Raw genomic sequence first — 72,089 nt, forward strand, 5'->3', positions numbered from 1 at the left:
CAAATTTCATGATCAAAATCCCAAGCCTCAAATTTTAAAATTCTAAGGCTCAAAATTCCGGATTTTAAGTCCCGAGTTTCAAGAAAAATTTTTCAGATCCTAAAGGTCTCAAAATTGGAAATAAAAGATTTCAAAACTTCCAAGTTTTCAGCAAAAATCAAATGTTTCTCAAAAGAAAAATCTTTTGTCAGTTGAAGCTTTTCTTGATAAAGTTCAAAACCAAAAAGGAAAAGTTAAAATCACACATCTCACAAAGCACCTATCAGTTAAAGTCCAACTCTAAATTTTGACTTTTTTACAGAAAGCATATCCAAGATCGAAGTAGAGGAGATCCTTTTGATCGTCATCAAAGTAGAGGAGATCCCTTTGATCGTCATCAAAGTGGAGGAGATCCCTTTGATCATCATTCCATTCCAGATCGAAGTAGAGGAGATCCCTTCAATCATCATTTCAGTTCCAGATTATCAAAGTAGAGGAGATCTCTTTGATCATCATTCCAAAGCTAGATCGAGGTAGAGGAGATCCCCTTGATCATCATTTTAGTTCCAAATTATCAAAGTAGAGGAGATCCATTTGATCATCATTCCAAAGCCAGATCGAAGTAGAGGAGATCCCTTTGATCATCATTTCAGTTCCAGATTACAAAGTAGAGGAGATTTCGTTGATCATCATTCCAAAGCCAGATCGAAGTACAGGAGATCCCTTCGATCATCATTTCAGTTCCAGATTATCGAAGTAGAGGAGATCCCTTCGAGCATTATTTCAATTCCAGATTATCAAAGTAGAGGAGATCCACTTGATCATCATTCCAAAGCCAAATCGAAGTAGAGGAGATCCCTTCGATCATCATTTCAATTCCAGATTATCAAAGTAGAGGAGATCCATTTGATCATCATTCCAAAGCCAGATCAAAGTAGAGGAGATCCCTTCGATCATCATTTTAGTTCCAGATGATCGAAGTAGAGGAGATCCCTTTGATCAATGTTCCAAAGCCAGATTATCAGAGTAGAGGAGATCCCTTTGATCAACATTCCAGCAACTCTAGATCGAAGTAGAGGAGATCTCTTTGATCAACATTCTAGCAACTTCAGATCAAAGTAGAGGAGATCCCTTTGATCGCCATTCTAGCAACTTCAGATCAAAGTAGAAGAAGACTTTAATCGCCATCCCAAACAACTCCACTTTCAAGATCAGGATTGAAAAGTCCTTTGGTCACTCCAATTGCCAAGAATCGTGTCAACTACTAGCTAAGTCCGGTATTTTCTTTTTGTTGTCAAAAGATAAGGCTAGATCTATGTTCCAAAGTTTTAGGTTCGAGGGCTAGGTAATCTATGAAAATTCAACCTCAATAAAATCATGGTTGCTGAAATTAGTGTCTTTATTTTACATTGACATTTGCTTTTCAAGCTCTGTCAATGAGGGGCATTCTGTAGACACTCGATTTTGCACCCATGATTTAATCAAGGAGAATGACTGGAGTGACCATCCATGTACAAAAAAAAATCATTCATGCATCATTCTTTTCTTGCATTACATACATCATTTTGTCTTTGCATTACATACATCATGTCATTTATTACATATCATGAAAATGATATTGAGATTCTAACGGTCGCAACGGTGTTTCCGATTTTCAAATCGGATCATCAAATCGAAAGATATCGCATGATCAGGTTTGCACGGTCCATATGCATTGTGTCAAGGAGGAGTCGACCACACATGATTGATTTAAATTAATTCTGATTGGTCAAGCAATTAGAATTAATTATATAATTTTGTGATTGGTTGATAATTAGTGTTTAAAATAGAGATGCATGCATATGAATTGATAGGCCAAAAATGTATTGACCTGTTATGATGGATTAAGTTGATTAATTAGCTAAGTTTAATTAATTAATCAATTTAACATGCAAACGCGTGGTAACACAAACAAATCACCAAAAACTAAAGTGCAGAAAAAAATAAATTGATACGGTGATTTGTTTACGAATGGGGAAAACTTCCAAGGCAAAAACCCCACCAGGTGATTTTAAGGTCACCACTCTCGAGAATCCACTATTATCACAACAAGCGGTTGCAAGTAAAGAAATCCCACTACCTTATACCAACCTACAGTTGAACCCTTACCCCAATACCCAATTGGACTTGTTCTGTAGTGACAATCTCTCATTTTGATGCACGGCTCCCAGTACGTGACTAACCAATTGCGCGGATCCCAGTACGCGACTTCAATCACCAACAAGAAGATGCTTGGTTACAAAACCCTATAGTGCATAGACACAGCAGTTTCTTCACAAAGAGATGAATTATGGAAAAATTTGTCTCCGGTCACAAATTGCTTGAACAAACTTTGCTCAATGCTTGTGCAACTTGTGCTTACTTTGACGGCCTTAAAATAATCCTTTTATATGTATAGGGTTAAGAGAAAAGAAGGCCCAAAGACATATCCACGGATTGGAATCAAAACAGATCTGAAATATTGTTTTTCTTAAACCTCGACAACTAGAGGTGTCGAGATGCTGTCGAGTAGCTGTTGAGCCTCAGGGCTGAAACAATTTATTAAAGCTCGATAGATGAAGCTGTCGAGCTTTAATGACAGACACTTCTTCAACTTGTTTCTTGGACAGACTTGCATGGCTTTAACACTTGATCTTGAAACAAGGTTTCTTGACGCATTAACACATCCTAGAACTATCCAAATACAAGTAAAGTGCGTTTTGTCAAAAGATTAGCCAATTACATAAAAGAATGACATATGTTCTTAACAAGTGAACCACATATGTCCTAACATGAATAAAAAGGATGGTTGGATAACAATAAAATTGTGGATAATCTGAACTTTATCAAGATTTATTTTAAAGGATTTATCCACAAGATAATGGGTTAAGATAATTGTTCAAGATAATCATTCTTAAAAAGCTTGAATTATCCAAAATAAAGAGATAAAAAATCATAGACGGAGGATGAAAGCGCGTCTAGGTACAAGGATCGGCCAAAAAATCCTAGAAAGAGAGTCCAATTGGCACCCAAACACGAAAGTGTGTTCCGCATCTAAGGGCCAATTTGGCACATTTGGAGTGCCGAACGGCACTTTGAAAGTGCCGAATTTTCCTTGGTTGGGCTTTGGCCCAATGGCCTTCGAGTGACAATGATGCACACCCTTTTTGATATTTTCGCAAAAGGATGCGTCCGGATTCAAACCCTAGTCGTCCATACCTATATTTTAGGGATTTCTGAATTCTATAAATAGAGACTGAACCTCATAATTCAACACTTTTTTTTTACACTCTAAGAGGCATACATTTTTTACTCTCAAATCACCCATATTTTCTGATCCTATCTCTGAGTGTTGCTGTCTAAATTAGGGTTTTTAGGTTTCAAAGAGAGTTGAACAAATTTCTTTGAACCCTAAAACATCCTTTCCAGAAAAAAGTGTGCTTATGCAAGATGTTGTTCTCTAACCCTTTTGTTCTTATGTTTCTTTAATTGTGATGATGCATGCTTTCTTATTTTTTTAAACATTCCTATGCTGACTTGTTAATGTAAATTGTGAAAATATGATCCTGTTTTTATTGTTTCTATAATCTATTTCTTAGTTTTAAAGATTTGCATGCAATTAATGGATCTACATCTTCAAAACAAAATGGATCTACATCTTTCTTAGATGTAGATCTAAGTTTTTCTTAAAATAAAAACGGATTTTGTATCTTCTTTAGATACAAACATGATTTTTCTAATATATGCAGATTTTTAAAATAAAGAAAGAGATCATGAATTGTTGTTTTATTGTTTGTTTTGTTTGAGTCATATGAAGCATGAAATTATTTTATGAATGAGATCCTCTCCAAAAAAAAAATTGTATATCTTTTTCAAATATAAAAACAGATTTGATTTTTTTGTTATATAAAAAAAAAAAACCATTTTTTTATCATCAGAAAAACAAATCTGATCTTTTACAAAACTCAAAACCATTTTTTTTATCCCTTAAAAAAACAGATCTGAATTTTTAACCAACCACAAAACTTTGTTTTTATTAAAAAAAAAACATATTTGAATTTTTTCTTCAAAAATCATATTTTACACATACAAACCATAGATCTGATTTTTCTTAAACCAAAATCAAATTTTCTAATCATTAAAACAGATCTGAATTTTTCTAAATAAAAGAGGATACATTTATAAATGGTTTCATGTAATTATTTTATTTCACATGTACAACATATCATATATGACATGCATAAAATAATACATTGGTCACAAAAGTATAGAAGACTAGACTCTGTATGGGCGAAATGGGTGCCTAACACCTTCCCATTCTGTATCCTAGCCTCCAGATTTAGATTTTTGGTTAAGTAGATTTAACTTTATCTTTATATATTTTGGGTAGATTGTAACTAGGATAATTAGCCATGTATATTTTGTAGATTGTAACTAGGACCCAAAGCCATGTAAAGTTCAAATTTTCGAACGTGTATTTTTTTTATTCAATCAATGAAATGAAGCAATTCAGTTATGTATTTTTTTTTTTTTTTGTACATAAAAAATAAGTGGTGACTCCATACCACTTACCCAAAAAGAGAGGTGTCCTAAAAAGCATACCACAAAAATCTCTCTTTTTTGAGGGACATTGTCTCTCACAAATACATGTGTTCTTAAAGGCTAAAACACAATATAATTAGAGACATTGCTCAAGTTTTATAAGTTAGGGTGTTAACCATTTGAAAAAGATCAACACTAAAATAGATGATTTAAATATCAAAATAAGACTTAAAAATGAAATCTCTATAAGGTGTACAAATACAATTGATTTTTTAATCTTAAGTTTGTAATTAATTATTTTAGAATAACTTAATTTATGCAAGTGTTAGAAAATATTTAACTGTTTACGCTCAAATCACCCTCTTCATTAATGAATAAGTAATTATAAAAAAAATAGAAAATTTTTCATTGATTATTCTAATTAGAGATATTGTATATAGGGACAAATATACAAAATTATACATTTTATATAATAATAATCGTTCGTTATTTAGTTAGAAACGACTTCTAAAATTATGTACTAACAACTTATTTAGTTATTATTTCTAATATATATATATATATATAATTCATGATTAAAGCCGTGCAAGTCACGAGACTTTCACTAATATATTGGTATGCATAGCATCCTTACCAAAAATAAAGTGTGTATAGTACAAATTATATTAATTAATTCAATAATTACTAAAAGAAAAGATTAGTGTTATAAAATTTTATTTCCTAGAGAAATATATGGTATATAATTATATATTATTGAAATAATCTGTTTAATATGTTAAGGAAAATAACTATTGTTACATTTAATTATATATATATATATATATATATATATTTATTAAAATAGAAATAGTTTTGAAACAGTAAACCACCATTAACCGGTATCAAAACATATCGTTCCCTTAGCCAAACCAAACGGCATCTAATACAAAATTGACTCCCTTAATTGTTAGTGAACTTCAAAACTTGTCAAAGAATGCGATTGTGGAGAACTCCATGAAAATTATACGTTAAAAAATAAGAAAAGAAATGAAAAGCCTAAAACTTCATGAAGCCAAAATCTCTTTTCATTGCCATTTCCTATAAGGTGTTAAAAACCATCACGTGTTCTTCGATGCCTTCATGTGGTTCTTGGCATGCAATGAGGGTTTGTTTTTCCCTTTTTCAAAACAATAAAAAAGTGGAAATCTATCTATTTATTAATTATTTTTTGTGGTACCATATTTATAATATGATAGTTAGGAATGAAATGTTTGAACTATGAATGTTTTTGTAAGGGTCATATTTTTATGTCTTGGCATGCTCAATATCAAAACACATTTTATATGTATTTGAGTCTTAATTTCTAGTGTGTTCAAGAAGACTATGAAGTGGTCTAACAAGTGGTATTGTTGAAGACACAAGAAAATTCAAAGGATTGCTTAAGAAAAGTTGGAACTGCAGATCTCGATAGCGATTGTACCATCAAGATTAAATGAACCTTGATAGACTTCTTGACACTTCTTAATCTATTGAGTTTTGGGTATTTTGAATTCCAAGATCAATTTTTGACACATGATGACAAGGCTTCCCAGGGTTTTATGCACTAGGGTTTTAGAGCATATAAAGGGTATATTTTACAGCTATCATCATATGTACTCTGAGAGACATAGAGAGATACACACTTAATAGGAGTTGTTGCGACTTTTTGTGTGCCTAAGAGTTTGGTGTAATGTTATTCACGTACTGTGATTTGTGTAAGGGAGAAGTCTCTACAAGAACAAAGTCCAATATGGTATTAGAGTTGATATTGGTATAGGTCAGTAAGTTCTATTGTAGGTAGGTACTTTGGGATAGGTCAATTGGGGTAAGATTTTTTTACACTTGTAACTGCTTGATTCCTGATTAGTGGATTATTCGGGAGTGGTGACCTGAAATTCACCCGGTAGTAGTTTTTACATGCGAGAATTTTTCCCATCGTCATCAAATCTCCATGTTAAACTTATTATCCACTGCACCCTATTTAGTTTGGTGATTTGATTGTACCTTAATTTGATTTACATGTTATTTGACTAATTATTCATCTTGAGTAGTTGGATTAACTAACTTGTGTCAAGTTTGTTTGTTTTTGTTTAGATCCCTTAAACCAGATTGTTTAACCTAATTAATTAACCAAGTTGATTATTAGATTTATTATTTAGATTTAGGTTAAACAAGCATATATCATATCATGCAGAAAAGTGAAAAAGTAAATAACACCACAATATGATGATCTAGGAAAACCAATGAAATGAACCGTTTCAAGGTAAAAACCTAGGGAGGATTTGACCTAGCTATCCTCAAGGTAAAGTAAATCCACTATAAGAGAATTGGAGTTTTTACAATCAAATTTAACCCTAAATCTATTACTACCTCTAGTAGTAACTTACTGGCATGACCACGTGCAAGCTCCGAATCCACGGACTCCTTCTCTTCTTGGATTTACACCAACACAAGCCGCCTTGCTTGTGACTTACAGATCCCACTCAAAGGTTTCAGATCACCATCAGTAATGATCTTGATGCAGCAACTATGTTCTACCAATGCTTGATTGTAGATCTTACTCCGGTAGATTTTTGTGTAGTTAGAAGATACAAAACCTCTCAGATCTTACAAAGAGTAACACAAGTCTTTTAAAAGTCTAAAAAACGTTGCTAGAGTTTCCCTTTTATATGTGGAGAAGTTGAAATGAAACCCTAAACGTTTTCCCTGGCTTGGGCCTGTTTGGAAATTTTGCAGAAAATCTGTAAATGCGATTTTTGATTGGTTGGGTCTAATTTTTGATTGGTCGAGCAAGGCCGAAACACACTTCTTTTTCCAGCAGTCAACTGGACTTGAAACTTTGAAATAACCACCTTTAAGCATTGCCTAAACACCTAGTCTAGACACATTTTGTTCTCGGTTTGCCAACACTATAAAAATATGATTATAAACATTACACCTAAATCTTTAGAACCTAACAAATTTATAACCCAAAAATTTCTATTTGGAAAAACTAAGAATTGTCAATCAGTTGAGTCATAAGACTCTTGACTTGTGATAACATTTATATAAAGGAAAATGCTAAAATTTCTATTAATTGTATTTTAAAACATCTTACAAATTGACATGATAATTAATATATTGTGAACATCACATTTTCGTCCCTACCTTTTCACGTGATTCCTATTTTGGTCCCTATCTTTTATTTTCACCACTTTAATCCATGTTTAGAAAAATGCCTTTCATTTTAGTACTTTCTGTCAGTGCCCTAACGGCACTGACCTACGTGGCAGACGGAACTATTAAAATAATAATAATAAATTTTATTTTGGCATTAAAAAAATGCCACGTTAGCATCTAAATTAAAAAAATAGTCGTTAACCCGTGCGATGCACGGGAAAGTTTTTAGTAACTATAAGATTTCAGCAAATCAAATGCTTTAAAATTTGAAAATCTTAAAGAACTTACATTAGCACTCATCAATTTGTTTACAAAGCCAATGCTAAATAGATCTACAAATTGCATTCTCATATCCTCTGTCATTTGCAAGGTGACAAGATTCTTTTCATTACGATTTGCATCCTTCTATCCTTCAAAAGCTTTAAGAAGTGTCATGTGGTCATTGCATAAGAATGTGTATAAGGTTATACGAAATTCTATCATTATAATCAACATCCTAAAGCTAATATCCAATCCAAAAATGTGTAACCAATGTTACATATTAGAGTGTTGTAGAGGACAGAGAGTAAAGCAAGCATTTTCTTACAACCACGACCATATGGCTTAGAGTTCTATCCATTATTCTAAGGAACCCAACAATATCAATAACCCAAAAAGTATTGTTGTGATACATTTACTTTAGGACAAATAAATTCGAGCAATCAAAATCAAGCAACCAAGCTGTGTGTGAAGACAAAGAAGGCTGACGTTTTAGGAGCCCGAATAATTATTTAATAAAACAAATGATTAAGCTAAGCTAAATTAGATGTGCTAAACAAAACCTAGATAGCAAAATAAAGCAAAACTTGAAAAAGCTAAAAGAATCAGGGAAAGACTGAATTGCGCACCAAGAAAAAGCTAAAAAGGGAAAGAAGAAGAAAAAAAAAATGAAAAGACATTGAAAAAGAAAGAAAGAAAAAATAAATTTTTTTTTTTTTTTTAGAAAATAATGTTGAAAACTGAAGTAACATTAAGACAAAATGAAAACTAATTGCAAAGGATTGCAACCTTTGTATGTTTACTTGGCTCAAAGTCAAAATCCAAATTCAATTTTGAAACAATGAAAACATACAACTTTATATTAATTGTAAATCAGTCTCACTACATGAATTCACTTTTCGCTCTAATGTATTTTGTTGATCAAATATTGTTAAAAGAATTCCAATAAACAATATTGCCACGTCATATTTGTTAGAGGCATTTAATTTACATAGAAGCCAATTGCAACCGTAATAGCTATCATGGTTGCTCAATGCTATGACAATCTAAATCCAAACATTCTCCTCCTAAAATCTCATCTCTTTTCTTTAAACCTGCACATCAAGCTTTGTGAACATGCATCCCCCTCATCTTCATGGAAGAACAAAAGAATATGAAGTTGACAACTGTATATTTATTGGTTGCTTTGCAAAGGAACACCACTCTTTCAACTGATGACATAAGTGTAGCTTATACATAATAATCACCAAAGGCAATGGTTAAATTGACAAAAACATCAATTACGGGTCTGAAAATAACATGTATACATATAACATATAAGAGGTTAACACTCATTGATAATTGTCCACAAAACTGTATGAAAAAAAAAAAAAAAACCACCAACAATAACAACAAAATACGCTTTACAAATTAATGCCAAGTGCATGTTCTCCCAAATGATCTCTTAGCCAGCCCTTTTATGTTGACCATAGATTAACCCAATTTCCTAAATCAAAACCAATCCACCGCAATATCAAAACCTAAGTCATATTTAAAATCCAAATTTTAAAAAGGAAAAAAAAAAAAAAAAAACCTTACCGGTTGATGTATATAGAGGCTTGTATATAGAAATGGACCCAAATTAGGGTTTCAACCACTATAAAAAGCAAGTCTAATTCAAAACCAAATCTAACACAATTACGTACAATGCATTTAGTGAGTCATTGTGGTGTAATGCGTGGACTTGTTTGATAAAATATGTCAAAGTATCTGTGTGGAATTGGGGGAAGGAGAAATAAATTGAAAGCAATGGAATAATGTTACTATATTATTTTCTTGGACACCTGCCATACTTAGTTAGTTAAAAGTCAATAATATTTTTGTTTTAATGTAGGATGAGAGCACAGATGCTGTTTCAGTGTGTTAGCAATTCCTATGACAACTAAAACCAAAAGACATAAACCATAAAGTTGACTTAAAATAATGTGAGAGTTTGACTTAAAATAATGTGAGAGTATAACTATCAAATTCTAAATAAATAAATAAAAATGCAAGAGGGAGTGAGATTTTTTTTTTTCAAACAAAACACACAAACCCAATAGGCAAACACAAATTGAATATACCAATATGAATATTTCTGTAGAGCTTACATAGGTCAATCCCACATACATATGAAAAGATAATAAACCCGACACTCAAAACAATAATAAAACCAAAAAAAAAAAGTAATTAAATCAACTAGCTCTGCTTCGATCAAACCCTTCCTCTACCAGCTCCTACCCACGACAAACAAACAGCAAAGTTCGCACCATACCCACCATACCCAACAAACATCTTCTTCCTCGGAATCGATCTCCTTCCTCATACCACCCACCACCCACATCCAACATGTACAACCTTATAGGTTGCAGCATCATTTTCAGCCGTTTAAAATGATTGCTTAAATAAAAGCACAACAATTAAAAAGAAAACCAAAATTCCAAAGAAGTAATCAGTAAAAATCATTACTCTTAACCAAAATTCTAAACACATATAGTTCTCTATTAACAAAATTATAACTCACAGTTCTAGTTGTGAGTTGCAATACAAATTCTCGCCAATAGTACCTGCTGTAATTCACAGATAACCCAAAAAAAAAAATCAACTTATAGCAACTAATAACCTGAAATACTAAACTTAACAGCATAATAACATATAAAGAGAGCAATAAAAAATTCTAGACTTTTTCAACCAATCCAAACATATTCTAATTTTTACCAATCTAAAATAGAGGACATTCACTAAATAGATGTAAATTTTTTACCAAGCCTTTAATCTACACTGATTCTAATTTCATTGAGACATTTTGTCAAACACTTAGGGTTAGCCTATTTTCAAAAAGGATACTAATTCTTTTATCATTCTTTCAACCATTATACCAACAAAAACATGAGAGAGAGAGAGAGAGCAAGAAATCTGGTGAATTTGTAAAAAAAAAAATTGGAATTTGAATAATATAGCTCTTCAAATTGTTCATCCTACTATAGTTCCATAAAATGTTGAATACATACTTCAAAAGTAATGTCTAGTATCTACAAATTTCCTTTACATATAAATTTTGAGCTTCCATTTTAAAGAAATAAATTCAAATGTTTTCTTATTTCAATTGACAACCCATGTACATAGTTACTCTTGTAGGCCTTTTGTCGAACACCTTACAGACATGGCCAAGAAATAGAACTTAGTTGATGTATAGGTGCTGAAACAGAGGAACTAAAAAAAAATTATAGTAATGTAATCTAGAAATTAAAAACTTATTGACAGAAAATTGATATACCACCAATTTCAGGCTTCAGCCAAAAAATCCAATTTATATTCAATACATACAAAAAAAAAAAGAATTGGGCATGAGGATAACCTTATTGCAACCCATGAACACCATTGTTAGTCTATTACCCCGCCTAGCAAATCCGTCTCAAAGAGCTCCTTGACGGTCATCACAATCTTCTTTGACACAAATTTCCACCTTAAATCGCCAGAACCTAAAGAAAAAAATAATAATAAATAAATAAATAACCCCAATTTTGCTTCAAAACTGAGATGGAAAATAAATAACACAAATTTCCACCTTAAATCACTAGAACCTAAAGCACAAAAAAAAAAAAAACTTTTTTAACGCTGGCAAACCAAAGGTCAACCATTCAGCCATAGCAACCCAAAACACCAAAGTAGATCACCCACAACCATAAACAAAATTCCATGAACAATTGAAGTGGAGAAAGAACAGTATATTGGAAGTAATAATTGGGCAGGTAGGTTTTCAATTAAAGAGCAAATCAGAATTCTTACCTCGGGTTTGGACTTCCTCTACAGAGGAGGCTGGCTTCAGTTGCAATTGATAGCCAAATCCCAACACACCCGAGGGTTAGGAAGTGAAATTCCTAAAATGATTGAAAAGCCTAATTAAAGACGAAATCCCTAAATTGACAGAAAAACCTAATTAAAGACAATAAGAAAAGATATTATTCATAGATTAATTGAGAAATACCAAGAGAGAATGGTCTAATATGGAGAAGGGCTTTGGCTGACCTGCATCTGCGATTGGAGTGAATTACTTCAGAGGAGAAGGGGAATGAGATCAGGTTTTGTTGGAGCTAATATGGGTCTGGGTTTTGGATGATGGAGAATGGGTTTGGCCATGGGATGTGTTTGGGACGATGGAGAATGTTTTCATCGTGGGGTGTGTTTTGAACGGGGAAGAATCAAGGAAACCGGAGAAATAGAAAACTTTTTTGAGGAGAGTATATATATTTAATAAAAAGAAAAAAAAATCAGGTTTAAAAATTAAAAAAAATGCTAACGTGGAAAATTGTGGAACTAGCAGATGCTTCGGTTTTATATATATACTAGCTTTTAACCCGCGCAATGCGCGGGATCATTTTATAATTTAGGCTCACCTTTACGTCACTCACACCATAAAACTCCTGATAGGTTTGACCTTTGTGTTGCATAAAAGACATGCAAAAATAATACCCCAAAATATTTGCATTTTGATTTTCTCAACTCCAAATATTTGCCTTGTTCATGGCCTTCAATTGTTATTTGTATAATATAAACCTAAAAGGTCAACAATCAAGCTCAGTACTTAAAATTAGGACTCAGATTCATTACTTGAAATTAGAAGCTTTTTAATGTAGCACCTATAAAAATGCATACTCGTATCATTCTCAATTTTCATCAATCTTGTATTCCCCAAATAAGGCTACAATGAACAGTGCAACAATCCAATAGAGACAAATGAATTACATACAATCTACAATTATAATTGAGTTCAAAATTAGAATCACATATATTACAAAACTTAAATTCATGTTGATATAAGAGTCTTAGGATGCTCAGATTACAAAACCATTGCGTAAATATAGAAAATTAAATCTCCCATAATTTGAAATAAAGCAGGAAATTAAGTAAATAAGAAAAGAGTATGAAGAATAGAACTTGGTGCATAATTCTTAAGCATTTTTTATGCTTCCAAGTCTTCTATTTCAGCAACTATTTTTCTATTATGTAAGAAAGTTATCCATCCAGTCCTTTAGGAGGTCCTTTTGGCATAATTTTCTTTGTGACTTTTGGAATGTCAAAGTTGATGTAGAACTTTGTTGCCCATGTGAATGACAGTCGATAGTTACCTATAAATTTTTTTAATCAATTAGGCATTAACATTTGTCATATTTTCATTTAAAGTATATGAGAATAATATCTAATAATATTTAAAAGAAACACCCAGACGATGCAATAGTTAAACTTAGAGGTGATAAAAACATAAATTTCATTTCACAAAATTGATGTAACTCTCATGCTCAACACATATTGCAAAGATCAAAACCACATCTATATTTCATGCCCAATTGACAAAACACAAAGTAGCAAGGCCAGATTAATTAGGATTACATATAACTTAAGAAACCAAAATGCTCTAAAACAGAACATGTAGTGAGCTCAAGTATGATAGATCTACTCCCTTTAATTTAATTTAACTTGGCATGATGTTTCTATGGATGGTAGTGATCTATGCAACTTTTCTCATCTCAAAGGCATCCTCAATGATTTATTGGAACAATTATTTTTTTACGTACTTAAGAATGTCCTTCCATTGTTCAAAGATTTCAATTGAAACCAAATAGTGAAATCATCTAGCTAAGCTGGTTTTTGGTTTGCACAGCATGTGAAACCAAAAAATGACATCTCTTAACCATTAGAGCAGAGATTGCAAACTATTTTTCATAGACCAAAGTATGAAATTCACTATAGCAAAAACTTAAGTGCAAAATCTGTTTTACTTGACAGTATCAAGCAATGACCATTCACCAATTTAAACTCAAGCATCAAGATTGATGCAATAATCTAAATAAAAATTGTGCAGAATATTGTTAACTACTGCAATCAGTCATATGCAATAGAACCCAACATTTGCAAATCAGAGGGCATAGAACCAAAGTCTTATTAATCTGATTTATGGATTTAACAACACATAAAACCATTTAAAAAAAAAAAAAACCAATTACAACAAAACTTAAATCTAATCATGAAAACATAACAGAACTAACAAAAAAAAAAAAAAAACCAAAAATTGAACATGCATAACAAAATGAACAAAACATTCATCACAGGAAAAAGAATAAGATCAATAGCATGCAAAAGAAAAAAGAGAAGTGTAATAATCATTTGATCACAAAATCGAACCCCTCATTTTAAGTAGTCAGCAACTTTCAGATTCTATAAGGCCAAAAAAACTACACTACAAATCATATTATAAACAAAACAAAAACTCTCCCCTTTTACAATCAAATTTAAGAAATTTTTACAGACATTTAATCTGGTGTAAGCAATTACAGGTATTGATTTACCCCCAAAATGTGTAAACAATTGTACCAGAACTATAATAATTTTTAAAGGGTGGGGGGGAGGGGCTACTTTCTTAAACCTCCAACATTGTGGTTGCTAATATTTGGTTTTTAAAGTTCCAAGTTAAGAAAATTCGAGCCTCTGACATTACCAGAGCTCATAAACCAACCTCAACGTTAGAGTATTGCAAATGTAGTTTGACCTCCTAAAAAATTGTGGAAGGTGCTTTCATTTCTCAATGTCAATTTGAACTTTGACTTTCTCTTATTTGACACATGAGACATATTTCCATGTGTCAACATAGTTCTTTATGTTTTGTGACTAAAGAAATCTGTTGTATTTAGAAAATTTTAAACTCATCATGTATAGAGTTGTTCTGTCTACAGTAAGAAGCCTTCCTGAGTTTTGCTCTCTACTTTATATTGAATCGTTCTTTCCCATGTCTACATATCACCCTCCAACCCATTCCTAGAAGGCATGGAGATGCCAATTGAGCTAGAGCTCAACGTCAAGTTTTGCTTGCTTTCTACAAATCTGCTCTCAAAAAATTCCATAATTCCATTTACCAAGAAATTATTATTACTATACATTCTAAAGACTCTTAGTCATCACAACCCAAACTTTGATGGTATTTACAAAGGATCCTGACAAATTACATTGAAATAAATAGACATGCCTTTTCACTATACAACTAACCCAACTAAAAAACTTAAATCAAAACCAACCCAACCAAAACACTCAAAACTAACTCATATTTCTTAGTTCATAACCAAATCAAAGGAAAAAGAAAAAAAGAACTGTAACATTCAATTTCACCAAAGCTGTACTTATTCACCAAAATGACTCAATACAGCATTTTTACATATCCACTAATCTAATGAGCTTATGCAGATAGCCGAACACACATACTATCTGTGCCTATGGATCCTGACCTGGCCTGTCAACAACTAAAAATGCAGAAGAGAATACTATATTATATTCAATCATTGACAGCTTTGTTCTAAATTTGGGTCTATGGACTTTCATATTCAAGAAATCTGTCAACAGGAAAAATTTAGTAAATTGCATAAATCAAGTCTTGACAATACCAAATTAGCAATTGGTACACAGCAAAAAAGTAACATAGATTAAAAAATAAAAATAGAAACTTCACAAAAAAATTTATAAACTTGAATCACAGCAGATCTAAAACTTACGTGAAAAATGTGATATTCTCATCTACCATTCCTATGAACCACAATGAACAAAAGAATGGGAGCATAGAACATTTAACAATGAATAAATTTTAAAAAACATATTTGATTACAGAATCTTGAAATAGAAATATAAATAAGTTGGAGAGGGGCTACACTGCATATTTATATTTATATAAATAAATAGATAATAGAACAAATAACGCAGGAACGGTAAATCTACTTTGTACTCAAACCTCAACAAAATTTAGAACTGAACAAAGAAAACGAAAAAAATTTTGGAAAAAAAAAAAAGAGATAAAGAGAGAAAGAGACTAAATTTCATACCACATCAAGAAAAACCCTTCTGTCTTCTTTGTTAACTTCAAAGTTCAACTGAAGCCTCTCATAGCTTGTACCTTCTGTGTCTACAATTTTTTTTTCTTGCTCTTCTCTCTCTTGCTGCCTTTTAACGTCCCTTGTACAGTGAAAAATAGAAAAAAAAAAATCCTAACCCAAATACCTAAATGAAAACAAAATAAATTCTAACCCAGGTACCTAAAAATCAAACCAATCCAAGCATAAAGCATATTTAACATTCAATTAAAAAAAAATTACCAGTGATGGTTCCAATAGAGTGGAAACTATAGCTGGTAGTACCGCTTCTAATCAGACTTGGACAGCTTCCAAGGATTTGCCTTTCCACCTACAAACCCAGAAAAAGAAAAGTTAAAGAAAAACCCTCTAATTTTTTATTACATAGATTTGAAATTGAAATCAATCATTTACAAATGAAATCTACAATTGAATCCAAGAGAGAGTTAAATAAATCCAAAGCAACACATATACCCTACCCATAAACCAAATTTAATCCTATAACCTTGAACAAAACCAAATCCAACCCAAATGCCTAAATCGAAACATTCAAATATATCTCATAGTTATCATGTAATTTTAAAAAAGAATAAAGAAAACCTTCACCGGTAACGATTCCGATTGCATGACGATGGTGGCTGCCCTGAAATTTATCTCTTTGTCGATCTCTGTTCTTCATTTGCTTTAACGGGTTCATTATCTCGACTGAAGGCGCTTTCAATCTCTGTTCTTCTGCAGTTTACGAAATCTCTCTTTTTCTCTCTCTGTTCTTTTGTGTTTTTTCTCTTTCAGCAAACCGCCTCTGTAACTTTAAAACCCTTTGGATGTGAGAAATGAGTGGCTTTTATTTTGATTGTTTCGGGTTGTACAGGTATAACTTGCGGGCTGTTGTGATTTTAATGGTAAAGGTGAGTCTTCCGCTGTACGGTTTTTTAAAGTTAAAAATTGTATTAGGCTCCGTTGTAAAATATTTTTCAGGTGTAAAATATTTTTAAATGAAAATATTTTTGATAAAGGAAAATATTTTTAAGTGTTTAGTGGTATTTTAAAAAATACTTTGAAAAATATTTTCAGGTGTTTAGTTATGTTCTTGAAAATATTATAGATAATACGTTTTTTACTTGTTGCTCATATTTTCTCAGCTTCTAAACAAATATATAAAACGCAAAAGAAATAAAACCCAAAAAAAATTATCATCAAATCTGGGAGAGAAGAAGGAAGAGAGAGAAGCTTCGATCACATGATTGACGGTGAAGGCGAGACACGCAGCGAAGGCTAGATCGCAATCGAGAGGCACAGCCCGGACGATGAGATTGCGTGGCATTAGAGTCGATCTTGGTTCGGTTTTTTTTTTTTTTTTTTTTTCTTTCTCCGGAAATAGTTTGAAAGTAATGGTTTGGAGATGGTTTTTGGACTGTGGGAGATGGGTTTTGGATCGTGAGAAATGGTTTGGAGATGGGTTTTAGACCGTGGGGCGGCACAATCTGGGTTGGCCGAAGCTTGGCTGGGCTGGCCAGAGCTTGGCTGAAGTGAGCTTGGAGATGAGTTTTGGACTGTGTGAGGAGTGTGCTCGAGCTCTCTCTCTTCAGGTGTGGTTTTCGGAAATTGTTTGAAGGTAAAATAAAACTGTAAATAATTTTCCGTTGGAAGGGGTGGTATTTTATGGTCAAAGGAAATCATTTCAAGTTGACCATATTTTACATGTGCATCCAAACACACGTGATGGTGTAAAATAATTTTCGAAAGTTGTTTACTCCCAAAATCCAAAACAAACACAGCTTAAGTAAAAAATTAAAAACAAAAATAAAAACAAAAAATTACATTAATTGAAATCAAGACGTGTCTTGAACAAAAATAATAAAAATACAAAATTAAAATCTAAAAATCACAAACCAAAAAAATAAGAACAAAAAATTAAACTATAGATCCACATAATAACACATGCCCAAATTTTCTAGCATTTTCTAAGCCTTTCTTGTGACCAAACACAAACACAAATCGATTCCAAGCAAGAACAAAAACACAAACACAAACACAACCCAGCTACAGATCTTCCTGCCAACCCAACACAAAAGCAACAAACCCAGTTAGAAGCAAACAATTAACAAGACTTTCATCTAAGTGTTCTTCTCGCCTTCTTCTTCCTTCTTCTTCTGATATTCGCTCTCAATTCGCTCTTTCTTTTTATCTTTTTCTTAATTTCTCTGTGGAAATTTTTATGGTTGTTGTTTATTGCGATTTCTGAGATTCCGATCCACCATTGCCGGAAACCATGGGTTCTCCGGTGAGTCCCTCGTGACTCCACTCTCTCCATGCATGATCCGAGTCACCGTCGTTGCCTCCAGATTTATCTCCTCTACCATGGCTTTCTCGGAAGGTACTTTTCATTTCCAATCTCTAGGTCTTTTTAAACTCTTGCTCTCCGTTTGGTTACCGAGAAAATATTACAGCAAAGCAAGTGAAAAAGCAGAACCGAGTTTTTTTGAAAAGATTTTATGTGGTTTTGGATCGGAATAACTCGCGCCTCAGCTGTGTTAAGCAGAATCTGAGATTAGGAGCTGTATTTTCTTTGCTTTTTTTTTCCTTACACTTTCTCGGTAGCCAAACAGATGAAATAGCATAATTGTAACAGGTAGTGTATGAGTATTGAAGTTGAAGCATGTGTAGAGATTGATGCGTACTGATTAAAGTTTCTCTCTACATTTTTTTCTTGTTTCCTAAAGGATTTGGCGTCTTCAAGATCATTTTGGTGAGGATTCTGAATAAGGAAATTTACTTCTAGTTCATTCGGATCAGAAGCGTCTCTCTCTGTTGCGGTGGATTCTATAAAAAAAAAAAAAAACTGGATTTGTGTTTATTGCTTTTGTATTTGGTTGACAAGGAAGATCTGTTGCTGTTGCTGGGTTTGTGGTTGTGTTTGTATTTTTGTGTTTGGTTGACAAGTAAGGGCAAGAAAATCCTAGAAAATCTGGGCATGCGTTTTTATGTGGATCTATAGTTTAATTTTTTGTTCTTATTTTCTGGGTATGTGATTTTTGGATTTTAATTTTGAATTCTTAGATTTGAATTTGTGTTTTTATTGTTCTTGTTCAAGACATATTTCAATCTCATTTAATGTAATTTTTTGTTTTGTTTTGTTTTTAATTTTTTTATTTAGTTAAAATTAATTGATGCTGACGTGACATTTTTTAATGTCAAAATAAAATTTGTATTATTATTTTAATAATTTCATCTGTCACGTAGGTGAGAGCCATTAGGGCACTGACAGAAATGATTAAAATAGAAGGTGTTTTTCAAAACATAGATTAAAAGTGGTGAAAATAAAAGATAGAGACCAAAGTGAGAATCGTGTGAAAATATAGGGATGAAAATATAATTTTAACCTAATATATTTGATGGATGTTACGCATCAATAACAAGATAAATACATTTTTTTAATGGATTTTTTTTAAAAGTTTTATATTTGAAATTCAATGTATAAATTTATTAAACTTATATAATAAAATTTATATTAACCATAAGCTTCACTTTTACGTATAAAATATCAACCTTTGTAATGTCTTTGTAAAACAACTTATGCATAGTAAATGTAGTAAAAGACACATACCTCTAAAAAGTAGAGAAAATACACCATATATTGGGTGTATTTTTTCTCCATCTCACACGTGTTAGTAAGGATACATGTGTGAGATCCTAGAGAATTTAGAGACTAAAAAGTTTGACACGTTGCCTTCCCAACTGCCACCTAAGCTTCACTTTTACACATAAAATATCAACCTTTATAATGTCTTTGTAAAATAACTTATGCATAGTAAATGTATAGTTCAAAAGACACATACCTCTAAAAAGTGGAGAAAATACACCATATATTGAGTGTATTTTTTCTCCATCTCACACGTGTTAGTAAGGATACATGTGTGAGATTCTAGAGAATTTGGAGACTAAAAAGTTTGACACGTTATCTTCCCAATTGCCACCTAAGCTTCACTTTTACACATAAAATATCAACCTTTGTAATGTCTTTGTAGAATAACTTATGCATAGTAAATGTATAGTTCAAAAGACACATACCTCTAAAAAGTGGAGAAAATACACCATATATTGGGTGTATTTTTTCTCCATGTCACACGTGTTAGTAAGGATACATGTATGAGATCCTAGAGAATTTAGAGACTAAAAAGTTTGACACGTTACCTTCCCAACTGCCACCTAAGGAACTTGGCGAGAAAATAAGTACGCAATTAAATCGTCTCTTTTTTAATTCTGGACTTTTTTTTTTCTTTTTTTTTTTCCAAACCTGCCATGGTGGTCCTGTCCTTTTCTCATCCACTATTATTATTATTATTATTATTATTATTATTATTATTCTAACCTGCCATGGTGGTCCTGTCCTTTTCTCATCCACTAATATTGCCTCTTATCCACAATAACAAATGCAAAGCCAAATGCGATTACGCACTCAGTGACATAAATCAAAAGAGAGAAACAAATATACGCAGTCAGTGACGTGAGACACTAGATAGGCATCATTATTATGTCCCTTTTATTCCAAAAAGGCACCTCATCATTGAAAACATGATCTTCAATGTGGTGTAAACAAAATTGATTTATGCTCATTTGAATAGTGTCGTGTGTCAACATGTGATTTACCTTTAAAACATATGATATTCTAACACTAACTAGCTAGTCCCTATAAATATATAGTGATCACATGCATCTTCAATCACAGAGCATCAGAAATCATTTCAGTATCAAAATATCATAAAAAATAAACATGGAAGCCATCTTACAATATTTGTTTCTCACCCTACCCATCTTTCTTGTTGCTTTCAAGCTCATCCTCAAAACAAGAACTACTCAACCAAAACACCTCCCACCTAGCCCACCATCTCTTCCAATTATAGGCCATCTCCATATCATTAAAAAACCACTCCACCGTACTTTCCATGCACTCTCGCAAAAATATGGTCATATATTCTCACTCAAATTTGGTTCACAACTTGTGGTTATTGTGTCATCCCCGTCAGCAGTTGAAGAATGCTTCACAAAGAATGACATAGTATTAGCCAACCGTCCTCCCACCCTATTAGGCAAGCACCTTGCCTATAACAACACCACCTTAGCACAATCCCCATATGGCGATCACTGGCGCAACCTCCGCCGCATTAGTACCCTCGAAATCTTCTCAAACAATCGCCTCAACAAGTTCTTAGGCATCCGAAGGGACGAGATCAATCACTTGCTACAAAACCTATCCCACAACTCTAGCCACGGTTTCGCCAAGGTAGAGCTACAATCAATGCTCTTGGAGATGACATTTAACAACATAATGAGAATGGTGGCAGGGAAACGATTCTACAAGTACGGTGAAGACGTGAAGGACGAGGAAGAAGCGAGACAGTTTAGGCGGATAATTAAAGAGTTAATAGGGTTCGGAGGGGCATCAAATCCAGCAGAGTTTGTTCCCATCTTGCGGTGGATGGATTATGGTGGTTTGGAGAAGAAGTTGAAGAGTCTCTCCAAGAGGATGGATGAGTTCCTGCAAGCACTCATTGATGAGCAAAGGCGTAAGGAGGAAGAGGGTAACACTATGATTGACCATATGCTTTCTTTGCAAAAATCACAGCCAGAGTACTACACGGACCAGATCATCAAGGGGCTTATATTGGTAAGTGCACTCAATAATGCTTCATCTCTTACTGAGAAAACTAGGAAATCGTAGTTTTTTTTTTTTAAATATTTTTTTTTATTCTTACATCTTGAAAAGTAGTCATGCAATTATTTGTTTTATTTTTCTTTAATAGGTTCATCGGAATTGCTATCTAGTGCAAAAAAGTGATATTCTTAGTCTCGGAAAAAAAAATCCACAGTAACATTAGACTAACTAGTTACATATGATCATCATCATCATCGTTGAATGTCACAGAACATATAAAAAATCTGTTTTTATTAAATATATTGTTGTTCTATTCTAAATAACTCGTGTATAATGCACAGGTATTGTTACTTGCTGGGACTGATACATCAGCAGTCACATTAGAGTGGGCAATGACTAATTTACTAAATCATCCTCATATATTGAAGAAAGCTAGAGATGAGATAGATAGTCAAATTGGAGAAGAGAAATTGATTGAGGAATCAGATGTTTCCAAATTACACTACCTTCAGAGTATTATCTCAGAAACCCTTCGATTGTATCCAGCAACACCATTGTTAGTACCCCATATGTCCTCCGCTGATTGCACCATTGGAGGATATGATGTACCGAGTGGCACAATGTTATTGGTCAATGCATGGGCCATACATAGAGATCCTACGGTGTGGGATGATGCAACTAGTTTTAAGCCCGAGAGGTTTGAAAATAGTGAGAGTGAAGGACATAAACTAATGCCATTTGGGATTGGGAGGAGGACTTGTCCTGGGGCAGGCCTTGCCCAACGTACAGTGAGCTTGACTTTGGGTTCGTTGATTCAAAGTTTTGAGTGGGAAAGGATTACCACAAAAGAAATTGATATAAATGAAGGTAGTGGGCTCACTATGCCTAAAGCCATGCCATTGGAGGCCATGTGTAAAGCACGCCCAATCATGCATAAGCTTCTTTCTAAGTCAACAGATGATATTTGAGCAATCTCCTTGAGTTACATTTGAGAAACTTGCTTAGTTATTTGTTGATAATTTTAATCATTTAATAAAATAAAATAAACCATTACATATTCAATTTGAAAATTGAATAATTGTATCTATATAAAGTTGTATCTTGTTTTGGTTTTTTTTTTTTTTTTGGCTATGGCGTTGTTGTTTGTGGCCTGTACTGAATAGTGATTTGTATTTTTGTTTAAGGAATAAGATAGGATTTGGATAATTTTACTTTTCCCTTTGAAATTCTTATGTTAAATTAGGACATTTTGTTATAGGATATAAATAAATCAAGTTGTCTAAAATTTGAAAGTTAACTGCAAAAACACTTGTGTATTTACTAAGTTGGTGAGATGAATGTCTAGAAATTTGAGTCATATTTTCAGATTATATATATATATATATATAGGGTTGGGTTCAAGTTACACCTGGTGTAATTCTAAATAATGTTACACTACTTAATATTTTTTAATTGGATGCAAAGTTTGACAAATCTACCCTTAGATTACATTATTTTCGTATATTCTCCATGCTTGCAAAATTTCAAGGTGATCAAAGATTAATAGCCATGTCATCAATAAATTTTTTAAACTCAAATTTTTGTAGTTTGAAATTATGCATAAAAGATGAGTTTATGGATCGAATGGTAAATTATATTCAATTGGCATGGAAATTGTCATGCATATTAAGAACATATAGAACATGTAATTCAACGGTTGGATTTTCAAAATATGAATTTTATAACAAGTTGTTGGGTGGTGTAACATTGCTTAGAGTTACACCAGATGTAACTTGAACCCAGCTCCTATATATATATATATAAAAGATGTGATATGTATCTTGAATTGACTTTACTTGAATATTTAATTCAGTTGCATCTTTCCTTATTTACAATAATATTATCAAAAGCAAATAACTGAGAAAGATTTTTTTTAAAGGCAAAGACAATGGTGAAGAAGAAGAAAACTACTGGTCAAGCTTATTCCAGTGAACTTTTATGTGTGGGTCTGTCTTCTCTACTGTTCCTGTTTTTTTTGGCTAAGCTCGCTCTCTCTCTCTCACTCGCTTTCTCTCATGGAGAGATTGTGTGACTACTAAGTGTAAAAAAAAGGAGAAAAAGAATGTTTTTGTACAAAGCCTTGCTCCGTATATACAAGAGTGTAACCCATACACATGAAATGAGGTGTACCAAGTCCAACGGCGAAAATAATCACAAATCAATAAGTGGGTTATTTGGTCTACGCTCCTTATCTTTTAAACATTCAAATTACTCCGATATTACATTACAAATGCAAATAATTAAGGATTATGTTGCCCGACATTAAGTTAAAAATCTTAGTCTCTCCCACTTGGGAAACATAGGTTATTGACAATATTTAAAAAAAAAAAAAAAAAAACTTGAAAATTAGTATGAAAGCTGTGTGGTTTCAACAAATATCCAACACCCTTTTGATCTTGGAATATGGAGCAATAAACCTCTCAATGTTATTCAATGGGAGAGGTAGAAAGATTGCTGGGATGTTCAGTGGCTTTATTATTTACCTTAATCCTTAATTATTTACATTTGTAAAAAAATATACAAGAAGTTTGAATTTTTATGAAATAAAGAAAAGAGACCGAATAACCCACTTATTGGTTTGTGATTATTTTTGTTGTTGGACTTGGTACAATTTATTTCATGTGTAAGGGTTACAATCCATATGGAGCCAAGGTTTGTGTAATAATAGAGTTGTTTTCCTGTCTTTGCACTTAGTAGTCACAATGTCCCCATGAGAGAGAGAGAGAGAGAGAGAGAGAGAGAGAGAGAAGGGACAAGAGAGAAGATTGACCACAAATAAAAGTTGACTAGAAAAAGCTCGATTGGTAGTTTTCTTCTTCTTCACCATTGTCTTTCTTTTAAAAATATTTTAAAAAAAAATATTTCTCATTTATTTGCTTTGGATAATATTATTGTAAATAAGGAAAGCTACAAATAAATCTAATATATAAGTCAAATTCAAGATGTGTATCATTTAAAAACAAAACAAACCAAAAGGAAATATTTTATCCCAATATGTCTCAAATTTCTACGCTTCCATTTCACAAATTTAGAAAATAAACCAGTTTTTTTGTAGTTAACTTTCAAATTTTGGACTACTTAATTTATTTACATCCAATACCACAAGGACAAAAGAATGGGTTTGCTGGCTATGTAGTGTGGCTATGTATTGTAACAGAGGGCAAAAGAATAGTTGGGGTATATACTGAGTTTGCAGTGTGATGTTGGGGCTTATTAGCTGAATTGTCCTATAAGGCAAGCCAAGTATTAAAAGTTTAGAGCCCCTTTCCCTATCCCTTATGTGTATGTGTTTGTTTCTCAAAAAAAAAAGTGTTAAAAGTTTAGTATTGTTCATTTCACTTTATTTCGAACACTTGTCAAGCTCAAACTAATCATCAAACTAGTTTACAAGTGGAAGCTCAATTAATTCTATTGTCAAATAGGCTTAAGATTTTCCAAGAGCTACTTGCTTAACTTATAATATTCCTATATATTAAAACACTATAACTTCAATTTTTACCCCTTGAAAATTCTATACTAATAATTAATAGCTAAATTATAGTTAAAATCATACCATTTGATTTAGTTAGAAAAAAAAAATGACATTAATTTATGAACTTATAAAAATTAGATTCACAAATATTAATTGTTAAAATTTATATTTAATTTATTTTATATCATGGATTATCCATAGTACCAATTTTCTTGATTTTTTAAAATTATTTTTCTTTCTTCACACACACCAACCACCATCCACTCTTTCCATTTATCCTCCAGATACATATGTAATCCCAAAATTATCAAGTTTGGAAATCAAATAATTGAAATAGTTTCACAAATGTAATTTTTATTGATGAATTTGTAAGTACAATTCTATGTATTTAGATTATAATACAATAAAATAATCATCTAATTCTATCTTCTTGTAATCTTGGCTCAAACATGAGCTCTTCTTCACTTTGGTTGGAAGATAGATAGATAGACCGAATGATCATCACAATAAATATTTGGCTTTGAGCTTGTTAGATATTTTTTGTTGTTCAAGTGTTCTTTGAAGATTTTTCAAATGCAAAGGATTTTGGATGGAAGTTCTTTGGAGCTTTGGAGGCTTGATCCATTCAGCTTTAATGAATAAGGGCTTTTTGAAGTTTGTGGTGGCTTTTGAGCTCGATTCCAATTGAACTTTGAGTCTTGGAAGTGTGATTTGAATGTTTTTAAGTGTTCTTAATGTAGAATTTCTCTAGAAAAGTTGTTGGACATTTATGAGGGGGTGCCCTCTATTTAAAGTGGCTTCAGAGAATGAGTTCTGATAGGATACTGATTTTGCCTATCTTGAAGTCGTCCATGTAGGTCGTCCGTAACCCAGTTAGAATTGCAAGCACCCTCGAAAACCTACCTGTAACTACCTCGTCCAAAGAGGAAGAGCCTTGGACGAGGTAAGCGCCACCAGAGAATGAGGCACTCGTCCAGAGTGCTGACAAGCTCGTCCTGAAGGAATTCGTCCATTAGACGGGACAACCCCTATTCATGTGCCAAAGTACACTCGACAAGGGAATGCTAGGACGAGGGTATCATACTTAGGAAAATCTCCTAATATAATGATAATTCTTTATTCCACGCATAACTGCCCGGTATCCGTTGTGAAATAGAAGCATAACTCCTAAACGGTTATGGAAGTTATGTTTCATCCTTACGCCTCCTCAAATCCAGGGGAAGTTCCAATTTCGATAACCGTCTATCAGAACACTATATAAACGCTTATTCAGACAAAGCAAAGGTATGTTTTGAATTCGCTCCCAAAAATTTGGAACTCCAAAAATATAGAGAGAAAAACTAACTTTGCCATCGGAGGGTTCTTGGCCGGCAGGCCCGGTCACCTTTGATCGTTTTTCTTTCTTTTTCAGGCCGTTGATAGAGCAAGTGGTCATCCAAGTCCGGATCATCCAGCCTACTGATTTTCTTTGCAACATCAGTTGGCTCCGTCTGTGGAAAAAGGAGTAAACCAACACTATTCACTGTCCTTTTTATTTGATTGTGTTTTTGTTGTCAAAGGTTACTCTGCCCTAGACAAAAGGCTGAATGGTTCGAACAAGATCGAGGGCTACCAGCCCAGGTCGCCAGGAGAGTAGGGATGCATCTAGTAATCCCCTTCGCGATCGTAGGTCAGCACCTGTCATGCCATCGCCTTCTATTCAACACATACAGTCCATGGCTGCCGCTATGGCAGAACTGACACGTCAGAATCAGGAGTTGAATAGGGAGATCAACCTCAGGGGGCAGCGCCAAGATGGGCACACGGAGGGACGGGCCCCGAGTCAGGAAGGAGGAGGAGAAAATGTCGAGTTCGAGAATCAAACAAGGGGTACCGCTTCAAGAAGAATGCCGCACTTGGAAAGAGAGATGGACCAGATGAGGAAAGCCATGGATGAGATGAGGGAGAATATAAGGCGGGCAAACCCAGTAGACGATATGGTTCACCGAACATACTCCCCTTTCACAGCTTCCATCAACAGTCATCCTCTACCCCTGAAATTCAAAATGCCTTCTTTGGACTCGTATGATGGAAATCGCAACCCTTGCGATCACATTGCAAATTTCAAGATGACCATGCACCTTCAGGGAGTCCCGGACAAGATCATGTGCAAAGCTTTCCCCACCATACTTAAGGGACTAGCGCGGGTGTGGTTTAGTAAGATACCCCCAAACTCGGTGGGATCATTTGAAGAGTTGAGTAAGTTGTTTGTCAATAACTTCATTAGAGGACAGCGCCACAAGCGTTTATCTTTCAGCTTGTTAACTATAGAGCAAGGGGAAAATGAAAGTCTATGATCTTTTATTACTCGATTCAATAGGGAAGCCCTGACGGTGGACGAGATGGATGACAAGTTGTTGCTGGCTGCCTTCCACAACAGGGTCAATTCTGACTTGTTCATTCACAAGCTCTACGAGCAGGAACCCCAGACTATGGCCGAGCTCGTCCATTCGGCCCAGAATTTCATGAATGCTGAGGACGCTATCATAGCCAAGAAAAGAAAAAGGGCGGAGCGCTCAGAAGCAGGCCACCATCGTTACTCGGATCAAGGACCTCGTCCCAAGAAAGCTCGGTTAGACGAGAGGAAAGACAAGGATGGGAAAAAGGCAAGTTCCTCCGCCAGGAGTCAGCAATACACGCCCCTGACCATGCCACTGAAGCAGGTTCTTATGCGGATCAAGGATGATTTGTCTTTGAAGTGGCCGGATAAGATGAAGGGCGATCCTAACAAGCGCAACAGGAGCAAGTATTGCCGCTTTCATAGGGATCACGGACATGACACGGACGAGTGCTTTGATTTAAAGCAGCAAATAGAGAATCTTATTAGACAAGGAAAGTTAAGGAACTTCCTTGGATGAGATCAGAGAGATGAGAAATTGAAAGCTAAGGTGGAAGAGCCGTCACGACCCCCACTGGGAGAAATAAGGGTAATTATAGGAGGGAACTCAACAGTGCAGTCATCCAAGTCAAGAAAAACATACCTCAAGGTGGTGCAGAACATCCAGCTGTTTGGACGACCTACTAAGACGAAGCAAGTCGATGAGCAGGCTGTTACATTCACGGACGAGGATGCAGGACGACTCCATCACCCACATGATGACGCGATAGTCATCACCTTGCTCATCTCTGATTATATGACTAGGAGGGTGTTGATAGATAATGGTAGCTCTGTAGATATTCTTTACTACCCCGCCTTCCAGCAAATGAGGTTAGGACAAGATCAGCTTCGGCCAGTGAACTCGCCGTTGGTGGGATTCGAAGGAATGAAGGTGCAACCGGTGGGCACCATCACATTACCAGTGGTCGTTGGAACATATCCACAGCAGATAGCCAAGGAGGTAAATTTTCTTGTTGTTGACTGTGCATCATCATATAATGCAATTATTGGAAGACCAACTTTGAATAGCTGGAAGGCGGTAACTTCTACTTACCACTTGTCCATCAAATTTCCAACCGAGCACGGGGTAGGCCAAGTACAAGGAGATCAGTTGGCCGCCAGAGAATGCTACTTAGCTATGCTGGCAATGGACGAGCACATGCAGGCAATAAGTATAGACGGGAGAAGGATTGCGGCGGAGCCCACTGAAGTATTAGAAGACATCCTTTTGGACGATAACCAGCCTGAGAAGTTTATTAGAATTGGGGCGAGCATCGAAGAGGGGGCAAAGCGTGCTTTGGTCCAGTTTCTGAAGAAAAGCCTCAACGTCTTTGCATGGAGTCATGAGGACATGCCTGGCATTGATCCGAGTATCATTACCCATAGCCTGAACGTGTGTCCTTATTCAAGACCAGTACGTCAGAAGAAAAGGATTTTCGCTCCTGAGTGGGACAATGCCATTAAGGAAGAAGTACAGAAGTTGGTCGTTGCAAAGTTCATCCGAGAAGTTTATTATCCGGATTGGTTGGCGAACGTGGTCATGGTCAAGAAAGCTAACGACAAGTGGTGAATGTGCGTAGACTTCACTGATTTAAACAAAGCTTGCCCTAAGGATAGCTACCTATTGCCACACATTGACCAGTTGGTGGACTCGACGGCAGGTCACAGAGTACTTAGCTTCATGGATGCTTTCTCAGGTTATAACCAGATACAGATGGATGAAGCGGATCAGGAGAAGACCTCATTCATTACGAGCCAAGGGTTGTATTGCTACAAGGTAATGCCCTTCGGTTTGAAGAACGCAGGGGCGACTTGCCAAAGGCTGGTTAACCATATGTTCTGTTCACAAATCGGGCGAAATGTGGAGGTTTATGTAGACGACATGTTGGTAAAGAGCCAGGACGAGGATAAACATCTGGACGACCTACAAGAGACTTTTGATACATTGCGGCGGTACAACATGTAATTGAATTCGAGCAAGTGTGCTTTCGGAGTTTCATCGGGAAAATTTTTGGGGTTTATGGTGTCGCACAGGGTAATTGAGGCAAATCCGGACAAAATCCAGGCGATACTGAATATGGAACCACCAAAGAATATCAAGGAAGTCCAGTCTCTTACTGGACGGATCGTCGCCCTTAACAGGTTTGTCTTGAAAGCTACTGATAAGTGCTTGCCTTTCTTTAAAGTCCTTAGGAAGGCATTTGAATGGATGAACGAGTGTCAGAGAGCCTTCGAAGATTTGAAGACATATCTCATGATAGCGCTGTTGTTGAGTCCATCTATACCTGGGGAAGAGTTGTATTTGTACTTGGCAGTGTCCCCACACACAGTAAGCTCGGCGTTGGTCAGAGAAGAAGGAAGAGTCCAGAAACCGGTCTATTACATAAGCCATGCAATGAGAGGAGCAGAAGGACGGTACCCGATGATGGAGAAACTAGCCTTTGCATTGATCACGGCTTCCAGGAAGCTGAGGCATTATTTCCAAGCACACCTCATCAACGTCCTAACAGACCATCCCATAAAGAAGGCAATGAACAAGTTGGAAACTGCTGGACGGCTAGTACAGTGGGCCGTTGAGCTCAGCGAATTTGACATCAGATACCTCCTAGGGAGTGCGATGAAGGCGCAGGCATTAGTAGATTTCATCGCAGAGTTTACCCCCAGCCAGGATGACCTGGACAAGGACGAAGGAATTGAAAGGTGGGTGATTAATGTAGATGGATCGTCCACACTGTATGTAGGAGGGATAGGAGTTATCCTGAGGTCCCCTGAGGGTGACAAGTTGGAGTATGCAGCCCGTCTGCAGTATCAAACTACCAACAACGAGGATGAGTACGAAGCTCTACTCAAAGGATTGGAGTTAGCTAAGTCCTTAGGGGCGGAGTCGGTAACACTCAGAGGAGATTCCCAGCTAGTTATTAACCAAGTAAATGGAATGTGTGACACTAAGGAAGATCGAATGAAGAAATACCTCAGCAAAGTGAAACGACTTGCACGAAAATTTTCAACTGTAAGTTTTGTTCAACTACCCAGGGAGGAAAACACGGAAGCGGACGCCTTGGCAAAAGCGGCTTCGGCAAGGGTTACAAACGAGTGCGACGACGTCCAATATATGCCGAGCATTGACATCCCTAACATACAGCAAATAGGAAGAGGGGAAAATTAGATGAGTCCAACAGTGATTTATCTTAAAGATGGAAGGCTCCCAGAAGACAAAGATGAAGCAAAAATTAAGGGTCAGGGCAGCAAAGTATGTCCTCATAAACGAAGTATTGTACAAGCGAGGTTTTTCCCAACCTTACTTAAGGTGCTTGGCTCCTGACGAGTCAAGTTATGTTCTGAGGGAAGTGCATAAGGGAGCATGTGGAAATCATTCAGGAGCACAATCGTTAGTCCATAAGATCGTCCGTGCCGGCTACTACTGGCCTACAATGCAAGCAGATGCTAAAGCCTATGTCAAGGTATGTGACCAGTGCCAGTGCTATAGTAATGTACCTAGATAGCCGTCAGAGTACTAGACCCCAATGATGGCCCCATGGCCATTCGCATAGTGGGGACTGGATATCCTAGGCCCTTTCCCCATGGGAACCCGGCAAATGAAGTTTTTGGTAGTAGGAATCGATCACTTTACCAAGTGGGTAGAAGCCGAGCCTCTTGCAGCTATCACTCAGCAAAACGTGAAAAATTTTGTATGGAAGAATATTCTATGTAGGTTTGGAGTACTCAGGGTATTAGCATCGGACAACAGACGTCAATTCGACAGCGCACCCTTCAGGGACTTTTGCAATCATTTTGGGATCAAGAATCACTATTCCTCACCCTCCCATCCACAGGCAAATGGACAAGCAGAAGTGGCAAACCGATCCCTGTTGAAAATCATCAAGACTCGACTCGAGGGGGCAAAAGGGATATGGCCAGACGAGCTACCAGGTGTTCTTTAGGCCTATAGGACGACTGCACGAACTCCGACAGGAGAGACCCCCTTTAAACTAGCTTATGGAAGTGAAGCTGTTATACCAGCGGAAGTTCATATGGCAAGTCACTGAGTGATGAAGTACCAGGAGAAAGAAAATGGGGAACAACTTCGTCTTGACCTCGATCTTATTGACGAGATAAGAATGGATGCGGGCAAAGGACAGCAAGGTACAAAAACCTTATGGCCAGACAGCATGATGCCATGGTGAAACCCAAACGGTTCGGTGTGGGGGACCTCGTCCTCAAAAGAGTCTCCTTGGCGACTAAGAACCCAGCTTATGGAAAATTGGGACCCAATTGGGAAGGACCCTACTGGGTAATCAACTGCAAGAGGCAGGGGTCTTACTACCTAGAAGCTCTGGACGGGCGAAAGTTAGAGCATCCCTGGAACGTGGAACATCTGAGGAGGTACTATCAGTGATAAGCAAGGACGATGGAAGTTAGTGGCAAAGTTATTAAAGCTATGATTTGCGTGTTCGCTTATATTTACTGTTGTGTTCTTACTACTATTATGGTGTGTTATGAATAAAAAGTGCACTAGTTCTTAAACTTTTGCACCGCTTATAGACCAGCTTATGAAAGACGAGGTTATGTATTTAAGTATTTTAATAAGGCACTGGCTTATAAGCATGTGCCACGTTTGTGAACAATGTTCGTGTAATAATATGGTTTGGATTTCTTATGTATTTGATGCATAGATCTGATTTCCATAATAATACCCACAGAAAAGGCAAAAGCCTAAGACGAATAGAAATCTTCGGACGCAGAAAAACTCATCCAAGGCTTTCCTTTAAATAAGGATAAGGCAAAGAGAAATAAGCCAAGGCAAACTCGTCCAAAGCTTTTCTTTAAATAAGGATAAAGCAAAGAGAAAAAAGCTAAGGCATGCTCGTCCAAGATTTCCTTTAAATGAGTATAAAGCAAAAAGGAAAGGCCAAGGTCCACTCGTCTAAGAAAGAAAGTAGGCATTAAGGCGTGGCATTCCGAAGACGAGAAGTTAGTCAAGACGAGTAAAACATAAACGTGAACTCCTTGCGAGAAGACGAGTAATAATTGCCTAAAGGGCAAGCAAAAGTAATGGTCATCATTATCGTCCTAAGTGGGTTGTCTATAACGAAATCGTGTAGATGATCATTTAACACTTGGAACATTGCTTAAAAGGCAATCGCATAAAAAATAAAAATAATGTGTAAACTCGTCCATGGAACAACAATAATAGATGAAAATAAACATTCATTAGAAATTAAAGGGTGGACGACCACCGTCCAAAAACCCTTAAATAAGCCTTGAAAGGCAATTGTTCATAAACTCATCAGAAGTACTCTAGACGAGGTAAGTGTACTCAAATAAATTAAAAAAAAAAAGAGAGAGAGAAGAAAACACTTTAAAAAACGAAAATGATAAAATCTTCGGATAGCAAGGGCATCAGGCATCGGGGTCGTCCTGGGCAGGCTTGGTCGAGGCATCGTCTTCAATATTGACATCTTCAGAGCTAGTCTGAAGAAAAGAACTAGCAGCACCCCCTAATTGAAGGACGATGGGGCTGAAATCAACCTCTGGAAACTTCTTTTTCGCTTCATGCGAAAATCTTCAAATCCAGCCGCATAGTTGGCGTCCAGAAGGTCAATTAATTGCTTCGAGGTCTTGAATTCCTCCACAGCATCGTCCTTAGCCTTCTCAAGGGAGTTGCTTAGCTCATCGATCCTCCTCTGAAAGTGGTCAAGACGAGAGTCTTTTTCCACTATGTCAGTTCTTAGCTCCTCGACGAGGTTCAGCAAACCCTTGGCCTCGTCCTTAGCCTTAGCCGCTGTCTCAGCCCAGCCTTTGCAGTTGTCCCTGACCTCCTGAATCCTCCTCTCCAATAAAAGCCTCGTCCTATCCAGCTCAGTAGCCTGCCTGGACGCAGATATGAACTTGGACATGGCCTGTACAAGCAATTACGAATTTTCGTATTAAGCAAAGCAAATAAGCGTAATGACGAGGAAGATTAAAAAAAAAAAAAAAGAACGAACAATGAGAAGAAGTTTATATCAATTACCTTGAAAAGATCGTGGACACCTGAGTGTTCAAAATCTTTCAAGGACATGTTATAGCATGCAGCCACGTCCTCGTCAGAAACTGCTTTTTGAAACCTCTCCCAGGCCAAGCCTTCACTCTCAAGGAGGTTTGGCGCAACTTCAACAGGAGGTTGGGACGAGGTAGGAACACTAGTTTTAGACGGAGGGAGAGTAGGCTCAGACGACTCCATGTCAAAAATCTGGATGGACGACGATTGAGATGGAGGAGGAACAGGGACAACAGGAGAGACGACCCCAGGCTTGGACGACCTCCTATGCTTCGCTTTCCGGCTGGGGAGGTTTTCAAGATTAATAGCCTTCGACAGGCTTCTCTTGTCACCAGCAGCAGGATGAGCCCTAGTTTCGGCGTCTTGCCTAGTAGGCTCGTCTACGACCCCCTTACCTTTGTTCTCCTTCATGGTAGCCATCCCTAAAATAAAAAAATTAATAAAAAAAAAAAAATAAATATAAATGAATGAATCAACAAATGTGTCTGTGACAACATGATTAAGTTGATGACAAAAAAAAAATCCCAAGACGAGAGCTTACTTCGATGGATTGTAATCTCGTGAGCTAAGGCTTCTAGAGAAGGTTCTGGGCCAAGTCCCTAAGTCGCAAGACATTGAAGGGTGACCAAAGAATGGAAGTCCCTCTCTGGGTGAAGACAAGCCTTTTGAACGCGTCCCAAATAAAACTTGTTCAAAGACGGCCTTCTAACACCTGCAATAAAGACGAGGAGCTTAGTATAGAAAGACATGTAATAAAGGTAATGTTACAATAGTGATAAGCATACCTTCAGGACAAAGGTTCCCTAACTCTCCTGTATATGGGGCAAACGGATCCCTGCTTACCTTAACAGGGTGCCCTGCCCAAAAACCTGAGACGAAGAAAAACTTCGTCTTCCAACTCCTATCCGAGGTGACCAACGACTTTATAATCCTACAATCCTTTCTCCTGGATGTAAACTGATAAAACCACGGGATTGGCTAATTTCAGAGGGTTTGTAGCAAAAAATGAATTCGTCCACGGTAAGAGGACAATCCCCTTCAAAAACCTCTCTCCACAAAATCTGCATAGAAACGATTAGTCTCTATGCATTGGGATTAAACTGACACAATCCTAAACCTAATCTAGTGAGCAACTCCCTAGCAAAAGCATTGAGAGGCAGTCTAAGACCTCCTAGAAGATAAGCTTCATAAACTCTAATGCCAAAGTGAGGTTGGCAACACCACTCATCATGGCAGGCTAACCTAGGATTTAGCTCGTCTGGAATTTGGTACCAACTTCTAAGGGATGCTAATTTCCTCTCGTCTGTCTTAGTTGGAACCCCCACAGCATAGCTGTATATAGTCTCAACCTCGTCCTTTTGAGTGGACGAGGGCGCACTGGAGGGACCAGCCCCAGACCCGGATGCCACTCTCGTCCTAAACTCCTCCTGGAAGACTTCTAGGGGAACCCCAGGAACCCCAGAAACATACTCGTCTGTGGAATTACCCCCGCTACTACTACTGTCACTACTAGAACCGCTATAACTAGTTGTGTTGTGGTATTCATCTATCTCTCTATTGACACTATTACTAGACGAAGAAAAAACTTCTGACATTGTGGAAATTTAAGGGAAGCCTAAAGACGAGCGTAGAGAAAATACCTGGATCTAGACGAAGGAAACTAGGGACGCTGGAATACTTTTAGATGAGGCGATGGACGAGAAATGTCAAACGAGAAAATTTGAAAAATGGAAAGGGTATGGGAGGAAATCCACTATTTATAGGCGTTGAAAAATGAAACCCGAAGTGAAATGCTCAATCGGGAAGAACCACGTGGCAACTTCCTCGGAAACTCAAATCGACGCAACGGTTAACCCACATAATGTTGACACGTGGCACAATCTGGGACCATTAATGCCCCACCATCTACATCGAGACACGTGGGGTGACATAACGAAACGTGTCCAAAAAGCTTTGGATGACCCTTGGACAAGGGGGCAACTGATAGGATACTAATTTTGCCTATCTTGAAGTCGTCCATGTAGGTCGTCCGTAACCCAGTTAGAATTGCAAGCACCCTCGAAAACCTACCTTTAACTACCTCGTCCAAAGAGGAAGAGCCTTGGACGAGGTAAGCGCCACTAGAGAATGAGGCACTCGTCCACAGTGCTGACAAGCTCGTCTTGAAGGAATTCGTCCGTTAGACGGGACGGCCCCTATTCATGTGCCAAAGTACGCTCGACGAGGGAATGCTAGGACGAGGGTATCATACTTAGGAAAATCTCCGAATATAATGTGATAATTCCTTATTCCACGCATAACTGCCGGGTATCCATTGTGAAATAGAAGCATAACTCCTAAACGGTTATGGAAGTTACGTTTCATCCTTGTGCCTCCTCGAATCCAGGGGAGGTTCCAATTTCGATAATCGTCTATCAAAACACTATATAAACGCTTATTCAGACAAAGTAAAGGTCCATTTTGAATTCGCTCCCAAAAAGTTAGAACTCCAAAAATATAGAGAGAAAAACTAACTTTGCCATCGGAGGGTTCTTGGCCGGCAACCCCGGTCACCTTTGATCACTTTTCTTTCTTTTTCAGGCCGTTGATAAAGCAAGTGGTCATCCAAGTCCAGATCATCCAGCCTACTGATTTTCTTTGCATCATCAAGTTCCACTTTAAATTGATCTACTTAAGGATAAGTAGTAGATTTTGATTGTCCCAAAGTCAGAGAGACCCCTAGGACTTGTTACCTATAGATATTTATCTCTATTTTCCAAATTTTATTTTGATAAAGACAATAATCAAACAAAGAGTCCCACTAGGATTTATTACTTGTAGATAATTGCCTCTATTTCTTAATAAAGATAATTATCCATTGATTTTGAATAAGAAATTTATTTTTATTTTGTAGGCGGACAAAGACATGTGGAAAATTTTCATTTGCCAATGTGATATCATCTTTGATTTCACATGTCCTCATTTGATTTAATTAATTTAATGACACATAAATTAGGAATATCTCACTAAATTTTGACGTGGCGTATTGTAATTGGGTTAATTAATTTTTTGCCTTCTACAATGTAAAAAAAAAAAGAAAAAAAAAATACTAATGCAAAATGAATAATGTTAATGTAAATTTACACAATTACTGTAACAATAATGTATTTTTATAAAACTTTACAAAGACTATTGTGTATGAATTTTAGGCTTGGTTAGCTAAAATGTTATGCTTTTTTATTACATGCATTGATGTGAATGCTCTTAAGCATTGCCCGTAATTTAAAGTTTTTCATGACAACGATAATAGGGATACTCATTTTTATATATATATATATATATATATATATATATATATATATATATATATATATATATAAAATCTTTTTACAAGTTACTAAAGCAATAAGTTGTGATTAGTGGAAGTATAGGCCACTAATATCATCACATTTTCATCTATCAATCACACCATGCTAAAATAGCAAGTTGTAAAAAAAATGTGTAAAACAAATATTGTACATAAATTTACTCATATTTAGAGTATTCACAGTAAAGCATGTAAAAAATATAGTTTTTAGTAACTTAAAAAGTCACTTTATATTTATTTTAACAACTCAATTTACAATACACTCAGCATCAAAGGTTTTATTTTAGCATTCAACACAACTTATCTCCCGCTTCTACCAATGTTGATGAGTAAGAGGTCTTAAAATCAAACAAATTTTTACTGCAAGAGGCAGGGAACCTATGGTCTACAGGATATGATGATCAAATTTGAGTGGAAAAAGCGTAGAGATGTCTTGTAGCATCTCCCACCTATGTATGCCACTATTCAAGCAAATAATTAGGCAATTGGATCGTAATTCTTTAACCCTTGCTTAGCTAAACCTAAACCTAGAATTTTGTATATAGACCTCCATTTTGGTTCCTAAACCTAAACTAAGTGTGAAATCCCAAAAAAAAGAAAAAGAAAAAGAGAGAGAAAGCGAACCATGCAACTTGCAAGTGTGGGCGGTGCGCCCACAATGCATATATTTCAAGCTGTTAAAAATTTAAAAGTTAAGTTAAAAGAACTCTTGTTTATTTTATTTATTTACTAAATTAGTGAGATTGAAGTCTAAAAATTTGTGACATATTTTGATATAATTTGTTTCTTTCTTAAATTATAAAGAGATGCTACGTCCATAATATTTTTATAACATTTTCATAACAAATCACAGGTGGTTAGATGTTATTGGTTTAAATTTGAACCTAACACTAAGATTACTTTTTGCCCTAATAATAATAACTAGTAACAACCTGCCACTTAGGATTTGTTGTAAAAATGTTGTGAAAATATTGTGGACATATCATTTCTCTAAATTATATGCTTCTTTAATCGAATTAGATTGTATATAACATTTAGTTGCATCTTTCCATATTCACAATAATATTCCTCAAATAATATAAATAAGAAGAATTAAAAAAAAAAAGTGGTAAATTTTACTAACCTACCTTAAGGTTTGGGTTAATCAACCAGGTCTAAAACATTTCACATAGACCAACTTCGTTCTCAAAACACAAATGACGTTACAACACTCTCTCTCTCTCTCTCTCTCTCTCTCTCTCTCCAACCCACAAACACAATGCTAATTGCCCTTCTATTTCTCAAAGAACTTTCTTCTCGTAGTCCTATTTGATCCTTTGGCTTTTTCCCATTTTTCTTTGATTTTCCAACAACAAAATGATTTTTTTTCCCTTAAGATAAAATAAAAGAAAAAAAGAATAGTACTAATGACTGTGTTTGGTTAGCATTGGAAATCAAAAGGAAAAGTCAAAGAAATCTTATCCATTCCATGTTTGGTAGCCAAGAAAATCAAAAGAAAAAGCCAATTAAAGTCTCATCTCCATTCATTTCTTGGTAGCCAAGAAACTAAAAGGAAAAACCTCTTCTCCATCACAAAGAAACCAAGAAATCCCAATGGCCTAAATGGTAGAAAAGTGGAGAGGAGTGGAAACGTGAGAGGATAGAAAATGAGGAGAGGATAAAAGGTGGGAGGATAGCAAAGATTTAGTTTTCTCTTATTTGTGTTTGGTTGGGAGGGGGAAAAGTAGAGAGATGGAAAACTTATTTATTTGGTTGAGAAGAAAAATGAGAGAATGGAAAAGTTAAGTTGGTATAAATTTACAATTATGTCCCCACACCATATAAATTTTCTGCATTAAAGATTGACGTTTGGAATGAAACCAAAATCGTTTGAGAGCTGTTCTAAACCTCCATTTTCTCAATATATAAAGCCATATATAGAATGCGTTTGGATCCGAATGATTGTGGCTGCGTTTTGTGCATTTGCATTTTCTCCTTTTTTTTCTTTTCTTTTTTTTGTTTTGTTTCTGCCGCGAGAGACGAGCAGCACAGTGTGCATTGTGCGTGTACTGTGCGCGCATTGTTCACGCACTTTTTTAAAATTTTTTATTAAAAATGGGTCCCGCAGCACTATTCACACATTTAAAAATTATTTTGCTACAGTGTTTTTAATTTTTAGTTTTCAGTAATAAGTTTTATCCAAACGGACCCATAGTATCTTTTCAAAACACACAGAAAATCCTACGGGAAAACCTAAGATTCACTTGAAATAGTGAATCAAATAGGGAGTTTTTCACAAAACATTCCCAAGTTAACTTTCTTTTGATTAGGACCTTTTCTAGTCTTGATCTTTGAATTTTGAAGTTTACAAATCAATTTTGTTTGGTTATGAATAGATTTAACTGAAGGGAATGGTCAAAATCAAGCCAAAGAGCTTTTGTTTTTGAGGTATAATTTCTAACCTTTTTTTTTCATTTCATTGCTTTTTTTTGTTTTAATCTTCCTCTTTTCTTTGTTTTTCTTGCTTGTTTATGTTGTGCTGCTTTGCTTAGGTTTTCTTTATTCTATTGTTTAAGCATATTATGTTGTTAGATTTGTTGTTTAAAGTTTATGCTTTGTTTCTTTGTTCTTGCTGTTTCTAGGTTAGGGTTTTTGGTGTGTATGCATACGCATGCTCTTTGCATACGTATGCATACTCGAAGTATGAGGTATAAATACAATTGGGCTAGTTACGCAAGCCCTATGTACATGTACACATATTCAAGCCCCAAAACCCTAATTCAATCCTTTTTGTTTATGTTTTTCTATCTCTCTTATTTAACATGTTTCTACCTTGTCTAGGTCTGTGTTTATAAGTCTTCACTCCTTTGTTTGTCCTTCGCATGCTAGATTATGGTTTCTTTTCATTTTATTACTTTGTCAAGGACATACATATGATATGACCATGCATTGATGCATAGGTGCTATGATGTTGTGAGGTAACTAAGATAAGTCATGCATTCACATGAGACACATGAGTAATGTCAATTTGAACTTTGACTTTCTCTTATTTGACACATGAGACATATTTCCATGTGTCAACATAGTTCTTTATGTTTTGTGACTAAAGAAATCTGCTGTATTTAGAAAATTTTAAACTCATCATGTATAGAGTTGTTCTGTCTACAGTAAGAAGCCTTCCTGAGTTTTGCTCTCTACTTTATATTGAATCATTCTTTCCCATGTCTACATATCACCCTCCAACCCATTCCTAGAAGGCATGGAGATGCCATTTGAGCTAGAGCTCAATGTCAAGTTTTGCTTGCTTTCTACAAATCTGCTCTCAAAAAATTCCATAATTCCATTTACCAAGAAATTATTATTACTATACATTCTAAAGACTCTTAGTCATCACAACCCAAACTTTGATGGTATTTACAAAGGATCCTGACAAATTACATTGAAATAAATAGACACGCCTTTTCACTATACAACTAACCCAACTAAAAAACTTAAATCAAAACCAACCCAACCAAAACACTCAAAACTAACTCATATTTCTTAGTTCATAACCAAATCAAAGGAAAAAGAAAAAAAGAACTGTAACATTCAATTTCACCAAAGCTGTACTTATTCACCAAAATGACTCAATACAGCATTTTTACATATCCACTAATCTAATGAGCTTATGCAGATAGCCGAACACACATACTATCTGTGCCTATGGATTCTGACCTGGCCTGTCAACAACTAAAAATGCAGAAGAGAATACTATATTATATTCAATCATTGACAGCTTTGTTCTAAATTTGGGTCTATGGACTTCCATATTCAAGAAATCTCTCAACAGGAAAAATTTAGTAAATTGCATAAATCAAGTCTTGACAGTTCCAAATTAGCAACGGGTACACAGCAAAAAAGTAACATAGATTAAAAAATAAAAATAAAAACTTCACAAAAAAATTTATAAGCTTGAATCACAGCAGATTTAAAACTTACGTGAAAAATGTGATATTCTCATCTACCATTCCTATGAACCACAATGAACAAAAGAATGGGAGCATAGAACATTTAACAATGAATAAATTTTAAAAAACATATATGATTACAGAATTTTGAAATAGAAAGTGAGGGGAAAATAAATATAAATAAGTTGGAGAGGGGCTACACTGCATATTTATATTATATAAATAAATAGATAATAGAACAAATAACGCAGGAACGGTAAATCTACTTTGTACTCAAACCTCAACAAAATTTAGAACTGAACAAAGAAACGAAAAAAATTTTGGGAAAAAATAAAAGAGATAAAGAGAGAAAGAGACTAAATTTCAGATCACATCAAGAAAAACCCTTCTGTCTTCTTTGTTAACTTCAAAGTTCAACTGAAGCCTCTCATAGCTTGTACCTTCTGTGTCTACAATTTTTTTTTTTCTTGCTCTTCTCTCTCTTGCTGCCTTTTAACGTCCCTTGTACAGTGAAAAGGAAATCTGATATTAACTAATCAAATCTAACCCAAAAACATATAGAAAAAATAAATCCTAACCCAAATACCTAAATGAAAACAAAATAAATTCTAACCCAGGTACCTAAAAATCAAACCAATCCGAGCATAAAACATATTTAACATTCAATTAAAAAAAAAATTACCAGTGATGGTTCCAATAGAGTGGAAACTATAGCTGGTAGTACCGCTTCTAATCAGACTTGGACTGCTTCCAAGGATTTGCCTTTCCACCTACAAACCCAGAAAAAGAAAGTTAAAGAAAAACCCTCCAATTTTTTATTACATAGATTTGAAATTGAAATCAATCATTTACAAATGAAATCTACAATTGAATCCAAGAGAGAGTTAAATAAATCCAAAGCAACACATACACCCTACCCATAAACCAAATTTAATCCTATAACCTTGAACAAAACCAAATCTAACCCAAATGCCTAAATCGAAACACTCAAATAGAAATCATAGTTATCATGTAATTTTAAAAAAGAATAAAGAAAACCTTCACCGGTAACGATTCCGATTGCATGACGATGGTGGCTGCCCTGAAATTTATCTCTTTGTCGATCTCTGTTCTTCATTTGCTTTAACGGGTTCATTATCTCGACTGAAGGCGCTTTCAATCTCTGTTCTTCTGCAGTTTACGAAATCTCTCTTTTTCTCTCTCTGTTCTTTTGTGTTTTTTCTCTTTCAGCAAACCGCCTCTGTAACTTTAAAACCCTTTGGATGTGAGAAATGGATGGCTTTTATTATGTTTGTTTTGGGCTGAACAGGTGTAACATGTGGGCTAATGAGTGGCTTTTATTTTGATTGTTTCGGGTTGTACAGGTATAACTTGCGGGCTGTTGTGATTTTAATGGTAAAGGTGAGTCTTCCGCTGTACGGTTTTTTAAAGTTAAAAATTGTATTAGGCTCCGTTGTAAAATATTTTTCAGATGTAAAATATTTTTAAATGAAAATATTTTTGATAAAGGAAAATATTTTTAAGTGTTTAGTGGTATTTTAAAAAATACTTTGAAAAATATTTTCAGGTGTTTAGTTATGTTCTTGAAAATATTATAGATAATACGTTTTCTACTTGTTGCTCATATTTTCTCAGCTTCTAAACAAATATATAAAACGCAAAAGAAATAAAACCCAAAAAAAATTATCATCAAATCTGGGAGAGAAGAAGGAAGAGAGAGAAGCTTCGATCACATGATTGACGGTGAAGGCGAGACACGCAGCGAAGGCTAGATCGCAATCGAGAGGCACAGCCCGGACGATGAGATTGCGTGGCATTAGAGTCGATCTTGGTTCGGTTTTTTTTTTTTTTTTTGTTTTTTCTTTCTCCGGAAATAGTTTGAAAGTAATGGTTTGGAGATGGTTTTTGGACGGTGAGAGATGGGTTTTGGATCGTGAGAAATGGTTTGGAGATGGGTTTTAGACCGTGGGGCGGCACAATCTGGGTTGGCCGAAGCTTGGCTGGGCTGGCCAGAGCTTGGTTGAAGTGAGCTTGGAGATGAGTTTTAGACTGTGTGAGGAGTGTGCTCGAGCTCTCTCTCTTCAGGTGTGGTTTTCGGAAATTGTTTGAAGGTAAAATAAAACTGTAAATGATTTTCCGTTAGAAGGAGTGGTATTTTATGGTCAAAGGAAATCATTTCAAGTTGACCATATTTTACATGTGCATCCAAACACACGTGATGGTGTAAAATAATTTTCGAAAGTTGTTTACTCCCAAAATCCAAAACAAACACAGCTTAAGTAAAAAATTAAAAACAAAAATAAAAACAAAAAATTACATTAATTGAAATCAAAACGTATCTTGAACAAGAATAATAAAAATACAAAATTAAAATCTAAAAATCACAAACCAAAAAAATAAGAACAAAAAATTAAACTATAGATCCACATAATAACACATGCCCAAATTTTCTAGCATTTTCTAAGCCTTTCTTGTGACCAAACACAAACACAAACCGATTCCAAGCAAGAACAAAAACACAAACACAAACACAACCCAGCTACAGATCTTCCTGCCAACCAAACACAAAAGCAACAAACCCAGTTAGAAGCAAACAATTAACAAGACTTTCATCTAAGTGTTCTTCTCGCCTTCTTCTTCCTTCTTCTTCTGATATTCGCTCTCAATTCGCTCTTTCTTTTTATCTTTTTCTTAATTTCTCTGTGGAAATTTTTATGGTTGTTGTTTATTGCGATTTCTGAGATTCCGATCCACCATTGCCGGAAACCATGGGTTCTCCGGTGAGTCCCTCGTGACTCCACTCTCTCCATGCATGATCCGAGTCACCGTCTTTGCCTCCAGATTTATCTCCTCTACCATGGCTTTCTCGGAAGGTACTTTTCATTTCCAATCTCTAGGTCTTTTTAAACTCTTGCTCTCCGTTTGGTTACGGAGAAAATATTACAGCAAAGCAAGTGAAAAAGCAGAACCGAGTTTTTTTGAAAAGATTTGATGTGGTTTTGGATCGGAATAACTCGCGCCTCAGCTGTGTTAAGCAGAATCTGAGATTAGGAGCTGTATTTTCTTTGCTTTTTTTTTTCCTTACACTTTCTCGGTAGCCAAACAGATGAAATAGCATAATTGTAACAGGTAGTGTATGAGTATTGAAGTTGAAGCATGTGTAGGGATTGATGCGTACTGATTAAAGTTTCTCTCTACATTTTTTTCTTGTTTCCTAAAGGATTTGGCGTCTTCAAGATCATTTTGGTGAGGATTCTGAATAAGGAAATTTACTTCTAGTTCATTCGGATCAGAAGCGTCTCTCTCTGTTGCGGTGGATTCTATAAAAAAAAAAAAAACTGGATTTGTGTTTATTGCTTTTGTATTTGGTTGACAAGGAAGATCTGTCGCTGTTGTTGGGTTTGTGGTTGTGTTTGTATTTTTGTGTTTGGTTGACAAGTAAGGGCAAGAAAATCTTAGAAAATCTGGGCATGTGTTTTTATGTGGATCTATAGTTATTTTTTTGTTCTTATTTTCTGGTTACGTGATTTTTGGATTTTAATTTTGAATTCTCAATTAATGTAATTTTTTGTTTTGTTTTGTTTTTAATTTTTTTATTTAGTTAAAATTAATTGATGCTGACGTGACATTTTTTAATGTCAAAATAAAATTTTTATTATTATTTTAATAATTTCGTCTGTCACGTAGGTCAGAGCCATTAGGGCACTGACAGAAATGATTAAAATAGAAGGTGTTTTTCTAAACAGAGACTAAAAGTGGTGAAAATAAAAGGTAGAGACCAAAGTGAGAATCGTGTGAAAATATAGGGATGAAAATATAATTTTAACCTAATATATTTGATGAATGTTATGCAGCAATAACAAGATAAATACATTTTTTTAATGGATTTTTTTTAAAAGTTTTATATTTGAAATTCAATGTATAAATTTATTAAACTTATATAATAAAATTTATATTAACCATAAGCTTCATTTTTACACATAAAATATCAACCTTTGTAATGTTTTTGTAAAACAACTTATGCATAGTAAATGTAGTAAAAGACACATACCTCTAAAAAGTGGAGAAAATACACCATATATTGGGTGTATTTTTTCTCCATCTCACACGTGTTAGTAAGGATACATGTGTGAGATCCTAGAGAATTTGGAGACTAAAAAGTTTGACACGTTGCCTTCCCAACTGCCACCTAAGCTTCACTTTTACACATAAAATATCAACCTTTGTAATGTCTTTGTAGAATAACTTATGCATAGTAAATGTATAGTTCAAAAGACACATACCTCTAAAAAGTGGAGAAAATACACCATATATTGGGTGTATTTTTTCTCCATCTCACACGTGTTAGTAAGGATACATGTGTGAGATCCTAGAGAATTTAGAGACTAAAAAGTTTGACACGTTACCTTCCCAACTGCCACCTAAGGAACTCGGCGAGAAAATAAGTACGCAATTAAATCGTCTCTTTTTTAATTCTGGACTTTTTTTTTTCCAAACCTGCCATGGTGGTCCTGTCCTTTTCTCATCTACTATTATTATTATTATTATTCTAACCTGCCATGGTGGTCCTGTCCTTTTCTCATCCACTAATATTGCCTCTTATCCACAATAACACATGCAAAGCCAAATGCGATTACGCACTCAGTGACATAAATCAAAAGAGAGAAACAAATATACGCAGTCAGTGACGTGAGGCACTAGATAGGCATCATTATTATGTCCCTTTTGGGCCAAAAAGGCACCTCATCATTGAAAACATGATCTTCAATGTGGTGTAAACAAAATTGATTTCTGCTCATTTGAATAGTATCGTGTGTCAACGTGTGATTTACCTTTAAAACATATGATATTCTAACACTAACTAGCTAGTCCCTATAAATATATAGTGATCACATGCATCTTCAATCATAGAGCATCAGAAATCATTTCAGTATCAAAATATCATAAAAAATAAACATGGAAGCCATCTTACGATATTTGTTTCTCACCCTACCCATCTTTCTTGTTGCTTTTAAGCTCATCCTCAAAACAAGAACTACTCAATCAAAACACCTCCCACCTAGCCCACCATCTCTTCCAATTATAGGCCATCTCCATATCATTAAAAAACCACTCCACCGTACTTTCCATGCACTCTCGCAAAAATATGGTCACATATTCTCACTCAAATTTGGTTCACAACTTGTGGTTATTGTGTCATCCCCATCAGCAGTTGAAGAATGCTTCACAAAGAATGACATAGTATTAGCCAACCGTCCTCCCTTCCTATTAGGCAAGCACCTTGCCTACAACAACACCACCTTAGCACAAGCCCCATATGGCGATCACTGGCGCAACCTCCGCCGCATTAGTACCCTCGAAATCTTCTCAAACAATCGCCTCAACAAGTTCTTAGGCATCCGAAGGGACGAGATCAATCACTTGCTACAAAACCTATCCCACAACTCTAGCCACGGTTTCGCCAAGGTAGAGCTACAATCAATGCTCTTGGAGATGACATTTAATAACATAATGAGAATGGTGGCAGGGAAACGATTCTACAAGTACGGTGAAGACGTGAAGGACGAGGAAGAAGCGAGACAGTTTAGGCGGATAATTAAAGAGTTAATAGGGTTCGGAGGGGCATCAAATCCAGCAGAGTTTGTGCCCATCTTGCGGTGGATGGATTATGGTGGTTTGGAGAAGAAGTTGAAGAGTCTCTCCAAGAGGATGGATGAGTTCCTGCAAGCACTCATTGATGAGCAAAGGCGTAAGGAGGAAGAGGGTAACACTATGATTGACCATATGCTTTCTTTGCAAAAATCACAGCCAGAGTACTACACGGACCAGATCATCAAGGGGCTTATATTGGTAAGTGCACTCAATAATGCTTCATCTCTTACTGAGAAAACTAGGAAATCGTGGTTTTTTTTTTTTTAAATATTTTTTTTATTCTTACATCTTGAAAAGTAGTCATGCAATTATTTGTTTTATTTTTCTTTAATAGCTTCATCGGAATTGCTATCTAGTGCAAAAAAGTGATATTCTTAGTCCCGAAAAAAAAATCCACAGTAACATTAGACTAACTAGTTACATATGATCATCATCATCATCGTTGAATGTCACAGAACATATAAAAAATCTGTTTTTATTTAATATATTGTTGTTCTATTCTAAATAACTCGTGTATAATGCACAGGTATTGTTACTTGCTGGGACTGATACATCAGCAGTCACATTAGAGTGGGCAATGACTAATCTACTAAATCATCCTCATATATTGAAGAAAGCTAGAGATGAGATAGATAGTCAAATTGGAGAAGAGAAATTGATTGAGGAATCAGATGTTTCCAAATTACACTACCTTCAGAGTATTATCTCAGAAACCCTTCGATTGTATCCAGCAGCACCATTGTTAGTACCCCATATGTCCTCCGCTGATTGCACCATTGGAGGATATGATGTACCGAGTGGCACAATGTTATTGGTCAATGCATGGGCCATACATAGAGATCCTACGGTGTGGGATGATGCAACTAGTTTTAAGCCCGAGAGGTTTGAAAATAGTGAGAGTGAAGGACATAAACTAATGCCATTTGGGATTGGGAGGAGGACTTGTCCTGGGGCAGGCCTTGCCCAACGTACAGTGAGCTTGACTTTGGGTTCGTTGATTCAAAGTTTTGAGTGGGAAAGGATTACCACAAAAGAAATTGATATAAACGAAGGTAGTGGGCTCACTATGCCTAAAGCCATGCCATTGGAGGCCATGTGTAAAGCACGCCCAATCATGCATAAGCTTCTTTCTAAGTCAACATATGATATTTGAGCAATCTCCTTGAGTTACATTTGAGAAACTTGCTTAGTTATTTGTTGATAATTTTAATCATTTAATAAAATAAAATAAAATAAACCATTACATATTCAATTTGAAAATTGAATAATTGTATCTATATAAAGTTGTATCTTGTTTTGGTTTTTTTTTTTTTTGGCTATGGCGTTGTTGTTTGTGGCTTGTACTGAATAGTTATTTGTATTTTTGTTTAAGGAATAAGATAGGATTTGGATAATTTTACTTTTCCCTTTGAAATTCTTATGTTAAATTAGGACATTTTGTTATAAGATATAAATAAATCAAGTTGTCTAAAATTTGAAAGTTAACTGCAAAAACACTTGTGTATTTACTAAGTTGGTGAGATGAATGTCTAGAAATTTGAGTCATATTTTCAGATTATATATATATAGGGTTGGGTTCAAGTTACACCTGGTGTAATTCTAAATAATGTTACACTACTTAATATTTTTTAATTGGATGCAAATTTTGACAAATCTACCCTTAGATTACATTATTTTCGTATATTCTCCATGCTTGCAAAATTTCAAGGTGATCAAAGATTAATAGCCATGTCATCAATAAATTTTTTAAACTCAAATTTTTGTAGTTTGAAATTATGCATAAAAGATGAGTCTATGGATCGAATGGTAAATTATATTCAATTGGCATGGAAATTGTCATGCATATTAAGAACATATAGAACATGTAATTCAATGGTTGGATTTTCAAAATATGAATTTTATAACAAGTTGTTGGGTGGTGTAACATTGCTTAGAGTTACACCAGATGTAACTTGAACCCAGCTCCTATATATATATATATATATATATATATATATATATATATATATAAAAGATGTGATATGTATCTTGAATTGACTTTACTTGAATATTTAATTCAGTTGCATCTTTCCTTATTTACAATAATATTATCAAAAGCAAATAACTGAGAAAGATTTTTTTTAAAGGCAAAGACAATGGTGAAGAAGAAGAAAACTACTGGTCAAGCTTATTCCAGTCAACTTTTATGTGTGGGTCTGTCTTCTCTACTGTTCCTGTTTTTTTTGGCTAAGCTCGCTCTCTCTCTCTCTCGCTCGCTTTCTCTCATGGAGAGATTGTGTGACTACTAAGTGTAAAAAAAAGGAGAAAAAGAATGTTTTTGCACAAAGCCTTGCTCCGTATATACAAGAGTGTAACCCATACACATGAAATGAGGTGTACCAAGTCCAACGGCGAAAATAATCACAAATCAATAAGTGGGTTATTTGGTCTACGCTCCTTATCTTTTAAACATTCAAATTACTCCGATATTATATTACAAATGCAAATAATTAAGGATTATGTTGCCCGACATTAAGTTAAAAATCTTAGTCTCTCCCACTTGGGAAACATAGGTTATTCACAATATTTATAAAAAAAAAAAAAAAAAAAACTTGAAAATTAGTATGAAAGCTGTGTGGTTTCAACAAATATCCAACACCCTTTTGATCTTGGAATATGGAGCAATAAACCTCTCAATGTTATTCAATGGGAGAGGTAGAAAGATTGCTGGGATGTTCAGTGGCTTTATTATTTACCTTAATCCTTAATTATTTACATTTGTAAAAAAATATACAAGAAGTTTGAATTTTTATGAAATAAAGAAAAGAGACCGAATAACCCACTTATTGGTTTGTGATTATTTTTGTTGTTGGACTTGGTACAATTTATTTCATGTGTAAGGGTTACAATCCATATGGAGCCAAGGTTTGTGTAATAATAGAGTTGTTTTCCTGTCTTTGCACTTAGTAGTCACAATGTCCCCATGAGAGAGAGAGAGAGAGAGAGAGAGAGAGAGAGAGAGAGAGAAGGGACAAGAGAGAAGATTGACCACAAATAAAAGTTGACTAGAAAAAAGCTCGATTGGTAGTTTTCTTCTTCTTCACCATTGTCTTTCTTTTAAAAATATTAAAAAAAAAATATTTCTCATTTATTTGCTTTGGATAATATTATTGTAATTAAGGAAAGCTACAAATAAATCTAATATATAAGTCAAATTCAAGATGTGTATCATTTAAAAACAAAACAAACCAAAAGGAAATATTTTATCCCAATATGTCTCAAATTTCTACGCTTCCATTTCACAAATTTAGAAAATAAACCAGTTTTTTTGTAGTTAACTTTCAAATTTTGGACTACTTAATTTATCTACATCCAATACCACAAGGACAAAAGAATGGGTTTGCTGGCTATGTATTGTAACAGAGGACAAAAGAATAGTTGGGGTATATACTGAGTTTGCAGTGTGATGTTGGGGCTTATTAGCTGAATTGTCCTATAAGGCAAGCCAAGTATTAAAAGTTTAGAGCCCCTTTCCCTCTCCCCTATGTGTATGTGTTTGTTTCTCAAAAAAAAAAGTATTAAAAGTTTAGTATTGTTCATTTCACTTTATTTCGAACACTTGTCAAGCTCAAACTAATCATCAAACTAGTTTACAAGTGGAAGCTCAATTAATTCTATTGTCAAATAGGCTTAAGATTTTCCAAGAGCTACTTGCTTAACTTATAATATTCCTATATATTAAAACACTATAACTTCAATTTTTACCCCTTGAAAATTCTATACTAATAATTAATAACTAAATTATAGTTAAAATCATACCATTTGATTTAGTTAGAAAAAAAATGACATTAATTTATGAACTTATAAAAATTAGATTCACAAATATTAATTGTTAAAATTTATATTTAATTTATTTTATATCATGGATTATCCATAGTACCAATTTTCTTGATTTTTTAAAATTATTTTTCTTTCTTCACACACACCAACCACCATCCACTCTTTCCATTTATCCTCCAGATACATATGTAATCCCAAAATTATCAAGTTTGGAAATCAAATAATTGAAATAGTTTCACAAATGTAATTTTTATTGATGAATTTGTAAGTACAATTCTATGTATTTAGATTATAATACAATAAAATAATCATCTAATTCTATCTTCTTGTAATCTTGGCTCAAACATGAGCTCTTCTTCACTTTGGTTGGAAGATAGATAGATAGACCGAATGATCATCACAATAAATATTTGGCTTTGAGCTTGTTAGATATTTTTTGTTGTTCAAGTGTTCTTTGAAGATTTTTCAAATGCAAAGGATTTTGGATGGAAGTTCTTTGGAGCTTTGGAGGCTTGATCCATTCAGCTTTAATGAATAAGGGCTTTTTGAAGTTTGTGGTGGCTTTTGAGCTCGATTCCAATTGAACTTTGAGTCTTGGAAGTGTGATTTGAATGAATTTCTTTGAATGTTTTTAAGTGTTCTTAATGTAGAATTTCTCTAGAAAAGTTGTTGGACATTTATGAGGGGGTGCCCTCTATTTAAAGTGGCTTCAGAGAATGAGTTCTGATAGGATACTGATTTTGCCTATCTTAAAGTCATCCATGTAGGTCGTCCGTAACCCAGTTAGAATTGCAAGCACCCTCGAAAACCTACCTGTAACTACCTCGTCCAAAGAGGAAGAGCCTTGGAGGAGGTAAGCGCCACCAGAGAATGAGGCACTCGTCCAGAGTGCTGACAAGCTCGTCCTGAAGGAATTCGTCCATTAGACGGGACAACCCCTATTCATGTGCCAAAGTACACTCGACAAGGGAATGCTAGGACGAGGGTATCATACTTAGGAAAATCTCCGAATATAATGTGATAATTCCTTATTCCACGCATAACTGCCGGGTATCCGTTGTGAAATAGAAGCATAACTCCTAAACGGTTATGGAAGTTATGTTTCATCCTTACGCCTCCTCGAATCCAGGGGAAGTTCCAATTTTGATAATCGTCTATCAGAACACTATATAAACGCTTATTCAGACAAAGCAAAGGTATGTTTTGAATTCGCTCCCAAAAAGTTGGAACTCCAAAACTATAGAGAGAAAAACTAACTTTGCCATCGGAGGGTTCTTGGCCGGCAGCCCCGGTCACCTTTGATCGTTTTTTTTTCTTTTTCAGGCCGTTGATAGAGCAAGTGGTCATCCAAGTCCGGATCATCCAGCCTACTGATTTTCTTTGCAACATCAGTTGACGCCGTCTGTGGAAAAAGGAGTAAACCAACACTATTCATTGTCCTTTTTATTTGATTGTGTTTTTGTTGTCAAAGGTTACTCTGCCCTAGACAAAAGGCTGAATGGTTCGAACAAGATCGAGGGCTACCAGCCCAGGTCACCAGGAGAGTAGGGATGCATCTAGTAATCCCCTTCGCGATCGCAGGTCAGCACCTGTCATGCCATCGCCTTCTATTCAACACATACAGTCCATGGTTGCCGCTATGGCAGAACTGACACGTCAGAATCAGGAGTTGAATAGGGAGATCAACCTCAGGGGGCAGCGCCAAGATGGGCATACGGAGGGACGGGCCCCGAGTCAGGAAGGAGGAGGAGAAAATGTCGAGTTCGAGAATCAAACAAGGGGTATCGCTTCAAGAAGAATGCCGCACTTAGAAAGAGAGATGGACCAGATGAGGAAAGCCATGGATGAGATGAGGGAGAATATAAGGCGGGCAAACCCAGTAGACGATATGGTTCACCGAACGAACTCCCCTTTCACAGCTTCCATCAACAGTCATCCTTTACCCCCGAAATTCAAAATGCCTTCTTTGGACTCGTATGATGGAAATCGTGACCCTTGCGATCACATTGCAACTTTCAAGATGACCATGCACCTTCAGGGAGTCCCGGACGAGATCATGTGCATAGCTTTCCCCACCACACTTAAGGGACCAGTGCGGGTGTGGTTCAGTAAGATACCCCCAAACTCGGTGGGATCATTTGAAGAGTTGAGTAAGTTGTTTGTCAATAACTTCATTAGAGGACAGCGCCACAAGCGTTCATCTTCCAGCTTGTTAACTATAGAACAAGGGGAAAATGAAAGTCTATGATCTTTTATTACCCGATTCAACAGGGAAGCCCTGACGGTGGACGAGATGGATGACAAGTTGTTGCTGGCTGCCTTCCACAACGGGGTCAATTCTGACTTGTTCATTCACAAGCTCTACGAGCAGGAACCCCAGACTATGGCCGAGCTCGTCCATTCGGCCCAGAATTTCATGAATGCTGAGGACGCTATCATAGCCAAGAAAAGAAAAAGGGCGGAGCGCTCGGAAGCAGGCCACCATCGTTACTCGGATCAGGGACCTCGTCCCAAGAAAGCTCGGTTAGACGAGAGGAAAGACAAGGATGGGAAAAAGGCAAGTTCCTCTGCCAGGAGTCAGCAATACACGCCCCTGACCATGCCACTGGAGCAGGTTCTTATGCAGATCAAGGATGATCCGTCCTTGAAGTGGCCGGATAAGATGAAGGGCGATCCCAACAAGCGCAACAGGAGCAAGTATTGCCGCTTTCATAGGGATCACGACGGACATGACACGGACGAGTGCTTTGATTTGAAGCAGCAAATAGAGAATCTTATTAGACAAGGAAAGTTAAGGAACTTCCTTGGATGAGATCAGAGAGATGAGAAACTGAAAGCTAAGGTGGAAGAGCCGTCACGACCCCCATTGGGAGAAATAAGGGTAATTATAGGAGGGAACTCAACAGTGCAGTCATCCAAGTCAAGAAAAACATACCTCAAGGTGGTGCAGAACATCCAGCTGTCTGGACGACCTACTAAGACGAAGCAAGTCGATGAGCAGGCTGTTACATTCACGGACGAGGATGGAGGACGACTCCATCACTCACATGATGACGCGATAGTCATCACCTTGCTCATCTCTGATTATATGACTCGGAGGGTGTTGATAGATAATGGCAGCTCTGTAGATATTCTTTACTACCCCGCCTTCCAACAAATGAGGTTAGGACAAGATCAGCTTCGGCCAGTGAACTCGCCGTTGGTGGGATTCGGAGGAATGAAGGTGCAACCGGTGGGCACCATCACATTACCAGTGGTCGTTGGAACATATCCATAGCAGATAGCCAAGGAGGTAAATTTTCTTGTTGTTGACTGTGCATCGTCATATAATGCAATTATTGGAAGACCAACTTTGAATAGCTGGAAGGCGGTAACTTCTACTTACCACTTGTCCATCAAATTTCCAACCGAGCACGGGGTAGGCCAAGTACAAGGAGATCAGTTGGCCGCCAGAGAATGCTACTTAGCTATGCTGGTAATGGACGAGCACATGCAGGCAATGAGTATAGACGTGAGAAGGATTGCGGCGGAGCCCACTGAAGTATTAGAAGACGTCCCTTTGGACGATAACCAGCCTAAGAAGTTTACTAGAATTGGGGCGAGCATGGAAGAGGGGGCAAACCGCGCTTTGGTCCAGTTTCTGAAGAAAAGCCTCGACGTCTTTGCATGGAGTCATGAGGACATGCCTGGCATTGATCCGAGTATCATTACCCATAGCCTGAACGTGTGTCCCTATTCAAGACCAGTACGTCAGAAGAAAAGGATTTTCACTCCTGAGTGGGACAATGCCATTAAGGAAGAAGTACAGAAGTTGGTCGCTGCGAAGTTCATCCGAGAACTTTATTATCCGAATTGGTTGGCGAACGTGGTCATGGTCAAGAAAGCTAACGACAAGTGGCGAATGTGCGTGGACTTCACTGATTTAAACAAAGCTTGCCCCAAGGATAGCTACCTATTGCCACACATTGACCAGTTGGTGGACTCGACGGCAGGTCACAGAGTACTTAGCTTCATGGATGCTTTCTCAGGTTATAACCGGATACAGATGGATGAAGCGGATCAGGAGAAGACCTCATTCATTACGAGCCAAGAGTTGTATTGCTACAAGGTAATGCCCTTCGGTTTAAAGAACGCAGGGGCGACTTACCAAAGGCTGGTTAACCATATGTTCTGTCCACAAATTGGGCGAAATGTGGAGGTTTATGTAGACAACATGTTGGTAAAGAGCCAGGACGAGGATAAACATCTGGACGACCTACAAGAGACTTTTAATACATTGCGGCGGTACAACATGAAATTGAATTTGAGCAAGTGTGCTTTCGGAGTTTCATCGGGAAAATTTTTGGGGTTTATGGTGTAGCACAGGATAATTGAGGCAAATCCAGACAAAATCCAGGCGATACTGAATATGGAACCACCAAAGAATATCAAGGAAGTCCAGTCTCTTACCGGATGGGTCGCCACCCTTAACAGGTTTGTCTCGAAAGCTACTGATAAGTGCTTGCCTTTCTTTAAAGTCCTTAGGAAGGCATTTGAATGGACAAACGAGTGTCAGAGAGCCTTCAAAGATTTGAAAACATATCTCATGACAGCGTTGCTGTTGAGTCCATCTGTACCTGGGGAAGAGTTGTATTTGTACTTGGCAGTGTTCCCACACGCAGTAAGCTCGGCGTTGGTCAGAGAAGAGGGAAGAGTCTAGAAACCGGTCTATTACATAAGCCATGCAATGAGAGGAGCAGAAGGACGATACCCGATGATGGAGAAACTAGCCTTTGCATTGATCACGGCTTCCAGGAAGCTGAGGCATTATTTCCAAGCACACCTCATCAACGTGCTAACAGACCATCCCATAAAGAAGGCAATGAACAAGTTGGAAGCTGCTGGACGGCTAGTACAGTGGGTCGTTGAGCTCAGTGAATTTGACATCAGATACCTCCCAAGGAGTGCGATAAAGGCGCAGGCATTAGTAGATTTCATCGCAGAGTTTACCCCCAGCCAGGAAGACCTGGACAAGGACGAAGGAATTGAAAGGTGGGTGATTAATGTAGATGGATCGTCCACACTGTATGTAGGAGGGATAGGAGTTATCCTAAGGTCCCTTGAGGGTGACAGGTTGGAGTATGCAGCCCGTCTGCAGTATCAAACTACCAACAACGAGGCTGAGTACGAAGCTCTACTCAAAGGATTGGAGTTGGCTAAGTCCTTAGGGGCGGAGTCGGTAACACTCAGAGGAGATTCCCAGCTAGTTATTAATTAAGTAAATGGAATGTGTGACACTAAGGAAGATCGAATGAAGAAATACCTCAGCAAAGTGAAACGACTTGCACGAAAATTTTCAGCTGTAAGTTTTGTTCAACTACCCAGGGAGGAAAACACGGAAGCAGACGCCTTGGCAAAAGCGGCTTCAGCAGGGGTTACAAACGAGTGCGACGACGTCCAATATATGCCGAGCATAGACATCCCTAACATACAGCAGATAGGAAGAGGGGAAAATTGGATGAGTCCAATAGTGATTTATCTCAAAGATGGAAGGCTCCCAAAAGACAAAGATGAAGCAAAAATTAAGGGTCAGGGCAGCCAAGTATGTCCTCATAAACGAAGTATTGTACAAGCGAGGTTTTTCCCAACCTTACTTAAGGTGCTTGGCTCCTGACGAGTCAAGTTATGTTCTGAGGGAAGTGCATAAGGGAGCATGTGGAAATCATTTAGGAGCACGATCGTTAGTCCATAAGATCGTCCGTGCCGGCTACTACTGGCCTACAATGCAAGCAGATGCTAAAGCCTATGTCAAGGTATGTGACCAGTGCCAGCACTATAGCAATGTACCTAGATAGCCGTCAGAGTACCAGACCCCAATGATGGCCCCATGGCCCTTCGCACAGTGGGGACTGGATATCCTAGGCCCTTTCCCCATGGGAACCCGGCAAATGAAGTTTTTGGTGGTAGGAATCGATCACTTTACCAAGTGGGTAGAAGCCGAGCCTCTTGCAGCTATCACTCAGCAAAACGTGAAAAATTTTGTATGGAAGAATATTCTATGTAGGTTTGGAGTACTTAGGGTATTAGCATCGGACAACGGACGTCAATTCGACAACGCACCCTTCAGGGACTTTTGCAATCATTTTGGGATCAAGAATCACTATTCCTCACCCTCCCATCCACAGGCAAATGGACAAGCAGAAGTGGCAAACCGATCCCTGTTGAAAATCAATAAGACTCGGCTCGAGGGGGCAAAAGGGATATGGCTAGACGAGCTACCAGGTGTTCTTTAGACCTATAGGACGACTGCACGAACTCCGACAGGAGAGACCCCCTTTAAACTAGCTTATGGAAGTGAAGCTGTTATACCAGCGGAAGTTCATATGGCAAGTCACCGAGTGATGGAGTACCAGGAGAAAGAAAATGGGGAACAACTTCGTCTTGACCTCGATCTTATTGACGAGATAAGAATGGATGCGGGCAAAGGACAGCAAGGTACAAAAACCTTATGGCCAGACAGCATGATGCCATGGTGAAACCCAGACGGTTCGGTGTGGGGGATCTCGTCCTCAAAAGAGTCTCCTTGGCGACTAAGAACCCAGCTCATGGAAAATTGGGACCCAATTGGGAAGGACCCTACAGGGTAATCAACTGCAAGAGGCAGGGATCTTACTACCTAGAAGCTCTGGACGGGCGGAAGTTAGAGCATCCCTGGAACGTGGAACATCTGAGGAGGTACTATCAGTGATAAGCAGGGACGATGGAATTTAGTGGCAAAGTTATTAAAGCTATGATTTGCGTGTTCGCTTATATTTACTGTTGTGTTCTTACTACTATTATGGTGTGTTATGAATAAAAAGTGCACTAGTTCTTAAAATTTTGCACCGCTTATAGACCAGCTTATGAAAGACGAGGTTATGTATTTAAGTATTTTAATAAGGCACTGGCTTATAAGCATGTGCCACGTTTGTGAACAATGTTCGTGTAATAATATGGTTTGGATTTCTTATGTATTTGATGCATAAATCTAATTTCCATAATAATACCCACAGAAAAGGCAAAAGCCTAAGACGAATAGAAATCTTCGGATGCAGAAAAACTCATCCAAGGCTTTCCTTTAAATAAGGATAAGGCAAAGAGAAATAAGCCAAGGCAAACTCGTCCAAGGCTTTTCTTTAAATAAGGATAAAGCAAAGAGAAAAAAGCTAAGGCATGCTCGTCCAAGATTTCCTTTAAATGAGTATAAAGCAAAAAGAAAAGGCCAAGGTCCACTCGTCTAAGAAAGAAAGTAGGCATTAAGGCGTGGCATTCCAAAGACGAGAAGTTAGTCAAGACGAGTAAAACATAAACGTGAACTCCTTGCGAGAAGACGAGTAATAATTGCCTAAAGGGCAAGCAAAAGTAATGGTCATCATTATCGTCCTAAGTGGGTCGTCTATAACGAAATCGTGTAGACGATCATTTAACACTTGGAACATTGCTTAAAAGGCAATCGCATAAAAAATAAAAATAATGTGTAAACTCGTCCATGGAACAACAATAATAGATGAAAATAAACATTCATTAGAAATTAAAGGGTGGACGACCACCGTCCAAAAACCCTTAAATAAGCCTTGAAAGGCAATTGTTCATAAACTCGTCAGAAGTACTCTAGACGAGGTAAGTGTACTCAAATAAATTTAAAAAAAAAAAAAAAAGAGAGAAGAAAACACTTTAAAAAACGAAAATGATAAAATCTTCGGATAGCAAGGGCATCAGGCATCGGGGTCGTCCTGGGCAGGCTTGGTCGAGGCATTGTCTTCAATATTGACATCTTCAGAGCTAGTCTGAAGAAAAGAACTAGCAGCACCCCCTAATTGAAGGAAGATGGGGCTGAAATCAACCTCTGAAAACTTCTCTTTCGCTTCATGCGAAAATCTTCAAATCCAGCCGCATAATTGGCGTCCAGAAGGTCAGTTAATTGCTTCGAGGTCTTGAATTCCTCCACAGCATCGTCCTTAGCCTTCTCAAGGGAGTTGCTTAGCTCGTCGATCCTCCTTTGAAAGTGGTCAAGATGAGAGTCTTTTTCCACTATGTCAGCTCTTAGCTCCTCGACGAGGTTCAGCAAACCCTTGGCCTTGTCCTTAGCCTTAGCCGCTATCTCAGCCCAGCCTTTGCAGTCGTCCCTGACCTCCTGAATCCTCCTCTCCAATAAAAGCCTCGTCCTATCCAGCTCAGTAGCCTGCCTGGACGCAGATATGAACTTGGACGTGGCCTGCACAAGCAATTACGAATTTTCGTATTAAGCAAAGCAAATAAGCGTAATGACGAGGAAGATTAAAAAAGCAAAAAAAAACGAACGACGAGAAGAAGTTTATATCAATTACCTTGAAAAGATCGTGGACACCTGAGTGTTCAAAATCTTTCAAGGACATGTTATAGCATGCAGCCACGTCCTCATCAGAAACTGCTTTTTGAAACCTCTCCCAGGCCAAGCCTTCACTCTCAAGGAGGTTTGGCGCAACTTCAACAGGAGGCTGGGACGAGGTAGGAACACTAGTTTTAGATGGAGGGAGAGTAGGCTCAGACGACTCCATGTCAAAAATCTGGATGGACGACGATTGAGATGGAGGAGGAACAGGGACAACAGGAGAGACGACCCCAGGCTTGGACGACCTCCTATGCTTCGCTCTCCGGCTGGGGAGGTTTTCAAGATTAATAGTCTTCGACAGGCTTCTCTTGTCACCAGCAGCAGGATGAGCCCTAGTTTCGGCGTCTTGCCTAGTAGGCTCGTCTGCGACCCCCTTACCTTTGTTCTCCTTCATGGTAGCCATCCCTAAAATAAAAAAATTAATAAAAGTAAAAAAAATAAATATAAATGAATGAATCAACAAATGTGTTTGTGACAACATGATTAAGTTGATGACAAAAAAAAAATCCCAAGACGAGAGCTTACTTCGACGGATTGTAATCTCGTGAGCTAAGGCTTCTAGAGAAGGTTCTAGGCCAAGTCCCTAAGTTGCAAGACATTGAAGGGTGACCAAAGAATGGAAGTCCCTCTCTGGGTGAAGACGAGCCTTTTGAACGCGTCCTAAATAAAACTTGTTCAAAGACGGCCTTCTAACACCTGCAATAAAGACGAGGAGCTTAGTATAGAAAGACATGTAATAAAGGTAATGTTACAATAGTGATAAGCATACCTTCAGGACGAAGGTTCCCTAACTTTCCTGTATATGGGGCAAACGGATCCCTACTTACCTTAACAGGGTGCCCTACCCAAAAACCTAAGACGAAGAAAAACTCCGTCTTCCAACTCCTATCCGAGGTGACCAACGACTTTATAATCCTACAATCCTTTCTCCTGGCTGTAAACTGATAAAACCACAAGATTGGCTAATTTCAGAGGGTTTGTAGCAAAAAATGAATTCGTCCACAGTAAGAGGACAATCCCCTTCAAAAACCTCTCTCCACAAAATCTGCATAGGAACGATTAGTCTCTATGCATTGGGATTAAACTGACACAATCCTAAACCTAATCTAGTGAGCAACTCCCTAGCAAAAGCATTGAGAGGCAGTCTAAGACCTCCTAGAAGATAGGCTTCATAAACTCCAATGCCAAAGTGAGGTTGGCAACACCACTCATCACGGACGGCTAACCTAGGATTTAGCTCGTTTGGAATTTGGTACCAACTCCTAAGGGACGCTAATTTCCTCTCGTCTGTCTTAGTTGGAACCCCCACAGCACAGCTGTATATAGTCTCAACCTCGTCCTTTTGAGTGGACGAGGGCGCATTAGAGGGACCAGCCCCAGACCCAGATGCCACTCTCGTCCTAAACTCCTCCTGGAAGACTTCTAAGGGAACCCCAGGAACCCCAGAAACATACTCGTCTGTGGTATTACCCCCGCTACTACTACTGTCACTACTAGAACCGCTATAACTAGTTGTGTTGTGGTATTCGTCTATCTCTCTATTGACACTATTACTAGACGAAGAAAAAACTTCTGACATTATGGAAATTTAAGGGAAGCCTAAAGACGAGCGTAGAGAAAATACTTGGATCTAGACGAAGGAAACTAGGGACGCTGGAATACTCTTAGACGAGGCGATGGATGAGAAATGTCAAACGAGAAAATTTGAAAAATGGAAAGGGTATGGGAGGAAATCCACTATTTATAGGCGTTGAAAAATGAAACCCGAAGCGAAATGCTCAATCGGGAAGAACCACGTGGCAACTTCCTCGGAAACTCAAATCGACGCAACAGTTAACCCTCATAATGTTGACACGTGGCACAATCTGGGACCATTAATGCCCCACCATCTACATCGAGACACGTGGGGTGACATAACAAAACGTGTCCAAAAACCAAAAGTTTTGGACGACCCTTGGACAAGGGGGCAACTAATAGGATACTGATTTTGCCTATCTTGAAGTCGTCCATGTAGGTCGTCCGTAACCCAGTTAGAATTGCAAGCACCTTCGAAAACCTACCTGTAACTACCTCGTCCAAAGAGGAAGAGCCTTGGACGAGGTAAGCGCCACCAGAGAATGAGGCACTCGTCCAGAGTGCTGACAAGCTCGTCCTGAAGGAATTCGTCCGTTAGACGGGACGGCCCCTATTCATGTGCCAAAGTACACTCGACGAGGGAATGCTAGGACGAGGGTATCATACTTAGGAAAATCTCCGAATATAATGTGATAATTCCTTATTCCACGCATAACTGCCGGGTATCCATTGTGAAATAGAAGCATAACTCCTAAACGGTTATGGAAGTTACGTTTCATCCTTGTGCCTCCTCGAATCCAGGGGAGGTTCCAATTTCGATAATCGTCTATCAAAACACTATATAAACACTTATTCAGACAAAGTAAAGGTACGTTTTGAATTCGCTCCCAAAAAGTTGGAACTCCAAAAATATAGAGAGAAAAACTAACTTTGCCATCGGAGGGTTCTTGGCCGACAGCCCCGGTCACCTTTGATCGCTTTTCTTTCTTTTTCAGGCCGTTGATAAAGCAAGTGGTCATCCAAGTCCGGATCATCCAGCCTACTGATTTTCTTTGCATCATCAAGTTCCACTTTAAATTGATCTACTTAAGGATAAGTAGTAGATTTTGATTGTCCCAAAGTCAGAGAGACCCCTAGGACTTGTTACCTGTAGATATTTATCTCTATTTTCAAAATTTTATTTTGATAAAGACAATAATCAAACAAAGAGTCCCACTAGGATTTATTACTTGTAGATAATTGCCTCTATTTCTTAATAAAGATAATTATCCATTGATTTTGAATAAGAAATTTATTTTTATTTTGTAGGCGGACAAAGACATGTGGAAAATTTTCATTTGCCAATGTGATATCATCTTTGATTTCACATGTCCTCATTTGATTTAATTAATTTAATGACACATAAATTAGGAATATCTCACTAAATTTTGACGTGGCGTATTGTAATTGGGTTAATTAATTCTTTGCCTTCTACAATGTAAAAAAAAAAAAAAAATACTAATGCAAAATGAATAATGTTAATGTAAATTTACACAATTACTGTAACAATAATGTATTTTTATAAAACTTTACAAAGACTATTGTGTATGAATTTTAGGCTTGGTTAGCTAAAATTTTATGCTTTTTTATTACATGCATTGATGTGAATGCTCTTAAGCATTGCCCGTAATTTAAAGTTTTTCATGACAACGATAATAGGGATACTCATTTATATATATATATATATATATATAATCTTTTTACAAGTTACTAAAGCAATAAGTTGTGATTAGTGGAAGTATAGGCCCCTAATATCATCACATTTTCATCTATCAATCACACCATGCTAAAATAGCAAGTTGTAAAAAAAATGTGTAAAACAAATATTGTACATAAATTTACTCATATTTAGAGTATTCACAGTAAAGCATGTAAAAAATATAGTTTTTAGTAACTTAAAAAGTCACTTTATATTTATTTTAACAACTCAATTTACAATACACTCAGCATCAAAGGTTTTATTTTAGCATTCAACACAACTTATCTCCCGCTTCTACCAATGTTGATGAGTAAGAGGTCTTAAAATCAAACAAATTTTTACTGCAAGAGGCAGGGAACCTATGGTCTATAGGATATGATGATCAAATTAGAGTGGAAAAAGCGTAGAGATGTCTTGTAGCATCTCCCACCTACGTATGCCACTATTCAAGCAAATAATTAGGCAATTGGATCGTAATTCTTTAACCTTTGCTTAGCTAAACCTAAACCTAGAATTTTGTATATAGACCTCCATTTTGGTTCCTAAACCTAAACTAAGTTGAAATCCCAAAAAAAAGAAAAAGAAAAAGAGAGAGAAAGCGAACCATGCAACCTGCAAGTGTGGCGCGGTGCGCCCACAATGCATATATTTCAAGTTGTTAAAAATTTAAAAGTTAAGTTAAAAGAACTCTTGTTTATTTTATTTATTTACTAAATTAGTGAGATTGAAGTCTAAAAATTTGTGACATATTTTGATATAATTTGTTTCTTTCTTAAATTATAACGAGATGCTACGTCCACAACATTTTTACAACATTTTCATAACAAATCACAGGTGGTTAGATGTTATTGGTTTAAATTTGAACCTAACACTAAGATTACTTTTTGCCCTAATAATAATAACTAGTAACAACCTGCCACTTAGGATTTGTTGTAAAAATGTTGTGAAAATATTGTGGACATATCATTTCTCTAAATTATATGCTTCTTTAATCGAATTAGATTGTATATAACATTTAGTTGCATCTTTCCATATTCACAATAATATCCCTCAAATAAAATAAATAAGAAGAATTAAAAAAAAAAAAAGTGGTAAATTTTACTAACCTACCTTAAGATTTGGGTTAATCAACCAGGTCTAAAACATTTCAAATAGACCAACTTCGTTCTCAAAACACAAATGACGTTACAACACTGTCTCTCTCTCTCTCTCTCTCTCTCTCTTCATCCAACCCACAAACACAATGCTAATTGCCCTTCTATTTCTCAAAGAACTTTCTTCTCGTAGTCCTATTTGATCCTTTGGCTTTTTCCCATTTTTCTTTGATTTTCCAACAACAAAATGATTTTTTTTCCCTTAAGATAAAATAAAAGAAAAAAAGAATAGTACTAATGACCGTGTTTGGTTAGCATTGGAAATCAAAAGGAAAAGTCAAAGAAATCTTATCCATTCCATGTTTGGTAGCCAAGAAAATCAAAAGAAAAAGCCAATTAAAGTCTCATCTCCATTCATTTCTTGGTAGCCAAGAAACCAAAAGGAAAAACCTCTTCTCCATCACAAAGAAACCAAGAAATCCCAATGGCCTAAATGGTAGAAAAGTGGAGAGGAGTGGAAACGTGAGAGGATAAAAAATGAGGAGAGGATAAAAAGGTGGGAGGATAGCAAAGATTTAGTTTTCTCTTATTTGTGTTTGGTTGGGAGGGGGAAAAGTAGAGAGATGGAAAACTTATTTATTTGGTTGAGAAGAAAAATGAGAGGATGGAAAAGTTAAGTTGGTATAAATTTACAATTATGTCCCCACACCATATAAATTTTCTGCATTAAAGATTGATGTTTGGAATGAAACCAAAATCGTTTGAGAGCTGTTCTAAACCTCCATTTTCTCAATATATAAAGCCATATATAGAATGCGTTTGGATCCGGATGATTGTGGATTCGTTTTGTGCATTTGCATTTTCTCCTTTTTTTTCTTTTCTTTTTTTTTGTTTTGTTTCTGCCGCGGGAGACGAGCAGCACAGTGTGCACTGTGCGTGTACTGTGCGCGCATTGTTCACGCACTTTTTTAAAATTTTTTATTAAAAATGAGTCCCACAGCACTATTCACACATTTAAAAATTATTTTGCCACAGTGTTTTTAATTTTCAGTTTTCAGTAATAAGTTTTATCCAAACGGACCCATAGTATCTTTTCAAAACACACAGAAAATCCTACGGGAAATCCTAAGATTCACTTGAAATAGTGAATCAAATAGGGAGTTTTTCACAAAACATTCCCAAGTTAACTTTCTTTTGATTAGGACCTTTTCTAGTCTTGATCTTTGAATTTTGAAGTTTACATATCAATTTTGTTTGGTTATGAATAGATTTAACTGAAGGGAATGGTCAAAATCAAGCCAAAGAGCTTTTGTTTTTGAGGTATAATTTCTAACCTTTTTTTTTTCATTTCATTGCTTTTCCTGTTTTAATCTTCCTCTTTTCTTTGTTTTTCTTGCTTGTTTATGTTGTGCTGCTTTGCTTAGGTTTTCTTTATTCTATTGTTTAAGCATATTATGTTGTTAGATTTGTTGTTTAAAGTTTATGCTTTGTTTCTTTGTTCTTGCTGTTTCTAGGTTAGGGTTTTTGGCGTGTATGCATACGCATGCTCTTTGCATACGTATGCATACTCGAAGTATGAGGTATAAATACAGTTGGGCTAGTTACACAAGCCCTATGTACATGTACACATATTCAAGCCCCAAAACCCTAATTCAATCCTTTTTGTTTATGTTTTTCTATCTCTCTTATTTAACATGTTTCTACCTTGTCTAGGTCTATGTTTATAAGTCTTCACTCCTTTGTTTGTCCTTCGCATGCTAGATTATGGTTTCTTTTCATTTTATTACTTTGTCAAGGACATGCATATGATATGACCATGCATTGATGCATAGGTGCTATGATGTTGTGAGGTAACTAAGATAAGTCATGCATTCACATGAGACACATGAGTAATGTCAATCTGAACTTTGACTTTCTCTTATTTGACACATGAGACATATTTCCATGTGTCAACATAGTTCTTTATGTTTTGTGACTAAAGAAATCTGCTGTATTTAGAAAATTTTAAATTCATCATGTATAGAGTTGTTCTGTCTACAGTAAGAAGCCTTCCTGAGTTTTGCTCTCTACTTTATATTGAATCATTCTTTCCCATGTCTACATATCACCCTCCAACCCATTCCTAGAAGGCATGGAGATGCCATTTGAGCTAGAGCTCAACGTCAAGTTTTGCTTGCTTTCTACAAATCTGCTCTCAAAAAATTCCATAATTCCATTTACCAAGAAATTATTATTACTATACATTCTAAAGACTCTTAGTCATCACAACCCAAACTTTGATGGTATTTACAAAGGATCCTGACAAATTACATTGAAATAAATAGACATGCCTTTTCACTATACAACTAACCCAACTAAAAAACTTAAATCAAAACCAACCCAACCAAAACACTCAAAACTAACTCATATTTCTTAGTTCATAACCAAATCAAAGGAAAAAGAAAAAAAGAACTGTAACATTCAATTTCACCAAAGCTGTACTTATTCACCAAAATGACTCAATACAGCATTTTTACATATCCACTAATCTAATGAGCTTATGCAGATAGCCGAACACACATACTATCTGTGCCTATGGATTCTGACCTTTCCTGTCAACAACTAAAAATGCAGAAGAGAATACTATATTATATTCAATCATTGACAGCTTTGTTCTAAATTTGGGTCTATGGACTTCCATATTCAAGAAATCTCTCAACAGGAAAAATTTAGTAAATTGCATAAGTCAAGTCTTGACAGTTCCAAATTAGCAACTGGTACACAGCAAAAAAGTAACATAGATTAAAAAATAAAAATAAAAACTTCACAAAAAAATTTATAAGCTTGAATCACAGCAGATTTAAAACTTACGTGAAAAATGTGATATTCTCATCTACCATTCCTATGAACCACAATGAACAAAAGAATGGGAGCATAGAACATTTAACAATGAATAAATTTTAAAAAACATATATGATTACAGAATTTTGAAATAGAAAGTGAGGGGAAAATAAATATAAATAAGTTGGAGAGGGGCTACACTGCATATTTATATTATATAAATAAATAGATAATAGAACAAATAACGCAGGAACGGTAAATCTACTTTGTACTCAAACCTCAACAAAATTTAGAACTGAACAAAGAAAACGAAAAAAATTTTGGGAAAAAATAAAAGAGATAAAGAGAGAAAGAGACTAAATTTCAGATCACATCAAGAAAAACCCTTCTGTCTTCTTTGTTAACTTCAAAGTTCAACTGAAGCCTCTCATAGCTTGTACCTTCTGTGTCTACAATTTTTTTTTTCTTGCTCTTCTCTCTCTTGCTGCCTTTTAACGTCCCTTGTACAGTGAAAAGGAAATCTAATATTAACTAATCAAATCTAACCCCAAAACATATAGAAAAAATAAATCCTAACCCAAATACCTAAATGAAAACCTTCACCGGTAACGATTCCGATTGCATGACGATGGTGGCTGCCCTGAAATTTATCTCTTTGTCGATCTCTGTTCTTCATTTGTTTTAACGGGTTCATTATCTCGACTGAAGGCGCTTTCGATCTCTCTTTCAATCTCTGTTCTTCTGCAGTTTACGAAATCTCTCTTTTTCTCTCTCTGTTCTTCTGTGTTTTTTCTCTTTCAGCAAACCGCCTCTGTAACTTTAAAACCCTTCGGATGTCAGAAATGGATGGCTTTTATTATGTTTGTTTTGGGCTGAATAGGTGTAACATGTTGGCCAATGAGTGGCTTTTATTTTGATTGTTTCGGGTTGTACAGGTATAACTTGCGGGCTGTTGTGATTTTTTTTTTTTTTGGTTAAAAGGAGAATTGCATTAACACTAACTAGCCACAACAGGCAAAGTACAGGCAGATTGCCTTAATACATACTGACCAGCAGTATCCATACATACAAAAGACACAAATTCAAAGGAATGGGAAATAACAGAATTACAAAATCCTCTTGCTGCAAGCAGCCCCTCCTCGCTAAACCATCAACACACCGATTCACTTCCTGAAATATGTGCTTCACCCTGATTTGTTGAAATTTTTGGAGCAGGTACCTGCAATCATTTAGAAAGGAAGAGTAGTCTCTGTTAGTCACTGTGCTCGAGAGGACCAGGTCTACAACTATCTTAGCATCTAGTTCCACTTCCAGGCAAGGCAATCCCAACTGAAAAGCAAGAGTAAGGCCATCACGCAAGACCCAAAATTCTGCCATGACACTTTGTTGTGATTTTAATGGTAAAGGTGAGTCTTCCACTGTACGGTTTTTTAAAGAAAAATATTGTATAAGGGTCCGTTTTTAACTAAGGCTGCTTTTGTTTGGGTGTAAAATATTTTTCAGGTGTAAAATAATTTCAGGTGAAACTATTTTTGGGAAAAGAAAATATTTTTAGGTGTTTGGTGGTATTTTAAAAAATATTTTGAAAAATATTTTCAGGTGTTTAGTTGTGTTCTTGAAAATATTATAGATAATACATTTTTTACTTGTTGCTCACATTTTCTCAGCTTCTAAACAAATATATAAAACATAAAAGAAACAAAACCCAAAAAAAAATCATCAAATCTGGGAGAGAAGAAGGAAGAGAGAAAGGCTTCGATCGCGTGATAGACGGTGAAGGCAAGACGTGCGGCGAAGGCTAGATCGTGCGATTGAGAGGCACGGCCCGGATGACGAGATTGAGCGGCGTTGGAGTCGATCTTGGTTCGATTCTTTTTTCTTTCTTTTTTTCTTTCTCCGGAAATGGTTTGAAGGTAATGGTTTGGAGATGGTTTTTGGACCGTGGGAAATGGTTTGGAGATGGGTTTTAGATCGTGGGGCGGCACGATCTGGGCTGGCCGAAGCTTGGCTGGGCTGGCCGGAGCTTGGCTGAAGTGAGCTTGGAGATGGGTTTCGGACTGTGTGAGGAGTGTGCTCGAGCTCTCTCTCTTCAGGTGTGGTTTCCGGAAATTGTTTGAAGGTAAAATAAAACTGTAAATGATTTTCCGTTGGAAGGGGCGGTATTTTACGGTCAAAGGAAATCATTTTCAAGTTGACCATATTTTACATGTGCATCCAAATACACGTGATGGTGTAAAATAATTTTCGGAAGTTGTTTACTCCCAAAATCCAAAACAAACGCAACCTAAGTAAAAAAATTAAAAACAAAAATAAAAACAAAAAATTACATTAATTGAGATCAAAACGTGTCTTGAACAAGAATACTAAAAATACAAAATTAAAATCTAAAAATCACAAACCAAAAAAATAAGAACAAAAAATTAAACTATAGATCCACGTAATAACACATGCCCAAATTTTCTAGCATTTTCTTAGCCTTTCTTGTCAACCAAACACAAAAACACAAACACAAAATAATTTCCAGCAAGAACAAAAACACAAAAACAACCCCAGCAACAGATCTCCCTTACCAACCAAACACAAAAGCAACAAACCTAGTTAGAAGCAAACAATTAACAAGACTTTCATCTAAGTGTTCTTCTCGCCTTCTTCTTCCTTCTTCTTCTGATATTCACTCTCAATTCACTCTTTCTTTTTCTTAATTTCTCTATGGAAATTTTTATGGTTGTTGTTTATTGCGATTTCTGAGATTCCAATCCACCATTGCCGGAAACCATGGGTTCTCCGGTGAGTCCCTCGTGACTCCACTCTCTCCATGCATGATTCGAGTCACCGTTGTTGCCTCCAGATTTATCTCCTCTACCATGGCTTTCTCGGAAGGTACTTTTCATTTCCAATCTCTAGGTCTTTTTAAACTCTTGCTCTCCGTTTGGTTACCGAGAAAATATTACAGCAAAGCAAGTGAAAAAGCAGAACCGAGTTTTTTTGAAAAGATTTTATGTGGTTTTGGATCGGAATAACTCGCGCCTCAGCTGTGTTAAGCAAAATCTGAGATTAGGAGCTGTATTTTCTTTGCTTTTTTTTTTCTTACACTTTCTTGGTAGCCAAACAGAGGAAATAGCATAATTGTAACTGGTAGTGTATGAGTATTGAAGTTGAAGCATGTGTCGAGATTGATGCGTATTGATTAAAGTTTCTCTCTACATTTTTTTTCTTGTTTCCTAAAGGATTTGGCGTCTTCAAGATCGTTTTGGTGAGGATTCTGAATAAGGAAATTTACTTTTAGTTCATTCAGATCAGAAGCGTCTCTCTCTATTGCGGTGGATTCTCTAAAAAAAAAAAAAACTAGATTTGTGTTTGTTGCTTTTGTATTTGGTTGACAAGGAAGATCTGTTGCTGTTGCTGGGTTTGTGTTTGTGTTTGTATTTTTGTGTTTGGTTGACAAGAAAGGGCAAGAAAATCCTAGAAAATCTAGGCATGCGTTCTTATGTGGATCTATAGTTTAATTTTTTGTTCTTATTTTCTGGGTATGTGATTTTTGGATTTTAATTTTGTATTCTTAGATTTGAGTTTGTGTTCTTATTGTTCTTGTTCAAGACATATTTCGATCTCAATTAATGTAATTTTTTTTTGTTTTGTTTTTAATTTTTTTATTTAGTTAAAATTAATAAATTAATTTTTTTAAATTTAGACGCTGACATGACATTTTTTAATGTCAAAATAAAATTATTATTATTATTTTAATAGTTCCATCTGTCACGTAAGTTAGTGTCATTAGGGCACTAACCGAAAGGAATAAAATAGAAGGTGTTTTTCTAAACAGGGACTAAAAGTGGTGAAAATAAAAGATAGAGACCAAAGTGAAAATCGTGTGAAAATATAGGGACAAAAATATAATTTTCACCTAATATATTTGATAGATGTTACGCATCAATAACAAGATAAATACATTTTTTAAATGTATTTTTTTAAAAGTTTTATATTTGAAATTCGACGTATAAATTTATTAAACTTATATAATAAAATTTATATTAACCATAAGCTTCACTTTTACACATAGGCGTAAATGTACTTTTAGTCCTTACATTTTGACCCAATTTCTATTTTGGTCCCTACATTTTATTTTTACCACTTTTAGTCCCTAAACTAATTAGTGCGTTTCATTTTAGTCCTTTCCGTTAGTCAACCAACGGAAAAGGGTGACGTGGCTAACGGTGGAATAAAAAAATAATATAATTACAGACAATAATTAATTAAATTAAAACAAACATTAAAATAAATAAATAAAATTCATTAGTTTTTGAGAAGAACATGACTGTTCATGTTTTTCATGTTCTTCTCTATACATGTTTGATTGCCCAGAAATTGAAAAGGTCACATTAGTATCTAATTTAAAAAAAAAAAAAAATTTATCAATTTAAAAAAAAAAACAACAGCAGAATTAAAATTAAAAAAATTCATAAATTTAGATCTGAGTTCATCTTCAACAATAACACAATGAACATAAACCCAGATTTAAATATAACAACACACACCTAAACATAACAGATCTAAGTTTCTTTTTCTTCTATATTTTTCTTCTTCCCCAGATCTTTCTCTCAGTTTCTTCGCCTCCCTTTCTTTCTTTAGTCTTCTTTCTTTCTTCCTCTTTTTCTTCTCTCATCTCCGACAAAATCTACTCCCACAAGTTCTTGTTCGACTTCGGCTTGAACCCGCGTCTCAGCTCTCGTCTTGGACCCACATCTTGGCTCGCCTTGACTTCGACTACGACTTCGTCTTCATGGTCCTCGTCCCCATTTAGGTCCTAGTCTGTGCGTTTTGAGCCATCGTCTTTCAATCTATCTTCTCGATTTCGGAGCTCCTCCGATTCTCTCTTCCTCTTTCATTCAATTTCTCGCTGTGTCGCTTGCCACTAGTAAGGCCTTCGATACCTATGAATTTCTCAAAGGTGAAGCTTTGAAAAAAAAAAACAAAAAAAAGGATCTAAATCGCCGCCAATGCAAGAGCCATGGTGACAAAGGTTTGGGAAGTTAAGCCTGGCAAAAAGCTGAGGGTATTTGAAGAACAAGAACCATGTTGTGGCTGTTGATTTTGTGGGTAAAAGTGTTGGTTTTGGAGGTGGATTTGGGTTTGGATCTAGTGGATCTGAGATGGGGTTAGTTGGCTTAGCCCAATTGAACCTAGTTGCTCAAAACCTATAAGGTTTTGAGTCAAGACCTCGTCTGAAAACATGTGTGTCATCGAGGTGGAGCAACCATCTGAGCATGAAGAAGAGGGCTGGGTTTGAGTTAGGACTGAGGGAGAATTCGGTCTTGAATGGTTGATTGTTGTTGTTGTTGTTGTTGTTTTTTTTTTTTTTTTTTTTTTTTTTTTTTTTTTTTAATTTCTGGGAATGTGTTCTTTGATATGGATTTGTGTTCTTGTTCAAGCAATTTGAGATCTCAATTAATGTGATTTTTTTGTTTTTAATTTTTTTCATTTAGTTAAAATTAATAAATTAATTTTTCTAATTGAAATGCTGACGTGGCAATTTTTTAATATTAAAAAATATTTTTTAATTACTATTTTACTGTGCCGTTAGCCACGTCAGCATTTTCTGTTAGTTGATTGACGGAAAGGACTAAAATGAGACACGCTAATTGGTTTACGGACTAAAAGTGGTAAAAATAAAATGTAGAGACCAAAATAGAAATCGAGTCAAAATGTAGGGACTAAAAGTGCATTTACGCCTTACACATAAATAATAAACCTTTGTAATGTCTTTGTAAAACAACTTATGCATAGTAAATGTATAGTTCAAAAGACACGTACCTCTAAAAAGTGGAGAAAATACACCATATATTGGGTGTATTTTTTCTCCATCTCACACGCGTTAGTAAGGATACATATGTGAGATCCTAGAGAATTTAGAGACTAAAAAGTTTGACACATTGCCTTCCCAACTGCCACCTAAGCTTCACTTTTACACATAAAATATCAACCCTTGTAATGTCTTTGTAAAACAACTTATGCATAGTAAATGTATAGTTCAAAAGACACATACCTCTAAAAAGTGGAGAAAATACACCATATGTTGGGTGTATTTTTTCTCCATCTCACACGTGTTAGTAAGGATACATGTGTGAGATCCTAGAGAATTTAGAGACAAAAAAGTTTGACACATTGCCTTCCCAACTGCCACCTAAGCTTCACTTTTACACATAAAATATCAACCCTTGTAATG

General features: G+C 36.2%; 2 protein-coding genes and 3 long non-coding RNA genes across 11 annotated transcripts; 3 read left to right on the forward strand and 2 right to left on the reverse strand.

Annotated features, from left to right (window-relative positions):
- Positions 1–8,750: 8,750 nt before the first annotated feature.
- Positions 8,751–16,732, reverse strand: LOC142610987 (uncharacterized). 6 transcript variants are annotated; one of them, XR_012839929.1, is made up of 7 exons: positions 16,491–16,732; positions 16,128–16,215; positions 15,858–15,987; positions 12,390–13,121; positions 11,782–11,873; positions 11,351–11,474; positions 8,751–10,562 (listed from the first exon to the last, which is right to left on the reverse strand). It is a non-coding gene; the product is annotated as an uncharacterized LOC142610987 (long non-coding RNA). The 6 variants fall into 6 exon arrangements; XR_012839928.1 differs by lacking the exon at positions 8,751–10,562 and having other exon boundaries at positions 10,636–11,474; positions 16,491–16,731; XR_012839930.1 differs by lacking the exons at positions 8,751–10,562; positions 12,390–13,121 and having other exon boundaries at positions 10,638–11,474; positions 16,491–16,725.
- A 1,039-nt stretch (positions 16,733–17,771) lies between these two features.
- On the forward strand, positions 17,772–19,068 carry LOC142609923 (uncharacterized). Its single transcript, XR_012839722.1, has 2 exons — positions 17,772–18,261; positions 18,608–19,068. It is a non-coding gene; the product is annotated as an uncharacterized LOC142609923 (long non-coding RNA).
- A 1,523-nt stretch (positions 19,069–20,591) lies between these two features.
- LOC142611437 (cytochrome P450 81Q32-like) lies at positions 20,592–22,766 on the forward strand. Its single transcript, XM_075783553.1, has 2 exons — positions 20,592–21,552; positions 21,882–22,766. Exons 1-2 carry the CDS (start codon positions 20,659–20,661, stop codon positions 22,506–22,508), a joined length of 1,521 nt encoding a protein of 506 aa, XP_075639668.1. The 5' UTR covers positions 20,592–20,658; the 3' UTR covers positions 22,509–22,766.
- Positions 22,767–40,854: 18,088 nt separating this feature from the next.
- On the reverse strand, positions 40,855–42,036 carry LOC142610801 (uncharacterized). Of its 2 annotated transcripts, none has more exons than XR_012839887.1 (3): positions 41,824–42,036; positions 41,462–41,549; positions 40,855–41,280 (listed from the first exon to the last, which is right to left on the reverse strand). It is a non-coding gene; the product is annotated as an uncharacterized LOC142610801 (long non-coding RNA). The 2 variants fall into 2 exon arrangements; XR_012839888.1 differs by having other exon boundaries at positions 41,818–42,036.
- Positions 42,037–45,696: 3,660 nt separating this feature from the next.
- On the forward strand, positions 45,697–47,662 carry LOC142610800 (cytochrome P450 81Q32-like). Its single transcript, XM_075782743.1, has 2 exons — positions 45,697–46,629; positions 46,958–47,662. The coding sequence occupies exons 1-2, from the start codon at positions 45,736–45,738 to the stop codon at positions 47,582–47,584; spliced, it is 1,521 nt and encodes a 506-aa protein (XP_075638858.1). The 5' UTR covers positions 45,697–45,735; the 3' UTR covers positions 47,585–47,662.
- The last annotated feature ends 24,427 nt before the right edge of the window (positions 47,663–72,089 follow it).

This window comes from Castanea sativa, chromosome 9, assembly GCF_040712315.1.
Source record: "Castanea sativa cultivar Marrone di Chiusa Pesio chromosome 9, ASM4071231v1".
NCBI classification, from domain to species: domain Eukaryota; kingdom Viridiplantae; phylum Streptophyta; class Magnoliopsida; order Fagales; family Fagaceae; genus Castanea; species Castanea sativa.

Bases quoted from the DNA above. Each gene is read 5' to 3' on its own strand.
- LOC142611437 (XM_075783553.1), top strand. From the start codon at position 20,659: ATGGAAGCCATCTTACAATATTTGTTTCTCACCCTACCCATCTTTCTT. The intron at 21,553-21,881 runs GTAAGTGCACTC...TATAATGCACAG, and splicing joins TCATCAAGGGGCTTATATTG to GTATTGTTACTTGCTGGGAC.
- LOC142610800 (XM_075782743.1), top strand. From the start codon at position 45,736: ATGGAAGCCATCTTACGATATTTGTTTCTCACCCTACCCATCTTTCTT. The intron at 46,630-46,957 runs GTAAGTGCACTC...TATAATGCACAG, and splicing joins TCATCAAGGGGCTTATATTG to GTATTGTTACTTGCTGGGAC.